The 61,693-nt window shown below is 36.1% G+C and overlaps 4 protein-coding genes and 1 long non-coding RNA gene across 6 annotated transcripts in view; 2 read left to right on the forward strand and 3 right to left on the reverse strand.

Moving 5' to 3' along the window:
- Positions 1-8,909, reverse strand: part of LOC107223617 — an 11,435-nt gene extending 2,526 nt beyond the window's left edge. Inside the window, exons 1-2 of the mRNA XM_015663352.2 lie at positions 8,888-8,909; positions 7,985-8,100 (exon numbers count right to left, since the gene is read on the reverse strand). Of these exons, the coding sequence (XP_015518838.1) occupies positions 7,985-8,096 (112 nt within the window). The 5' untranslated portion in view covers positions 8,097-8,100; positions 8,888-8,909. The remainder of the gene's footprint in view (positions 1-7,984; positions 8,101-8,887) is intronic.
- A 27,450-nt stretch (positions 8,910-36,359) lies between these two features.
- LOC107223619 lies at positions 36,360-37,805 on the forward strand. Its single transcript, XM_015663354.2, has 3 exons — positions 36,360-36,775; positions 36,867-36,989; positions 37,059-37,805. Exons 1-3 carry the CDS (start codon positions 36,620-36,622, stop codon positions 37,275-37,277), a joined length of 498 nt encoding a protein of 165 aa, XP_015518840.1. The 5' UTR covers positions 36,360-36,619; the 3' UTR covers positions 37,278-37,805.
- A 1,119-nt stretch (positions 37,806-38,924) lies between these two features.
- Positions 38,925-40,575, reverse strand: LOC107223616 (protein ALP1-like). Its single transcript, XM_015663351.2, has 2 exons — positions 40,286-40,575; positions 38,925-40,183 (listed from the first exon to the last, which is right to left on the reverse strand). Exons 1-2 carry the CDS (start codon positions 40,480-40,482, stop codon positions 39,106-39,108), a joined length of 1,275 nt encoding a protein of 424 aa, XP_015518837.2. The 5' UTR covers positions 40,483-40,575; the 3' UTR covers positions 38,925-39,105.
- Positions 40,576-40,601: 26 nt separating this feature from the next.
- LOC107223618 lies at positions 40,602-47,050 on the forward strand. The gene is made up of 4 exons (XM_015663353.2): positions 40,602-40,661; positions 41,084-41,494; positions 41,590-41,730; positions 45,057-47,050. The coding sequence occupies exons 2-4, from the start codon at positions 41,111-41,113 to the stop codon at positions 45,351-45,353; spliced, it is 822 nt and encodes a 273-aa protein (XP_015518839.1). The 5' UTR covers positions 40,602-40,661; positions 41,084-41,110; the 3' UTR covers positions 45,354-47,050.
- A 7,950-nt stretch (positions 47,051-55,000) lies between these two features.
- LOC124294517 lies at positions 55,001-56,163 on the reverse strand. Of its 2 annotated transcripts, none has more exons than XR_006904396.1 (3): positions 55,764-56,163; positions 55,452-55,651; positions 55,001-55,081 (listed from the first exon to the last, which is right to left on the reverse strand). It is a non-coding gene; the product is annotated as an uncharacterized LOC124294517 (long non-coding RNA). The 2 variants fall into 2 exon arrangements; XR_006904397.1 differs by having other exon boundaries at positions 55,742-55,776.
- Between the last annotated feature and the right edge of the window lie 5,530 nt (positions 56,164-61,693).

Raw genomic sequence — 61,693 nt, forward strand, 5'->3', positions numbered from 1 at the left:
TGATTATATGGTTGCTCTACGCCATGCAGGATCCGTCGCATTCTCAGAATATTCAGAAATATCCAGTTTTACAACATCGTAATAAAGCACCAATGCGCGCCATCAGAGATGCATTGACTCGCGGTTATGAGATAGTTTCTGTCAAAGTTGCACTTTGAAATTCCATAGATTTTTCGAAAACTTGTCAAGAAGTTCGATATCAGTTTTTTTCGTGATTTTTTAGGTATATTTCCCCCTTGCAAATCACGGTTAAATACTATATTTGCTGAAAACGAATGACCTGTTACCAAATTGAATGAATATATATTGGAGTGTATTTTGAAAGATGAATTCTGTAGCATAAAGGGGACCGAAAATATCATCGTTTCAATGAGAGCATGTTTTGGACTCTGAGGGCGTATGCTAAATTTTAACCTCATGCAACTTCAAAAATATCGACATTAGGAAAAGTATATCGAGGCCAAATTGATAGTCTCATCAACGGCCACGAAGTTCACCACAAGGGTGAGATGTGCTATATTCATGTGTTTTGATATTTTATCATGAAGAATTAGAATTAACCGTACATTGTGCGATCGAGTAAATTGTAAGTTTGGTCTTTTCTAACAATCTACGTAATAACTGCACAATTAGTTTTACCAAGTTATAGGGGTTGATTAAATACAGGTACTTATTATCTTTACCGAAATTTGCTTTTTATTAATTACTTAATTATTGGTTAACATTCGGCATTGCTATTTTATATTTATATTATTAAGACTGAAACTATAATTGACAGCCTCTTGATGGATACCGAACATAAGGCTACAGCGGTTTTTTTCTAAACACTCCTATCTCTCAGTGCTTTCAACAGCCAGAGTACGAACGACAAACCTAGTCTGAATATGACGGTCTCTCCCACCCGCACCTAGCATTTCCAGGCCTGCATACAAAATGTGTGCCGTGGTTTCTATTATGGGTGGGTTCATAATCTCTACTCGGTCCGGCGGTCCGCCGACGAGAGTGAGGTACTTCACGGACGCTATTGTAAACTTCGGCTGCGAATGAGTCAGCTTACGAACCTGCGCCCGCATTACGAAATAGTTTTTATTGCAAGATTGGCTGCACTTGTCGCATTTCGTAGACCATCGGGTCAGCCACATTCGGTCCGATTAGGACCGGTGACGTTATTTTAGCATACCGCCGGACCGAGTATGTTTATAATAGAAGGGGTAAGCAGCCATGTTGCGTTGGGTCCTTTAGCGGGAGTTGTGAAAACACACAGAAATAAGCATCGCTGACCGAATATATTTTTGAGTCAACGTAAGCTTTGATCGAAAATATTCAATGACTGCGTATGCACTTTGGTTCGGCAGCATCGACGGTGAGGGGTAAGCAAGACACTGCATTATTTTACTATATACTGAGTTGATTTTAAATTCGGATAACTGTCAGTAAGCGTTGCAATAAGTGCTGTGTAGCAAAATCACCCGTATACTCATTTGAATTCATTTGAGCAGCGAACAGGTCAACCCTGGGCTCAGCGTCCCCACATATCTTGAATTAAAAATGTGCATTACAGGTGTTGTACAGGATTTTTTACATCTACGTTCAACTCACACAGACGTTCTACGCATGTCTAGTAACTGGGAAATGGACAATTAGTGTTGTAGGATAACGAATTTGGAGAATGTGGAAATGGTAAGAAAAACAATTATTTAATATTAAGAGGGTGCTAGTCAGTCTTTGTCCACTGCGCAAATTATTACTCTTTTATCATAATCAAAGTCACGTATTACTGACGTGAGGAAGCTGCAGATGATGCAATGTCGAAAAGCTTTGTCGAAAAGGGGATTAGCATGCGAAGCGTACAGTGGTCCCTAGACAGGGTGGCCACTCAATTCCGCTCACGGAATTCCCTGACATTTCCCGGTTTTCCCTGACTAAAATCATTATTTTTCCCTAACATTTTGATGCACAATTTGTGCAGAAATCACTAAAAACTATAGTAACCTAAGTAAAGTATGGCCAAATATATTAAAGTTATAAAAGTTTTTAAAAGTTGTTTATTCCGTTCATTATGATTTTTGAAAGTTGACAAAAAATTAAAATTTCCATTTCCGTGGTCGTGTTAAGTATATATTTAAGAAGGGGCTCCAAGAAGCGAAATATTTTTAGAGCTATTATTAGAATATTTATGCTGTTTGCAATGAAAATCGAGGTTCGAAGAATTATGACTAATTAACGAATGTGTAACTTTTTGAAAAATAAACTTAAAAATTTTTTTCCAGCGGGACATTTTTCTTTTAAGTGTTAAGAATACACCACAATCTATCCAAATTTTTAAATTGATATTTAATACAGCAAAACAATTATTTTATGCGGTGTACTGTCTAGACGCGGCGCGTCTATGCCGTAACAGTTACGCAGAGCCCTGTGTTCAGCGTTAAATTAAAATTACTAATACTGAAGATAGAATTCCGGGTGCTCGTATTTTTTCATTGGAAATTTCCTCCTCTTTAAGAATCTTTTTAAAATTTTCGCTAGCGCTTTCACTTTTTGAGTTATTGCCAAAAAACTGAGGCTTCGTTTTTTCTAGACTATTAGGCGTCGGTGAACGTGCGTCTCCACACGCAGTGACGGCCATAGATAAATCAGACCGACGTCTGCTCGTACTACTGAATTCATGTGACAATCGACAACTAAGCTTATAATTGTCAATAAGAAGAGAAGAAAAATTGTGATTATGCGGTGATAGCATCTCAATTTTATGGACAAGGCTTTTGAAATCCGTGAGTTCTATAAAAAGTCCCTGACCAACCAAAAAATTCCCTGACATTTCCCTAACTTTTCCCTGACATACAAAATTCCCTGACATTTCCCGGTTTTCCCGGTTTTCCAGACCTTACTAGAATACAATAGTGTACTAGTAGTGTCGACTAGTGGACGCATACGTATACTTATTGCCTGAACTCTACATAAGCCTTTGACTTTCATTCACCGCCGCAACGGCGTTTATCATCAATCCACTACCAAACGATAGCAATAACTGAATACATATTATAATCGAAAATACCGCGATGGACAAATACTTTACTATACTACTGATTAGAAAGGAACAGAGTTTGACCACCATAAGTCGTTATCTCTTTCTATTTACCGATCACATTCTTCCGTATTTGATCTAAGTTCATACTATATGTATGCCAATGATTATTATAAAACGTCAAAATTATTATTACTATAATATCGTGATGTATGACTTTCTTACGATTTAAATATTCATAGTACACAGTACGCCATTCTTAAGCTAATGTTTCACATGGAAACAAATTCCGCTTGCAGTGATGTGAAATCAAAATTAAATCATAGGTTTTTTTTCTAAATGTAATACAGCGTATCCTACTTCAAAAATAACGAATGAGTATCTGGGAAACTGTATAGGTGCGTTACATAAATTATAATATGTTTCAAAGCACGAAAATTTGTATTACGCTCTGTTAACCGCACATCGGAAAATGGAATGGAAAATTTACAATATTTTAATTACGCGTTTCAAAGATTGCATGGAAGAATGGCGAACTTGTGGAAAAAACGGAAATGAGGAAACAGTACCCTATCCTGGATTCAGAAGCGTGCGTATCTACCAGGGCATTGCAACGTGAAACTTATACTGTGATTCATTACCCGCTGAACCATAAACTGTTTGTACAACACACTTTTCTGAAACTTTCCTAGTTTCGGAGATTTTGAAATGTTTTGTTTAAAATAGTAAAACTGTATAATGGCACCTGTGAAAGTACTTTCTCATAAAAATAGCTCCATCCATTCTGTAATCAACGGTATTGCCAATTATCCTACGTCTGTAGTTGAATATGAGGTCTCCATCACCAGTTATAAATTATGCAAATAATGTTACCGCAATTCTTTTATTGGACCGCTTAAAAGAATGCCAATGTTTTCTATTATCGTGACACACTTGTTTGAAATTCATGCCATTTCTAAACCACAGTATCGTTCATAATAGAACTTCCAACCATTTATGACTCACAAGAAAAGTTACGGCGGAATTAAGAGGGCACGTTAGTGAAACTGCAAACGATTTTCATTAATATGCAATTATTACAAATAACATGAAAAGTATTGTTCTCTCTCCTTATATTTATGTTACTCAGAAAGTTCCTAAATATTGACGTAGAGCAAAACAATATCAAAAATTTGTATGGTTGAACAAGCTCCTTACGTTACACCTTTTTTTACAAGATATTAGAAAAAATCTTTGACCATTCTGATAGCATAAAGGAATTGGTACACAATTTATAATGTGATGATTACCTTTTCTTTCCAGCTGAAAAAAAGTTTAATCACCTGGAAATATGTTATTTTAGAACTGCTTTTCGAAATATAAATTTTAAAACATTCATTGGATATTGACTTTTTTTATTTCCACTTGTTTCAGCGATTGAGTAGCATAATTAGGTAGTTATTCGTTACATTGAAAACTGGATACTAGCTTTTTGGTTCTCTACACTACCAGGAAATCTGTGGAATTACTTTAATGTTTTCTGAGAAAAATGACCTCGGAAAAAGCTTTTTGAAGAACACAAATCTTTCATGCCGCTTCAACAAACGTCTAGTGACATTATGAATACAAGCAATTTGGACGAACAGAAAAATACTTTGTTCTATAAAACTCTGTTCATGGTTAAAATTCCGCGTCAATCGAAAAAGCTGTAATTTCACTGACGTGTCCCTTTAAGTGCGGATTCAGTAATATTCTTTCTTTTAGGCATAATTCCCTTAAATTCCCTTATTAAATAATTCACTTAAATCCAACGAATGTCACGGAATTTCAAGTGAATAAACACGTGATTTATTCTTCACCGCAAATTGTTGGAACAACTGTATAATGATTCATCATAGAACCGTAAAATTCTTTTCTCAAAAGTGAAATCAGGCTCAGAAATCCAATTGTGGTCTTGAGTTATTTCTAGACACCTATTGTATTAGTCATGAAACTCCATGCCTCGAAATGTAGGCTGACTTTGGCTGTTGAATACTGAGAGAAAATGTTTATTCCAAGCGATGAAATAATTACTTGTGAATATTTGAAATTTTCCTATCTGCAGCTATAGGATTTCTAAGCCTAGCTAACGTCACAAAAATTGCATGCATCATACAAACTGAACTTTGTTGGTAACAAAAAATTGCTAAGATATATAAAACAAGTTTTACCAGCAATTGAGCGCATACATTTTCCCATGATACTGAACATGATCTTAAAAACCTAATACAAACGAGTCCATGAAATTATTGTTGTTATTAACAAGCATTTTGGTGAAATAATGTATAGAAATCGTAATGATAATCAACGTACATAACCCGATTTCTAAAACGTTATGTTTCATTTTCAACTCCACATTTCATGTGGTTCAAATTTATTTCTTATGCAACGTCAGCGTAAAGAAAATCTATCCATTTTGAGTCGCACCCTTTAGTATTTCATGTACATGCAGCAGATCTGTCAATATCTAATAATCGCTGAAAGACACAGCAATAATTATTTCCCACTCTTGAATATGATATTTGTAGGTTGTATGTTGGAAAATATTTGGGGAAGAATTCATCCATAAAATGGATGTTCTGAAAAAAGTGTATAGCTTGTCAGAAAAATTTAAAAATTGCTATATCGAACGGCTTCGCCGTATATTATTGTTATATCGTTTGCAATCGCACGTAGGGCTGGCAGTTCACAACTCAAAAAATTTTACATCTCCAGCTCCGGTACTGAGTGAAACTACGAATTTGCATATAGGCACACACGGCGAGATATATTATCCTGCACGTTGCGTCGCGTCGTTACAAGGTAAACAGCCTGATGCTCTCGACCTCGTGCTGAGGTCTGGGTTAAACAAAAAATCATTGTTGATTTTTCAAAGAAACTTATACCATTTATAAATGCGCACGTGCCAAATTTACTGTGTCAGCTTCTCCAAATCGAAGGCGGTATCAAATTTAGGCGAAAAATTTGAGTCTCGCTGGATACGTACAGTTCAGTACGTGCTTAAAATACTTATCAACGCTTTTCTCTATCAGGAATATTTCATTACATGGCGAGCCATTGAAATCACTATCAAACTTTCTAACTCCGGCAATAAGAGTCGGATACGTGCACAGCCGTTGTTCAATAGTCGTCGTTCAAAAATATGATCGGAACACGTATTTTCAAGTACTCGATATTCCGAATCTGGTTTAAATTCAATTGTTGCGTGTTTAATAAGTAACATTTAATTTCGTCTAGCTACTAGAAAATTTGGGCATAATGAGTATCGTTAGAATAACGATTTAAATATTATTGCAATTATAAAAAACTGTGGCACAAGTAACTTATATGTAATGAGATTTGTAGAGTTGTCAATACTATAAAATTTTATGGCTATTGCAACATTAAATCTATTGAACGCGCTCGACTATAGAGAAATCAGTTCTATAGAGCAAATGTTTCACGAATATATTCTACAGACTCGTTTCTACAGAAATATTTTTCTACAGAGAGGAATTCGAGATTTACATCAGAAATAATCCTGCACGAATTATTCTACAGAAGAATTGTTCTACAGAATATTTTTGTACAAAATATTTTTCTACAGGATATTTTATCTACAGAATATTTTTCTACAGAAAGGTATTCGAGATTCACATCAGAGATAATCTTCCATGAATTATTCTACAGGAAAATTATTCTACAAAATAATTTTCTACTCAATATTTTGCTAGAAAAGATTTTTTTACAGATTGTGTTTCACACAACGCACATTCAAAGCAATCATCGAATCGTCAGAATCATACATTTAATCATCAATTTCGTACAATTTGATATAAATTAATCCAATTTAATTCAATGTAATTTAATTTAAATTATTTCTGCGAAATTTATGTGTGTGTTGACTGTGTTGGATGTGTAAAACTATAAAACCATTGGGCAGAAAAATTTCTGTAGAAACGAGTATGTAGAACATATTATGCGGAACATTTGCCCTGTAAAACTGATTTCTATAAAATCGAACGGCCTCTAATCTATTTGCTTGGATAACTAAATTTTTTCGGTCTAATAAAGCCAACTTCAAATTATTGTAATACTTACAAGAAAATATAGTACGAGAGACTATAATGAAAAAGAAATAGTACCACATACTAGATTTTCTGATTATAGTTACAAAGCTTATTTTCGAGGTCAATGAAATGAGGCGTCTGAGAAGAAATAAGGATCGACTCAGTAATTACATCTTTGTCACGTAACGTTTACACCATACAGTTCTGCAGGAGCTAAAAGTTACAGAATGGTCACATAAAATATTTTCCAGCAATCACCAGTACTATATTTCTTGGTTACGGCAAAAAATGAAAATAGTTAAGGACTGTATAATAGTAACCAATACTAGAAACATGTCTCGGTGTCATCACTTCGGTCAAGTTCACATTGCATAAAGCAACAAATTTCTTCGTGTTGAAAAAGAAAAAACAGATCGGAGCTTGTGCTCATTCATTTACGTGCCTACACACATATAATAACAATGACGAATAACGAGCGGTACTTAAACCGCTCACCGTTATTTGGTATAATATTTGTACGCATAAATGTGTCACTAGCTTTATTTAAATAACTTGCGTGTCTCGGTTGGAAGCGTTTTTTTTTTTTTTTTTTTTTGCGAACTGTCCGTAATATAGCGGGGATAATATTTTATCTCTGTATTTCGATATACAGAGGAATTGTAGAAGGAATAGGATGCAATCCTGTACACACTTCGCTGACGATTTATCGGAGAAGTAGAAAAAATTCAGTAGCCAGCGTCATTGTAAATTAAGTAAATTATGCATCATAAAATCTATGTAATTTTTCTTGTATCTTTTAAATAATTGCTCTCTCAACTGGCATTCATTCGGAGGCTTTCGTGGCAACTGCTAATAAGTGCAAAGATGTAATATAATTGTAGGTCTTACTCACTTTGCGCGCAAAGCCGGGGTATAGGTGGTTCGAGAATTCTTCCTGTAGGCTGAGGCTGGAATTGTGCCTTTGCCAGAACGGCCAATGCGCATAAAATAAATATGCGTAGCATGATTCTGGAAATAGATCATACATTTCCGATTAGTATCAGGACTCTCGGGTAAGTGCTTTGCACATCGTGCATTAAACGGTTAGTGACAAGCTAACAGTATGCATTCAGCAGGCTTATGCATTATACGTATTTACTAGCGGGAGTAAGAAATTAATTTTCAAAATATGGTCAAGAAGTAAAACGCTGACAAGTCATCGAGACGTTCTCACGCGTTGAACTGCAGCAGACGACTTTCTTCAAACCGGTCTTACCGCGGGTGCTCACCGTAAGGGCCGACGGAATTCCTCTTAAGCCACCCAATTCCAGTTTTGCTTGAAAACTTAGTTTTGTATGCCTCTATATTACGTATGTGTACATCTGACATATCGACTTCACTATACACGTACGTACATACATACATACATACATAACTGGTTAAAAGAAATCATTGATTAGCTTAATAGAAAAGCTAGTGGTTGAAGAAATTCTCGTCCCATTAACCATTCTCCTCTTTTCCGTTATTCACCATCATTCACTCTTTTTATACAAAGACTCTACTGAACTATATAAGAACAATAATTCCATCTGTACAGTTCTCGCGATATTTTTCACATGCTTTTTACTCTGCATTGACAGAAGAAAGAATTTGATTATATTTCAGAAAAATATTTAACCTCTGTTGTACAACAGGCTAATGATCGGACATTCAGACAAATAGATAAGTCAGGTAACTGAAAAGCGAAAATAGAATGGAGTAAGAATGTTAGTAAAGTACACGTAAAAGTAAAATGCAGATGCCGGAAGATGCTCACCTCAGAACGGTCACCAGTGGACTGAAGTGCTTTCTTTGGCACCCCTATATATACACAATCCTGGCCCCGAAGCAACCGCCTCGGTCAGTACTTTTACGAGCAGCATGTTATTTCCGATACCGCATTACTAATAAACGATTTCATCGTTCGACTGAGAATGTTTTGAGCCTCGGGACATCCGCTATAGGTACCACGTACGTATGTATATACATAAAACCACCTCTCGTTGGGCAAATATTCGGACTGTCGACAGCCTTATACCGTACTATACCTCGTAGAAAAGGTTACACCTGCTCAATAATTTTCACTTCATTTGCGCGCTGGGTAGTTACATTGTACCTAGATATATTGTGTATACTTATATTATCGCATCGAAGAATCGAACCATAGAGTGTTTCGGGTATCCGGGAAATTGTTGAAATATTGTCCCTGAAATGATTATCGAATTTTATTCATGCCCAGAAATTCCTACCAAATTTTCTTAATGACCTTGGTACTTCGAATTACTTTTCAAGTGATTAATATTTTTCAATTTCGTATTCTCATATATTCGGAGACACTTGTTCTTTTTTTTTTTTTTTTTTTTTTTTAACTCTGCTTCACATTACATCTTGTTGAGACTACAGTGAACTTGCAACAAAAAAAAAAAAACGTTCAATACGTTATAAAGACTGATTCTTTCTAGAGTAATATCCGATATGTATCGCTAAGACTAGGCTGTAAGTTAAAAGATGTGTGTAATTAAAAATAAGTTTCATTATTGTCGTATCTATTTTATTGTACACTCTGTTTTCAGTCACTCGCTTTTACGTGGGCTGAGTATAATTAAATGTTGTAAAACATCCATGAACGAAATGTAAATTCAACTCGATTGCTAATTGATGTAAAGTAAGTATAAGATAATAATAACAATAATAATAATAATAATAATTTATTATACATAAATAATTAGTGAATAAATAAATACATAAGTTGAGTTTAAATATTTGTACATAACGCGACGAAAAATCTTCATTGCTCACTACGGAATTCCAAGAGAAAAACTTTCTCGTCTTTTCATCGGTAAACGTGACGAGACCCACATAATGCACACGCTCGTATTCGTCTGTGTGCGTACGTTTTTATGACGTGTCAGTGCGTACGTGCGTGTGTGTGTGTATTTTTTAAGATACTTGTTATGTACGGATATTTTGAACTGTTTTCCAAGTATAATTGATATTTTCCTAAGGTACCTACAAAGGTATACTTCCGAGTGATTCGGCATAAGTATAAAACGCCAAACGCTGCGGGTCTTCTCGGTCTTCGTCGGGTTGATTTTGAAGACAATGACTGCTATCACCGCTCGCAGCACTATATACGCAGCCTTGAATCGGCCCGAAGTCTGAAGACCATAGGCTGCACTGTGTCGATCGTTCTGCAGGTTCAGGATGGTAATTAGCGGTTCGAAGAAGGTCAAGTTTTGACCGTAACCGATCGTCGTCGCAGCGCAGGTACGATCGGAGACAAGGCCAATTGCTTTTCAAACCGCTGCAGTACACTTTCGATTCCTGTGTACAAAAGCAATTTTTACACGACGTGCCGCGGCGACTTCACCACGGATTTGACCCACGTGATGTACCTCGAATATTATATCGTGTTAAGTTTACACTGCAAGCCTGCGCTATCGACGCTTTATGTATATTTACACGACGTCAGCGAAGAATGCTTAGCTATTTCTCTTATTCACACATTATGCGTATATACACTGTAGAATGTGACGATATAGGTGTGTGTTATGACGTATGATAGATACCCGAAGAAGAGGCTAATCTAATTTCCACTCTTGGCCAACCGTGATATGCACTAGCGACGTCCACTAAGGTAAAAATAATCAATCAAAATATTTTTCAATTTCGGTCGAAAATATTCATTTAACTTTCACTTTTTACATCAAATAAGTACTTAGTACGTAAGACAATGATAACAATTGTATTCCGTCGTTCATGGGAGTAAAAAACAAAACACCGATTGTGAGGGAAAATAATCGAGTCGGTTGATTAATCGAGTTTTAAAAATAAACGATTATATTCGGTTAATCCGGAAAAAATAAACGATTATTTTTGGTCAATCTTAATATAGACTCGTAGTATTGAATATAGGTGTAGCCGGTACTTGCCAGCTCATTGTCAAATATCAGTGCAGTATGCGTATAATATTGGTAAATATTGGTTGAACTAACAGTACCTGATTTCAGTTGTACGTATACATATGTATATAAAAGTTGAAAAAGTGGGTAAAATTTGGAAATGAATATTTCGACAACTAATTATTCAATTCGATCCGGATTTATTTTATGCCCAAGTATGTACATAAATCGAAGTTTACTTACATATTATTTTATGAGACTCAATTAACAGGATACATTGTTGTTGATAATAATATGAACGAATTTGGACGGTGACATGTTTTTTAGTGCCCACGATTTCTGAAAAATGGCTGGACCGATTTACTTAAAATTCGACACAATGATATGAAACAACTTATCCTCTTTATCACTACCCCACTTCTTTCACTCATCATATTTCTCTTTTATTTCATTAATTAAAAGATTATCTATATTTTTTACGAAAAGTCAAATTTTGACTTCAAATAATTGCCATTTCCATGGAAACAAAGATACATGGCAAAAAGGATAATCTATCCGAAAATACTGACTCCAGGTTTAAAGTAAGTCAATTGAGTCTTTTTGAGATATCATATAGAGGCGCTGCAAAACATGTCGCTGGGCAAAATGTTTAACGTTATCGTCAATAGCAATGCTATCTATCAATCAACTTCAATAAAATCAATATGATAATGAAACTCAATATATATGCTTTTAATTAAAACAACCCCTAATTGAGTTATGTAATTGAATGACGAGGTATCAATTCCTGAAATTCATATACGTTGTCAGCTATCGTATACACCTGTTAAAGTGATGTAGGAGCTCTAATTGATTTATCAATATTTCAACAATAATATTTATTATTATAACGGTTTAATATTGTCGTATATTATTAAATATTGAAAAAAATGTTGTGATCGTCTCTTTCAGCCAAAAGAACTTAAGAAGTAAATCCAATTTTCCAGTTTGTTAGTATCACATCATTATTTTCAATTACGTTTTGTAGTTCTTATACAATGCTTCGATGTTTTTGGTGTCGTCTGAATGTGTGTGGAAGTAAGTAAGGCAGTAAGTACTGAAGGACGTTTACATGTAATCTATTCTTTCATATTCGCATCATTACCAGATCGTTTGGTAATTCAAATAGTGATTTTTAATCGTTTCTTCATTCTTTCATAGTAAACTCATATATCTTGGATCGTCAAAATTGCGATATTATAGCATTATATGTATACAGATCTTCAAGTGTTTACTCGCAAGAAATATCACTTAGATGACATCTTCCGACTTCGTCCTGATTTATACGTATTATAAAGCAACAAAAATTAACCAACATGTATATTTTTCATCGCGTGTAATTCGTGTTTAAGGGGTGAAATAAATATCCGCAGGTGGCCATATAAGAGGTCAGTTTTACTGATTCACTCAGGAGCACGATAGCAATTCGACAGAGCTGCCTAAGTGACGTTCCTGGCCACACTGGGGAGAACTCATCACTATGTTAAAAAACTAAATTAAATAGGACAATTTTTCGGTCGTTTATTTTACGAGGGCCCCAGAACAGCTACCTTGGATAAACTCCCTTCAATTACGAAGTACGATTTCCACCAGTCCTACGTTTGGCTAATCCAGTTTTCTGGTTCCTATCGGTTGTGGCAAAATCGAAAGTTACCTCGTACTATGGTACACAAATAATAGAAATACACATACTGTAGGCCACTTTACTGCAGGCAAATCCTTGTTTTCGCATCATGCTACTCTGTCAGAATTATACGCATATCAAAATGACCCTGCAATATACCCAATGTCTAAGGTGTTTGTAGGACTAAGTGAAAGAAATGACTTTTCAATTAGTTTTGGCGATGATAGCATTATTTAGCGTGTTGTTCGGTTACCTTGAAGAACTATTACTTGTAATTGGCGAAGCATGTTCGTACGAATCTTGTAATGGGGCAAAATCGTTTCCAATAACGAACAGTTGAACCAAAATGCCAGAACCATAAGTCGACGATTTCAAATCATTGACTCACGTAGATATTAAATTTGCATGTGGAAGGGGATGTCAGACCTTCGTCAAATACGGCAAATTATATTTTACAAATCTTACTTTGTCCGAGTAATTGAATCTCCTCAAACTTTATCCAATGATGGACCTTAGCGAGTGTGTTTGTTCGGTTGTTTGAATAAAGTTAAAAAAATAGACAAATACATTGAACAAAGTTGCAATAGATTCTCACTCACTTCAAGGCGATGGTACGCTAGTGATATTTGATCCTAGGTTTTTTGTATTTTTACATCAATTTTTCGACTTTTTCAAGCCAACCCACAAGCATAACTGCAAGCACTATCATTTCCCAAAGTTTGAAGAGATTTCATCACTCGGAAAGAGTAAGACGTGTAAAATACGATTCGCCATGTTTGACGGAGGTCCGACAGCCCCATAAAACCCTATGTCAAAAGTAGGGTTTTGCGCGTTCATATATTTCTTATTAGGTCGATCGCTTGATCTAAAAATTTGTATATGAAAGAAGATTATGTTCATCTTCGATCCACTGAAATACGACTGTTTTCTGTCGTAATCGATTTTATTCGTGGCTGACAATTTACTAATTCTTTGCGATGTGTTGCATTTGATGGCGTAAAATTATGTAAAGACATCAATCACATCCTTATAAGTATAATCTAAAAGGAGACTTCTGTTATGCTTAATTACTTTCAATTACGTATTTTTTTCACGTAATATATTTCAATGGTATTCATTAGACCGCTACAAATGATGAAATATGTAGTAATAACCTACAACTTTAAAGTCGTTATAACGTGTTCACTGATCTCTATACTAACTGCGTGGCTGACTCTTATGCTTCCAGCATACTGCAGCTTGTGCTGATAAGAAGCCTCAAAAACTGACACTAACGCTGCGATACTCAAAGTTAGACTAACCAGTGGGTGATAGCCTATCAGAAACAAATTTTAAAATGGTTCTGTTACTTTAACAAACGAAGTACACAGTGAACCACGCGATTCGTTAGTTCCATTGAGGCTATTGAAGCGCTGTTGTCGATTTCGTCTGCTTCTAATCAACTCAGGCCGAGAACGCTAGTCAGCCATCCAGTTAGTAAGGAGATCAGTGGACGTGCTTCACTATTAATAGTACTTTATATTACAATAATATCATACTACAAGCTAAAGGCGAGCCGATGCCGATTATTTAAAAATAACGGTTTACCATTTCAGAACTACTCTTCCCATCAACTTCAATTTTTTTTCTTTTGATATTCCTCAAATATTGTAGAATCAGTCACCGTTGTTCAAATGCGTTTTCAGAAATATTAAATAATCGAAAAAAATGACTACCTTTTATTCAAAAAAATTAATTTCGTGGTAAAGTGGTCATCTTTAAAATTTCTAATAATTTGGGTCAAAATTAGAAAAAATTCGGGTAAAATCGTCGTAAAATCGAAACTTGAGGACAGGGTCTGATAGACCCTGTGTGTTCAATGCTGCAATAACCAGGAAGTTTAGTATCTACCGCTATATTCACACTAAATAGTTACTCGTACTTCATTTTTTTGTAATTTCAATCATATTTACACTATTATTCCATCGCTTTAATAGCATTTTCCAGTATCTGTAATATAAAAAAATTAAATTTTTCTCGGTATATGAAGGAGGAGCTTTTTCGATTGCTGTGCAACAAGTTACTGTTTGGAGATATTGACAACCAATAAGTTTCTTATGAGTCACGAAATTTGAGGAACAATTTATTACTGTTAATACTAACCAACACAAATTTTTCGGGAATTTATGCACTGTATTTTTCTAATAGACGAACTCTACTCAGCGCCAATTTAATCTAGTGACACATTTATTAACGAATGAGATCCATCTACGAATGTTATGCGTAGTAGGTAATACTGTGACTGGAAAAAACAAAACGTTGCGGGAGTTGAATGACTGGACCAACCTTGATCTGTCTTCAAAGATGGAACTGCCCTGTTGGAATGATTCAAAGATCATTGAACATTCTTCTGCTACAACTTGGTACATTTACTTGAATGACCTCAATTCTCGCTGCGCACCCTCCACTTTCTCTAAAGCTTTGAAAACAAATGGCTGTTGTGGCGAAACTCAAATGACAACAAACGTAGAAATGTGAGGGAAAATGGGCAGTTCTTATTGCTCTAAACAATCAGACGTTTTTTGAACATATCAAACGTTTTACCTTAAGCCACTCGACAGGTGCACTATAAAACAATTCAAAAAATGTAATTTTCAAAAGCAAAAGCCGGTTATCCAAATTTTTTTAACGTTGTTCAGTTATCAATTATTTTCCATACCAGACGATCTTTCCAGATGTTTTGAAAATTGCCCATACGAAAACAATTGTAAAATAAATAGTACCAGGTACTAGTATTTTTTTGAAAACCTTCTTAATTAGGTACATGTAAAGGTATAAGTGATCTCTGTACCAGCCGTATTAAGAGAGTTGTAATGTATCGCAAGAATGTTGAAACCGGGACAATTTAAAATTCCAAAAATATCTGAGACAAATCTTTGTGAACAACACCAAAGTTATAATCGAAACTGAAATATCAAACAATTATATCTTGCGGTATGAACAACAAATTCGAGAAATAAGATGTAACAAAATATTACTGTTTTTGTTTTTCTTTTTTTCGTTTTTTTGCTTTTGAACACCGGAGCATGCCCGTATGCTTCACATAATTTTATTCAAGGCTATCAGGTACTCATGAACGAGAAATTTCTGGGTCACCCACTGCACGTGTCGTGTGTATTATTCTTCCTAACGGTACACCGAATACATATGCTCGGGCATCGTCCGACTATCTTCCTAAAAGAATGTAGGTACCTAGACGTGATTGTATACGGAGAATTCCGTGGGAACCCGACCAACATCTGATCTTCACCATTTTTGATTTCATTCAAAAACTCTGAAACAGTACCTTGAATTTTCTCAGATTTTTTATTCAACCGGTTGATTATTTACAAATGTTTTAAGTGATTTTGAAAATGATAATCGTTAAAATTGTCAAAATATTTTTAAAAACTGTATTTCCCATTCCGAACATTTCAAGACCGCTCTCATGATGGGCCGATTTTTTGCTATTTATTTTAGCGCCTTGAATTTTTTTGGTCAAGTAAAACGTTATTTAAACTCTCTTAAAATTCCGGAAAAATTTTCAAAACTTTTATAGACTCTCAAAACATTTAAATATATTTAAAACTTTTGTTGACTTCGAACATTATTTAACCTGTTTCATCGTAAATCGATTAGAAAAATAAAAGTTATTAGAATTTTTTAAGAATAGTCAGACCGTACAAACAAGGTTTTAGGTGATCAAAAAAATTGAAAGTGCTAAAAAACTCGTCCATCAGGGTCCTCAGTTTGAAATGTTTTGAATAGAAAATACAGCTTTCGAAAATTTCATCATCGTTCGTTTTCAAGATTTTTTAAAATATTTATAAATAATTACCGATTTGAACACAAAATCTGAAAAAATTCGGACCACTGTTTCAGAGTTGGGACAATTGTATAAAATTTTTTTACAAAATCAAAAATGGTGAGAGTGAATCATTGGCTGAGTTTGCATGGAATTCTCCATATACATGTTAGGTATGCGAGATGTCTCAAACAAGGCTAATCACTACATTTCTCCCTGAATTTGGTTCGGCATGCACCTGAAAACATCAACTGAATTCAATTTCTCTCCTATACAAGAAAAAGCTTTAGATAACCCAACGTCGCTACACGCAAATTTTTCTAAATATTTTCTTCAATTCGGAAACGATAAGTCATCGAGAAGTTCGCTGAAAATTCAATATCTCAACGAGTATATCGATAGTGTACTCATTTTGTTTCTATTCTTTCATATCTATTAAAATTGCCATTATTTGCACGTGAGAGTTGCATGCCGTTCGCATAACAGACCTATCTTTGTCAGCCACATTATCCCGTTCCTTATTTTTGGTTGAATCAATTGACAAATGAAGGGCAACGGTGCCAATTTCGACAATGATTCCTTTTTTCGGTTTGTGCAGACGCCACAGACAGTGGCTCGCTTCAGCTATACGTTGAGTACCCACCACCGCTCCTACCTGACTTAACAAATGTCACTCCCAAATATTGGATTATTATTATCCATTAGAGAGTAATTTATTAGTAGTGAAAATTGTGATGTTTTATCACATTTTGTGAAAGAGTAAGTATGTGCAAATAATTCGGTTTGAATTGAGTATATGAATACTTTGTGCAATTTTTGATTGAAATAATTAGGGCTAGGTTAATTGGAATAGTTCGGATAATTTGATCGTAATCTTGAATATTAGATTTCACTGTTAGATACCTGTAAGAAAATATCCGAATAATATGATTGGAGCCCAATATGCGTGATTAACGGTGATTTTCCAACTGTCCAAAGATATTAATTTAAGTGTATTGATAATAACGACAGTTATGAGAATGTTGATATTTCTTCTATCCTAGTAATTCAATACTTGTTAAAATGTCAATTTTTTGAAGAAACTGTGTATGGAGCCGTGCGTGTGTGCGAGACTGTAAAGGATGGAAGACTGTTCGGTTCAAGTGTCTAAGGTTCAAATCTCCTATACATATAGCGGCAGAATGAATGCTGTAAGGCGGGTCACATCATCCAGGCGCCTCATCAATGAGCTAAGGTTGGAACCCGGCTCGGTTACATTCGCATATATTTTTTGAGTGTTTCTTGGCCGTTGCAGTGATCAGGGACACAGGAAATTTCTAGTAATTTCCAGACAAAATCGATCTTACGCCGGATGCAGCCGCAATAGTCTGGGAAAATCGGCCAATTATCTCACCATCAAATCGCAATATTTAATAACGCGCTGTCTCGAAGCAGATGAACGGGTGCCAAGGGCGGAGAGATAATGACTATGACGATTCGTTCATGAGACTGAAATGGTAATAAAGTCGAGTATTGCAGGAAATTGTATTGAAAACCCTTGTACACGCCACAATAAAGAACACTGATTTCCAAATAAAAAACATAGAGCCCTATTTAGGGGGAAGTCCCCAAGTGCCGGACGCATAAAGGTTATTCGTTAATAAAATCGTAACCTTCGTGAAAATAATGGTTTTTATTGTTATATTCATCTTTGGAGTATTTTGACTGATGTAGTAACCTTGTGAATTATTATTTAACGATAAACTAAGTAAAAAATATTATTGTATTTGGTAGTAAAAACCAGTAAGTTAGAAAAGCGGTACCTAGTACCGGACACTGGGGATACGAATGGAAAGAAATAATTAATAAATCTTGCAATGATCACAAATATATTGGTCAGAGAACTCAGGAATATCTGCGCACACCTCATGCACCAGTTCTTTGAAATTTCAGCACTGAATGGTACTTTTTGGTACTATATTATACTACCCGTCATATTTCCACCTACGACCTTTTGAACTGCCTTTTTCATGTTTCCTTCGGATCATTTTCCTTTCTTGAGTATTTTCGATTGGTTAGTTATGGTAAAATATTACTAAAAGAAGTAGGAGCAAATTTTACGTAAATAACAAAAATATGAGAAAAAAATGGATGTCCGGTACCGGGGGACAAATCAAGTGTCCGGTATTAGGGACCCGTAATGCACGCGTGAATGACAAAATATGTGCTCGTTCGCAATATATCAGCTTTCATTGAACATTGTTTAAAAGAATTCATACCAACAAACATCCCTGAGGAAAAACAAAACGACAGAATCACTAATTTTTCACAATATACGTATGTGAAAATTAGGTGTGACGCAAATGTATGCGGACTTGAACGTGAACTGGCTCTCAACAAAGCACGAATGCACGCTGCTGCTTGCGGTATACCCCGATCGCCGCGTCCATTGCACGTGTTCGAATCACGCAAGAAAACTGCAGATACTGTTTTGACTTTGGGATATACTACGTGTTTCCGGCACTAGGTGCTGTCCGGCGTTACGGGACTTCCCCCTACTAAAAAATGAAACTCACTTTATAATTTTATAAAGGTTATCTAGAGCCTTAAGAAAACGAATATCAGAGATTATTGTAGTAAATTAATTATTTTATTCAATGTTGATTAATTCTGTACGGCTTAAAGATAGAGATGGTCCGGATAGAGAATAAGACGAAGATGATGAGTCGATATTACAGGTGCGTGATTAACTGAATTATCTTCGTCTAAATGTTCGTTGTAGTCGAGTTATCGAACCACAATCTTACGAATCAAGCTATCAGGTTTGTTTCACTATCACTCTCTGAATCCAGGTATTCATGGAATTTCGTGATCTAATGTAATCAAACATTCAAATTCATCAAATTACAATTCAAGCAGGCGAGATAACTCTTTTTTATTCGGAACAGGTTCACCAAGTCCGTATTTGCTATTTCGTATGTTGAGCTGCATCAGACTCGACATCTACTATTGACCGAAATCTGGTATATGCTTCAAATAATTTTTCAGCAGTCATGATGACGACCATTTATGTCAAATATCAATTTAGATGGCGGTGGAACGGCTAACGAAAGGAAAATGAATGACTTCCACGGGCGACCACCTGCAGGTCGCAATTATCAATCTAGAACAAAAATAATAATAAGATTTTGAAAAAAGATGCCCAAATCTAGTGAAGTACGCAGCATTTTTCAGAAATGTTAATTTTTGCCAAATTGGCGTCAATTTGAAGGAAAAAGTTTTCTCCTTATGAAAAAATCGGCCACAGATCAGTCGTAAAGTCGTTAAATTTCAATCAACCGAAAAAAATCTACGTACTGCTCCAGATTTCGGCATCATGTTTTTAAATCTTTTTCGGTATTTGTTATTTCGCCCGTGGAGTTCATTCAAGTTTTCATTCATCAGGCACTCCACCACCATTTTATTTTAAGAGAATTACAAAAAAAATTGATCTTGTCCTTCAGGAGTTACATGTATGAAGAACAGAATTTAAATGTATCAATTAATTTTTCTTAAGTAAGTGAAGAAAATGATCCTTGATTTCATGTACATAAAGTAGTATTACCCCTCAAGGGACGGGTACAGTTTGGACGGTCTAAGATCATACCTATATTTAGGAATTTTTTTCAACCCTAGTCACTTACTCATATGGAAACTTCCACATTACTTACACGGGGTTACTCAAACCCCAGCCAACTTTGGAACGTTATGACTATACACAACATTACTTTCAGGAACATTTTAAAATATTTAGAATTTTAAAACCGCAGTCGACTGTAGCGCACTTATCCATTCGGTTATGTTACCCGCTAGGTAGTGATCATCCCTTTATTGAGATAGACTGAATAGAGATATAGAGATAGACAAGAACATAATATTCTTTAACTAATCCAACTGGAAAAGTTTTCTCATAACGAGAATTGATACATGCAATTTTCATAATTAAGAGAAAAAAATGCCAAATCGCCCCTTGACATACTTTACTTTGATGGGTAGATTCACCCTCTTGAAGTGCTTAATGGCAGATAAAAAAAAGTATGTGTCACTTAGTTTTTAGTCTACTATAATAGATTACAAAATAAATCAAATCGGAGAGATCGACCTGGGATACCTTCCTTGTTAGTCCAGTCAAAATGGTCCAAAGTAAAACATTTTTGGCTCTCAGGCTACAAATAAATGATAATATGATACGTTTTTCGACATTTCAAATTGATCTACGTAAGAATTTTCAATATTAGCCCCCTGCGTCAGAACGAATAAACGAATTTATGGGTTGAAATGCGCATATCTCATGAACGGATGAAAAATCAGGAAAAAGTTTCAAACAAAAGTCGCAGAGGAAAAAAGAAAGAGAGCGCGCATTACTCGCTCTCGCTCGTAACTATCGTCCATCGCGAAGGATATTTTTGTTTCTCAGCGTCAGCCGAGTTCAAGAAAATCGAGCAATGATAATATTCCATGTGTTTTTTCATTGATTAAACGTGCTTTGAATAAAAACAATCATGTTTTAAGCGCTACATTTAATACACAATTAGTGTCTGTTGAGATTGAGATCATTTTAAGAAATTTCCCTCCCCAGATATTGCCTGTACTGTAATGCTGGACTCAGAGTCTCCTATTTGTTGTCGATGCCTTCTTTATACTATTTATTCGGGAGTTGGTTTTTTTTCATGAAATTTTATAATATTAGTCCTTCGAATATATTGTAACGTTCTAAGACGTTGCAGAAATTAATAAGGATTCGTGAGCTTATTTAATGAGACAAATTAAAGACGCAAATAAAATGTTGTGAAAAAGCTTTAACAGCAGAGAACGTGTTTCTAGTTTAAAGTCTGAAACAAGACTGTTTTTACAATAATGTTGGTTGACGCAGCAACCTTATTCTTATTTAAAGGCACAAGAAGTTTATAAACTTCTTTTATCTACACTTCTCGCAAAAATTAAGGGAACAACAAAATTTTGGAAATTTTTTGGTGATTTTCAACAGGCTGTATTTCAGTGAAAAATGGTCGTACAAGAAATAAAAAAACAAAGCTTTCGAAGCTTGAAGACTCTAGTTTTTGAATTTTTTGGTTAAAAATTTTTCGAAGCACTATTAGCCATGCAATCCTTGGATAAAGCACGAAGAAAAAATGGATTGCATGGCTAATAGTACTTCGAAAAGTTTTTAACCAAAAAATTCAAAAACTAGAGTCTTCAAGCTTCAAAAGCTTTGTTTTTTTTTCTTGTACGACCATTTTTCACTGAAATACAGCCTGTTGAAAATCACCAAAACATTTCGAAAATTTTGTTGTTCCCTTAATTTTTGCGAGAAGTGTATGATGACTACTAGATCATTAAAAGGGGGTAAGATGGATGATTTCACCCTTTGTAACACTACTCCCCCCGAGGAAAAGAGTTGTCCCGACTCGGGAAAGATAAAACAATTCTAAAAGTGATCCAGCAGTCAGTGCTCGAAGGTGAGTTGGAGCTGTGGCTTTAAAAATTTAAAGACTCCCTTTTTATTATCTGGCATTTGCCCACAGTTTCAAGGTAAACCACAGAAAACCTTGAGCAGATAGTTGAGCATTAAATTGAATTTCAAAAATTTATGTGCCTTGTTTTATAAAGGTAAGTGTTGTCAGTGTTATGTATCTTCATGAATTTGAAGAAATCAAAATCATCCGGATCGACGTTGGAAAGGAAATCCATTCCTCTTCAGAGAAGATAGACCGGTCGAAACAGACACGGACGAGTACGTCGAGACGGGAAACCGTAACCGGGAAAACTCTGGGACCAGGCAAGGTAAAGGCTGATTCCTTCTGAGAATTGGCACAGGCAAAAGAATTGGTGACTGGATCCAAGACTTCTTCCGGAAACAGCACACCCTAGAGTTTGGGAGGACAAATGTGAGTGGTGGCAGATTAATCCAAATTCGCTAAGCGAATTTGGGAAAAGCACGGATGAGTAGGATTAAATATTCATTTAAGAGAAAAGAAACGATCTTATCTCAATCATTACCATGTAGTTCTTCAAAACCAAGGCCACCAGTCATCCTCAGGAATCGGGAAAGGTCGGAAAGAAAAGGCTGTATGTCAAACAACCTGAAAAAGTGCTCACAAAACTGACACTAGGGGTTAGTAATATGTGAAAATCAAGCAATCGTTCATCGACCTAGAAAAATAGTCGTGGCTCTATTCACATTATAAAAGAAAACCAAGGCCTAACCGACACGAAACTCGATTTAAGAGAAGAAGTTTCTAGAAAGAAACAAAATTTATGGAAAAACCATAAAAACATAAAACTAAAACAAAAACAAAACAAACAACTTTTAATATTGAAACAAATCATTATCAAGTTATTCCCATCAGAAGGAACCTGTCTTCAAGAATTCATAGTCTAATAAACGCCGCGGTATTGGCTCAAAAATTTGATGTCCAAAAATTTCAAAATCTTTCGGAGGAAGAAATGGAAATAATGTTTGAACAAAAATGGAAAGAATTTTCTTGTGGAATGTTTAATGGAAAAGTTGAAAAAGGAAAACCTGACTTTATGTGTCCAACATGTTTCATTTCCTAGTAAGTGAGAAAGTGAATATAAGAAACAATTTCCCTGTTTTTAATATAATTTTATTTTTTCTTTGATAGTTCAAGACTAGAACATCTACTTCACGAAGTGAATCTCCATTTAACCTTTTACAACGAAAAAACATTATGTAAAAATTGCAGACAGCCTTTTCTGCATTGAGAAACCAACCGAAGGATGTGACTCTGTAAAAACAGAACTAAAAACAATAATTAAAAGTGCCTTATATTTTCCAATTGTTTAATAAAATATTTGATTCAATAAATTTTTAAATCCCTTAATAGAAAATTCTTCGAATGTTAAGTTCAAAGGTATAAAATTAATTGTATCCGAGTGACATTGCGACACAGAAATTAGAGTAGACTTGGTCGGCTGTGGATTCAATATCGATTTAAAACAGGAGCCGACAAAGAAGAAAAGGTTTGTTTTATCAATCAATCATCTTGAAATTCATGAATAGTTCTGAGTAACTCTAAAGAAATGCTCGATTCTTCCTCACGAGAACGGAAACAGATCCGGGCAAAATAAGTTTCTGGGGAAACTCGCAGATAAACAATTAAATCTACTCTGAACTCAGACGAGTGAATGAGAAGAGAGAAATTTTTCAACGATAAATGAGATTCGAAGTCTCAAAAATTCCCCAATCTTCGGCGAGCTTCGATGAAACAATTGCCACTAAATATCGATCTCGCCTTTACAGATACCTTTACAGGTAATGAAGTTGTCTGAAGATGCCTGTCAAACATAACCATTTGAACGTAATGCTGAAAATGATAGCAATATCGATCAGGATCCTGATACATTAAATTTGAAACATTAATACCAGCAACGTCTCGATATTCTTCAAGAGGTTCTAAAAGTGTATAGACCTGGTGGTCGGTTAAAAACCTCTTGGTAAATGGTGATTTTCCGCAACCGATATTTCCTTCAATAATAATTGTAAGCAGTCGAGTTTCATTCAACCTAATTCCAAATGGAAGATTCTTCTCCAGTCGATGACCGACTGTAAGAAGGTTAAGTCGATCATAGTTGACAAGAGTGTATTTCTGAAGATCTAACCTCGAAGGATATTCCAGGTTTTGGAGAATCAGTTTCGGGTTGATCTTCTTCAAATGGAGCAAGTCGGTCCAGGTGTCCTACTTTTGCCTTGGAGTAAGGGTTTTTTCGGATCCTGTAAACGAAATCATTGATCCGGTAAACCACTAAGTAATAGCCTTCCCAATTTCTTTGTAGTCTCGGACATCGTCCTTTCTGTCTTCAAGGTTGAAAGAGCCAGACAGAATCTCCGGGATTGAACTTTAAATCCCTGACTCGAATATCGTAACGAGTTTCTAATTTATCCGAAACCATAAAAATTCTATTTCTAGCAAAACGATGAATTTCTTCTAATCGTCGATGTAAAAGAGAGGCACAATCTGTTTGGTACTGTTTTTGCACAGCAACAGGGCCTTTTTCTAAATCTGATGGAAGTCGAAGATTTCTTCCAGTAAGCATGAGGGCTCGCGTCTGTTTTGTCGTCTCATGAATCGCAGATCTGTAAGATAAGAAGAAGAAAGAGATCCAGGAGTCCCAGTCTTTTTGATTTTGCTCTACGAAGGACGACAAATATTGTAGTAAGGTTCGATTCAGACGTTCTATTATGCTGTCAGATTGAGGATGCAAAGGAATCGTACGAGTCTTTCTCACCCCTAAAATCTGGGTAACCTCTTTCATTAAGGTTGATTCAAAGATTCGGCCTTGATCAGTATGAAGTTCTAGAGGAACTCCGTGTCTACAGATAACCTCTCTAAGGAAAACTTGAGCTACAGTAGAAGCTTCTTGATTGGCAAGTGGGACCACTTCGGGCCACTTGGTAAAGTAATCGGCAATAACCAAAGCATATTTATTTCCTAAATAGCTTGTAGGGAGAGGTCCGAGAATGTCCATTGCTATTCTCTCAAAAGGAGCTCCCGCGTTGTAAACTTGAAGAGAGCTATGTCCTTTAGCTCAAGGCCCTTTCTTTGCCGTGCAGATTCGACATCTTCGGCACCAATCTTTAAAGTCCGTCCGGTAACGCGGCCAAAAGTAGAAGTTGCGTATCCTGCCCAGAGTTTTGTTCGAGGCGAAGTGTCCGCCTGTAGGAGAATCATGGTGAAGAGCAAGAATCTCTGGAACTCGTATCCTAGGAACCAAAAGTTGCCACCTGATTTCCTTCAAGTCTGCAGATTCCCATTTACGGTATAAAATTCCGTCAGTTAAGAGAATAGAGTCCCATTGAGCCCAATAAATTTTCAAATCTGGCTCGGCTGAAGATGTATCCTGCCAGTCTGGGCGGGTCTCTGTTTCCTTCCAGGACTTAATTTGAGTTAAAGTGTTGTCCTCTTGTTGAGATTTTCTCCATTCCTCCAGGTCTTTTTCGAGAGAAACCTTCCGTAATAAAGAAGGGGGGCTTAGGATTTTCTCTAGACGTGCACATTGTTTACATTCTTCGCACAGTCTTCGGGAGAGAGCATCAGCGTTTCCGTGATGAGTTCCTGCTCGATAACGAATATCAAAATGGTACTGTCCGAGCCTTTCTAACCATCTAGCTACCTGACTTTCGGGGGATTTGAACGAAAGTAACCACCTAAGGGAAACATGATCTGTTCGTATCAAAAATCTTCTGCCGTACAGATAATGATAAAAATGAACCACGGTCTTTACAACAGCTAAAAGTTCTCTACGAGTAACACAATAATTTTTCTCGGTTTTACTCAGAACTCTACTGAAATAACTAATCACTCTCTCTCGACCTCCTTGAATCTGTGACAGAACCCCACCTATTCCTGAAAGAGAGGTATCTGTATCCAAAATAAAAGGAAGTTCGACCTCTGGATAGGCTAAAATCGGCGAAGAAATAACATTATCCTTTAATTTCTTAAAAGCTTCTTCGCATCCCGGGGTCCAGTCAAAAGGAATTCTACTACTCTCCAAGTAGTGGAGAGGTTTAGCTATGCTAGCGAAACCTTTTACAAATCTCCTGTAATACGTACATTAGGGTGATTCGGGAAAAAAAAATTTTTTTCTTCCAAACAGGTTTAAAAGTTTCACTTAGGTATACAAAGACACCAGTTAAAATTTTAGATTTTAATATTAATATTTAGGGGTGGCTCATCGCACTTTTCGATTTTCCATAAGAATAACATAGGAAAAATGTTGTTTGCTTCTTCTAGTTTTTATAACTAGCTAACGAAGGATCGTACAAAAAATCCAAAGACATTTTTTGTAGAAAATTGAATGCTCTACAAAAACGGTCTGTTGTCAAAATTTCGTAAAACTAACTGTGTCAAAGTTACAGCCTGTCAAAATTCAAGTTACCTATAATTTGACCTGTTTTGAATGTTAAAGCGTAGCTGCCGGTCTCATAAAGTGCGCATGAGTTTTTTTGTGGAGCGTACATTTTACTTTAAATAGATGATAACTGATGATTAATTTTTGTAACAATGAAAAAATTGTACACTTTAAAAAAATTTTTAGCAGAAATCTGCTCTGAAATTGGTTTTCTCGTTTTATTATTTTTTTTTAGTGGTAAAAGATAGTTTTGTTTCATTGTTGCAAAAATGAATTATCAGTTATCATCTATTTAAAGTCGAGTGTACGCTTTACAAAAAAACTCATGTACACTTTTTTATAATACCGGTAGTTACGCTATAATATTCAAAAAAGGTCAAATTATAAGTAACTCAACTTTTGACAGGCTGTAACTTTGACACAGTTAGTTTTACGAAATTTTGACAACAGACCGTTTTTGTAGAGCATTCAATTTCCTACAAAAAAATGTCTTTGGATTTTTTGTACGATCCTTCGTTAGCTAGTTATAAAAACTAGAAGAAGCAAACAACATTTTTCCTATGTTATTCTTATGGCAAATCGAAAAGTGCGATGAGCCACCCCTAAATATTAATATTAAAATCTAAAATTTTAACTGGTGTCTTTGTGTGTTTTTTCTGATTCACCCTAATGTACATAGACCTAAAAAGCTTAGTACTTACTCTTTATTTTTAGGTGTCGGCCAAGAAGAAACCCTCTCGATTTTAGACAGGTTGGTCTGCACACCTTGAGCTGAGACGATGTGTCCGAGGAAGCCTACTTCTCTTTGGAATAAATGGCATTTTTTCGGGCTCATTTTTAGGCCTACTTGCTTCAGCCTGGTTAAAACTTGTTTAAGATTATGAACTTCTTCTTCAAAGTTCTTGCCAAAGACGATTATATCGTCTAAATAAACGAGGCATATTTTGCCAAGGTCGAGTGTCTCGTCTATTCAGGCTAGAGGGTAAGAATCTTTCTTTGTTATATCATTCAGCTTCCTGTAATTAATACAAAATCGTTTGGATCCGTCTTTCTTGTTAACAAGGACGATTGGTGAGGCCCAGGGGCTGGACGATGGTTCGATTACGTCATTCGCTAGCATGTCTTCCACGAGCTTCTTCACCTCGTCCCGGGCGTTGAGAGCGAATCTCCTAGGAGCCTGTTTTATCGGGGAATTTTCTCCAATGTCGATCTGGTACTTGATGGAAGTACATCGGCCCTTGTCGCCACTATTTTTGGCAAAAGAATCTGTAAACTCTAGCAAAAGAGACCTAAACGATTCTATCTGCGTTGGATCTAACAAAGTCGAAGATTTTTCGACAGGGTTTTGTAGATGAAAAGGAAATTAATGCTGAGATTCGTCTTCAGAAAGTTCTATTTCTCGAATTTTAGAAGTCCACTAAATTCCATTTCTAACCGGACAGAGAGCTATTTCGCGATTGTCTGAAGCTAGTCAATTTCTCTTAGTCGAGATAACACAGTTATAAGCTGTAACAAAGTCTATTCCCAAAATACCTTCATCTTCTATATCTGCTATAAAAACCTTATGTGGAGAGTCGATACATCCAAAAAGGTTAATTTGGACAGTAACCTGTCCTAAAACCGGGGTCGTCTCTCCAGTGGCTGTTCGCAGGAATAAAGCGGGAACAATGTGGTCATCGGCTTTAAAGAGATCCGATAGAACCACGGTCACTTCCGCGCCGGTGTCTATTACCCAGAGACAATCGACACCATTCGTGGTACCGCGTGCGCAAAGACCAGACTGTCTTAGACTTCTAATTAAAAACTGTTCATTAAGAGGGCTTTCTCTTTTGACAATTCGCGATGATTTTCGCCCTGGAAAATCATCCAAAATTAGTTTTTTGTACCAGTTTCGGCTGAAGAGCTAGATTGAGGATTTCCTTCCCTAATTTCTATCTCTCTTCTTCGCCAATTTTGGGAATTTGAACTCGAGTTTTGCATCATTTCTCTACTATTCTAATTAAGTAAATAGCAATGATTGGCATCATGTCCAATGTTATTACAAAATAAATAAGATAAGACAGTTTGATCTGTGGTAACTGCGCTTCTGATTTCGCGTTTATTACTTTGATTATGAAGAGAACCACGATTTTCACGATTATGGTAATGATTATTATTCTTATTTCTTAGGTTCTGATGCTTAGTCTTTTCCGAGCGCCCATAACCTCGTCTTTCTGAGGTGTCTTTCGTCACCTCAATCTGACGGAGTTTGCCTGACCCGAAATATTGCTTTCGCATGGCCTCCACCTCGAGAGCTTTGGCCGTTACCTCTCACTGGGAAGTTAGACCTGATGTTCCAACAGCCATTTTAATTTCAGGATCGCTAATTGCATTTAGAAAAGCCTGCGTCGCTAATAAATTACGAGACGGTTCGTGATCTGGTAAAGCTACTCGAGAAAGCCGTTCAATCTCTTGGCTAAGTGACGCGAGGTCCTCGTCTCATCCTTGTCTCCTGGTCTGTAATTGAGCTGTGTACAGTTTCGTCAGATGGTCATTTCCGTATCTCAATTTAAGCGTGGAGCTACGTTTATCATAATCGGAAATTTCTTCTTCTGACAATGCTATCAAAATATTTAAAGCAGGAGTTCGAAGACACGAGGCAAGGCTGTGGGCTTTCATGGCGGAGTCCCACCGATTATGCTTTGCAATAGTATTGAATTGTCTTTCATACTCAGCCCATGGAATTTTTCCATCAAAAACAGGCGGTTTTAGAGAGCAAAAAGGTTTCTCGAATATTTGAGAAGAAACCCCAGGAATTCTTAAATTATTTAATTGATTCAAACGAGAATAACGTGCCTGAACGTGAGACAGAGGCTCGGAAAAGCCAACCTCGTTTTCTACCCTTGATCTACAAATTGGGGAATTGTCTATTTGCCTAATAAAAGGAACAGACCTTGTGTTGTTAACATCTTGGGGAAGTCCTGGATATTGGACTTCCTGAACAGCAGGAGAAGGAACAGGAGAGGGAACTGGAGTTGCAACTACGGAAACTCGGGGAGTGACGGCCGGTCCTCCAAAGCCGTTCGCCTGATAAACTGATTGAAGAGCCGCAACAATTGTCCGGAACAACTCGTGTAAACTAGCTTCCGAACGTTCCGAACGTTCTTGTTGGTCTTTGAGTAGTTGAACTAGTTGTTGTTGGTGACGTTCGGCGGTTTCTTGCTGTTGATTCACGATTCTTAGCAGATCAATCTGATTGAGTGAGACCGCCGAAGGTTCAGGAAGAGCGACCACTGAAGGTGTAGATACTGTTTCAGGGACTCGCGGATTTTCCGTGATACAAGGATCATCTCCGCAACTTTCCCTTCGCTGAGAGCGTGTCAAACGACTATTGCTCATAATTAATTCACGCACTGAATTGACTCAAGAAAAACTCAAGATCCCACTTCTGACACCAGTGTAACGTTCTTTGACGTTGCAAAAATTAATACGGATTCGTGAGCTTATTTAATGAGACAAATTAAAAGCGCAAATAAAATGTTGTGGAAAAGCTTTAATAGCAGAGAACGTGTTTCTAGTTTAAAGTCTGAAACAAGACTGTTTTTACAATAATGTTGGTTGACGCAGCAACCTTATTCTTTTTTAAAGACATAAGAGGTTTATAAACATCTTTTATCTATGATGACTGCTAGATCATTAAAAGGGGGTAAGACTGGTGATTTCACCCTATGTAACAATATTAACGAATGGTAAAGAAGAATTATTTATGCATTTTGACTTCTCTGGGGTTGCAACGATTGTATTATAACATATAGTGTTCAACGTTAATGTTGTTTTACTTTGTACCATGTAATAAACAACAATCAACAAACGTCGTACAGTAGGTCATGATATGTAAAAATATCACTACCATCGGACATAAATACATAAGCGGGAAAGCCCTCCTTAATTAGTTAAATGTTTGGGAGTTGCATTTCTTTTTTCGGTGTACCTTAGTTGACCTCCTACACGTGAAATAACTAACTATTCATTTGATTCAATTGAAAGAAGATTAATACAATCATTCTGTAGTAGTTACGAATAACATAGCTAATGATTATGTTCAGGAGCAACATTTTTGTTGAGGATGCAGGTTAGATCTGAGAGAGTTAGGGTAAATTTATATGAAATCAGAATTTTGTATAACAATTATAAAAGTCTTTATTACAGATACACGGAGAAAGGTGTGTTTATCAGCGGTTCGTTTTCTACAGACTGACTTTGACTTTTCGAACTTGTCTATCTCTCAACCGTTCTCTCTCACACATACACGCAACTCGCTCGTTACAATTTTTTTTTATTTTGGTTCTTGACGAGGATTATCTAGCATTGTTGATTTGAGCGACATTGAGACGAGTTGCTTCCTCACGCTCACACACACAGTAACGCGCATCAAACATATCCAACAATTTTTAAGTGAAAAATATTAAAATGAGTCATTAAAGACCATTGCCGAACAGTAGAGTATAATTCTTTTACTAATGTTGTATTTTATTGTCTGCAACAAATCTGTATCCGGTTAATTTGTTCGGCATATATATTTTATACTTCTATCTTATTTTATAAATGTTATAAAATTTATGCTAAGCGGTAAGCTGTAATAAAATTGACAATTCGAAAATTTGGTGATTTCGAAAAATTAACGACGGAGCCAGGAATCGAACCTGACGTCTAGAGATGCTTAACCGGAGCCTTACTCCACTAGACCACCTAGCCGCCCTGACTCTGTTGTCGTTAATTTCTCTCATCACCAGTGAGTTCGAATTTGTTTTCATATGCCTGGTAAGCTATAATGTCATACATAGGAACACCCGAAATACGGAAGTACACAGATCTGGGTAGCCCCTAGCCAACCAAAATGTCCGGCGATCGTATTGCTTTGAGTTTTAGTGAATAATTGGAGAAATTAACTAAATGCCAAACAGTAAGTTATAATGATTTGTTGAATTAATTTTTTTTTACAGAACCATGCGACGCTAATGCCTCCCAAAGCCACCCTACAAGTCCAGCGTTGTCTCTCGTAGATTTTTTTTTCAAGAATATCCTGCAACACGTGCCGAATATGTGCTTCCGGTTTAAAACGACAAAAAACAATTCAATCAATACAGCTCGCAAACTGTGTCAAGCTGTCTCTGTGTCGACGCAGGATCGCCAAATTCTTAGGTGAATTTTGAGCTACTCTACTATAATACCTAATGTACTATAAGTTTGATATTTGAACCTAAAGCATTATTTTTCTCTTCCAGTAACTATATCCTCTCCATTTTAAAACAAATCAGTAAATTATAGGTCATGACGTCATTATAAGTATCCCTATAATTGACCTAGTACCTATGGGTCCTAATTTAACTGACAGTGTACTGGCGTCTGTGTATGGTACTCTCATCCGTTCGACGAGTACCCCTGAACTGTGCCGGAGTGTGTTTGGCTGTGTCGCTGTGCGTTAGTTTGAAATAAATCGACCATTACTTCAAGAGGATTTACTAGATTCCGAATTCTGTTGATAACATTCCGTCGCACCTTGTCAAGACAGTTGGTGAGTATAATTTTTTTTATGACGAATTGGGAGGTTTCTAGCATGGCGTAGGTATGGAGTTCTGGAGTTGTTCCGTTCCATGGATACACGTATTGCCTATGTCTCATATGGAGATGAATAAATGAAGAAACATTGTAACAAAAGAAAAACAATTTCATTCTATAATTTTGACAATTTTACAATGAGAATCAACGCTAGAACTAGTTCTTTTTACAAGAAGGCTTTCGGTTAGCAGAATAAAAGCGTACAACTTTTTAGTTCTTGGAATGGTAATTGCAGAACCAATTCTCTACAAGCCCATAACTTGACAACTAAACCTTACGAAAAAAAATATTTTTAAATGGCTGTGTGTATTCATACTTTCTAGAAGTACAATAAGGCCAAATATGTATGAACGAATTTCAGAACCTTAAATTTTTCGACATTGTTATTTTCTGGATAATTGTTGCAGGTGCTGTTTACGCAAACAACGCGCAAACGATTCTAGCAACAAGATGACTGCAATTTTCCAAACTAGGTTCATATGTGATCAATATTTGAAGAGCATGGGTGCTGAAATTCAGAACCTGGTGTTCATTCCACTTTTTCTTAACACCGCACGAAAACGCAAACGAATTGTTGTGATATTCCTCAGTTTTGGGTGACGCACAAACCACGTGAACGATTTAAAGTAATAGAAACGCATTATTTTAGCTATTTACCACATTTTTTACGGTCCTGGTACGGTGTATCTGGTTGGAATCTGGAACGTCCGGAATTGAACCGCTCTCGGCGCATGCGTGGTAATTCATTCTGGTATGTAGCAAATATTGTAAATGAGAAAAAATAATTTTTTTTACTGGTAATTTCGATATTTTCTATTCAATTAGTTCGTGGTGCTGGCTGCGCCAACCGATGCACAAACGATTGGCACGACAATGCTTCTGAAATCTATAAGTCTAAATCTATAATGATTTTTTTCAAAAACGAGAGACCGCGCAAACGAGAGCGAGTGATATTCCTCATATTCAAGCCACGCGGGAACGATCCTAACTACTTTCAGTCGATTATCTTGACTTTGAGTGCTAACTTTATGAACCTCAAAGCAATCGCGATATCTGCCATAACGCTGTTAAACTTTTGAGGTTGAATCGCTACACATATATATACGATCATTGTATACAACCCTGGTGTAAACAGCAAATAAGAGAGAAGGAGACGAAACTCAAGCTTGCGTACCAGTAAAACTTGCGCCCGTTTTTGGCGTAGAGTTAGTAGTACCGATTTCCGCCACTCGCCGCGTTCCTGTTCTTCGGTCGTTCGAAATATGTAAATCAGGCAGCTGTCAACACCTCCGTGAAATTAGCCCCCCGAAGTTATTATTTTTAAATCTAATTAATGCAATTCGTTTGAGAATCGTTTGAGAGGGTTTGAGAGTAAAGAAAAATCGTTTGAGAGTTAATAGTTTTTCCGGAAAATTGATTTTAATTTTGGGTGTGGAGTTGGCCCCCATATTTTCTATCTCCTCAAGAAATCGACTTAGACGGTTAATTTTTTTTTTAATCTTTTGAGAATCGTTTGAGAGGATTTGAGAGTAGAAAAAAACTGTTGGAGAGTTAATATTTTAATTGATATTCCATAATTATTGAGTGATTGATTTCCCCATGATTTCCCCTAGTTTCCGAGCACTTCCGGCCTGCGCAATGGATATGCGCGGTGTACATGCGCAGTGTATCTAAAATCAGCTGGAGGCCGGTCGTGAGTGTTCTGCGCCGAAGAAACTAGCGTTTCTGTTTCATCGTGTGTTCTCCAGTAACAAAATCAATTAATCCTTCAAAAAATTGAGCAACATTCCAACGAGAGCAATAATGTTCAAAGAGCGAAAGAACTTTTGAAATAAAGTCGTATAATAAATTTATCCGACGTTTTCGCACATTGAATAATTATTTAATATCAATTAAAATATTAACTCTCTAACAGTTTTTTTCTACTCTCAAATCCTCTCAAACGATTCTCAAATGATTAAAAAAAAATTAAACGTCTAAGTCCATTTTCTGAGGAGATAGAAAATATGGGGGCCAACTTCACACCCAAAATTAAAATCAATTTTCCGGAAAAACTACTAACTCTCAAACGATTTTTCTTTACTCTCAAACCCTCTCAAACGATTCTCAAACGAATTGCATTAATTAGATTTAAAAATAACAACTTCGGGGGGCCGACTTCACGGAGGTGCTGTCAACACCTGGTCAACACATAATGATCATAATATTTGAACGACCAAATAACACAGATGGAATGAGTGGAAAAATTAGGTACTACTAACTCTACCTTGAAATCTAGCCCAAGTTTATATTCCGGGTTTCGTCTCCTTCTCTCTTACTTCCAGGGTGATAGGGAGTGAGGTGTATTCGATAGAAAACGAATTTTCGTACAAGCTTGCGCATTCCGTCAGTTGACGTCACAGCAAGTCATAGTAAGCCTACAGCGCATGCGCACGTTCAAATTACAACGTAACCTTAACTATAACTTCAATAAACGTATAAACAAACGCGGTGGGTCACGCATCGCGTTGACTCGCATCGTTTCACGAATTCAATAAAATGTTCAACTGTTCGATTTAGGACTGCAAGAATCATGGTGGAACCTGTAGAAGTGAAAGTAATCACATTTCCGCCATGCGTGAAATGAAGAATTCAGTTAACGTTTCACGTGTAATATTCTAATCTACCTTGGAATCTTTTAACAGTTTTGAGTTTACCGCCTGTTGTGACGTCAAGGAGCGAAACTTTTCTATTGGCCTGTCCGCAAAGCTGCACTGTAGCACACCTTACTCCTTACACCATGTATACAACGAAGCACGTACCACCGCGCGTTACTCTCTCATCCTACCGCTCTATCTCCCACGCACTTCAGAATTCGTCAAGAAATTTTTTGCTAAACAAACTCACGTGAGAAGTCTCTCATTTTCACGCTAGTAAAACTTACAAAATTGCGTGTGTCGCTTACTTTTAACATTTTTACTCCATTTGAGTTACACAATCGTTCCCCTGCACTCAAAATTTCCTCCGCTACATGCCTCCAGATTTGACATCTTGTTCATGATTCAGTTTTGTGGTATAATCCTTTTGTTCTCTGACGTTTAAAATTACTTTGTTACCAGTTATGAAACTTCCATTTCATATAACGTTACTCTAATTAGTTCGTACCTCAGGTCCCACCTGTAGACTCTAGACTTTACCGAGTCTTTCGGTACCTTGCCATTTGCACATAATAACGCTATGAATTCAAAAGTTATAAAAATTCTGAACAAGTAATCTTTGTCACGTTCTTAAAATACTCCATTTTGTTTACAACATTAGTTTTGGCCGAACAACTAGCGATCTCTCCAATCTAATTTTTAAATGATTATCCAGTATCTAGTATTTGTAAACGCTTTATTGAGAAAATAAATACTTCAAAATATATTTCCAGTAATTTGAAATAACATTGGTCGCACTAAAATCCCCATTTCCCCTCTCGTCATAATCGCAACGTAGCGACACTTCAGCAGAGCCACACTCAGCGAAGTTCGGCATTCCAAAAGGCAAGTGGTCATAATTATTAATTTTTTTTTTGAGGAATTAATCCCTGTTATCTGAAACGAGCGATTGAGTTGAGTATTCCAATGCATTTCAATGCTTAACCGGTATTTGGCGACCCAAAACTATTGAGTGTGCGTCTAGCTGTATTTTCGTTACCGAATTCCAGCGGTTAATTTCTGGAATTTCCGGGAACTGTCGCTGCGACATGACTCTCCTATTGGTTAAGACTGGGTAGCAAAATACTGCGGCAGCAGTAGTTTTGAAAATCCAGACTAAGAAAGATATGTGTGCTTGCAAGAATTTAGGGTACGTTTCGAAATTAGCTGGCAGCATTAAAAACTCCCTAAGATAGAGGCAGAGCTACCTACGAACTCGGCAGAGCAAAAGAGATAAAAGATTATTGACAGCACTGGGATTTAATATCGGAACGCACCTATCGTAAATGGTTGTAGCTGCATTCAAGATGGCCGCCTCGAGTCCGGCTCAACAGGATGTGGAAATTTTTCATGCCGATTATTTGGTTGTAAGATTCTGTAACTTTCAGATTTTTTCATCGAGCCGTTTCCGATATCATCGTGGGAGTTTGCCGGATAGACAGAGAGACTGACAAACAAAGCAACATTTCTCTAAAAACCTGTTTTTCGGATTCAAGATGGCCGCGTCGAGTCCATTAAATTCGACAATTTCTGATGCGTTCCAAAATTAACTTCCAGTGTTATCGACATGTTTTTATCTCTCTTGCACTGCCGAGTTCGTGAGTTAAAGTGGTTAAGCCCGCTGCACACGGTGCTTGTTTTGCTGATAGATCGTATGCGAGGTACTAGGATGACTACTCTGCTGGGAGCGCTGCTAGAAAGTAGCGCCTCTGATGGCTCTGAAGCGTGGTCGCGTGCTGGATTTCGGTGATAGAACGTGTGCTATTTTTCGTGATGGTTTTCTTCAGTTTTCTTGCGCGTTTTCATTGTTCTGACTTTTTTCGACTGAGATCCAAATTAAAAAATGACGCAAAGGTGGTCCGCGGAGCAAATAACAGTTTTAATTGATGCATACAAAGAGGAGCCGTGTTTGTATGCAACCAATTCGCCGAACTATCACAATAAAAACCTTTGAACCATGGCTCTTAATCGAGTGAACAACGCAGTGTTGAGGTTAAGGCCAGCGTCGACGACAAAAGAGTGCTCAAATAAATTCCATAATTTGCGAAATCAATTCAATATTGAGCACTCAAAGGTTAAATCCTCTTTAAAAAGCGGGACTGGCACCGATGACGTAAGTATTCTTTACTATTCAACTAAAAAATCTAAACTAACCTTAAATAAAAAATATAACCAATAATAAATATTTATGTAAACATTTCCAGATTTATAAACCGAGCCTGTGGTACTACGAAAAACTTTTGTTCCTCGATTCCTACGTCATCCCGCGTAGAAACAGAACTTCTCTTGATAGTCAGGTTTCGCTGTCCGATATGCCGCTGAGTCAGGTAATGCTAAAAATGATAAAACATGAAAAACACTTTGTGAATGCAAAACTCATGCCTTTTTGTTTGTAGGGTACAGCAACACACATGATGGAAGAGAACTCCGAAGACGGAGCTTATTACGAGAACGTTGAGTACGTGGATGATGTTTTTATCACAGAGTTTGACGGGATGATTCGAGCGCAGGAGAATCTCTGTGGATCTTCTTCGACAATACAAGTGTCGGATACGAATAGTATTTCGCTGCAGATCCATAAACATTCATCACCATCTGCACATAGGAGTCGCTAATCATCCCTTTCATCAGTAACGGCCAACAACCTGCAAGAAAATACATTTCCACGTCCTCATAGTTCCTCGCAATCCAGCTCTTCGACGTCTGGAGTAGGCTCTTCGGCAAAACGTAAAAGAAAGAATCCGCGATTGGACGACAGTGACGAAATTTCCACCGTCATAAAAAATTTAAGATTCCATAAATGCGCCTATCACCATCAACACGCCTTCGACAAATTCAACTCCGGACTGCGTAGATGGATTTTTAACATTCATGGGGAGCTTACTGCGACAGTTTCGAGATGAACAATTGAAGCTGGAGGTAATGAATGAAGTTACCCAATTAATTATCAATGCCAAAACTACCGACTACCATCGATCAAAAAATTAAAAAAAATACCTCAGCTCTTGAAGCTTTAAGCAATGTACGTACATCGATGTTAAAAATTAAGAGAAAAAGAAACTAAAAATCCGAATTTATACCTGTACGTGATTGATCTTGATGTATAAAAAACAAAACAACAAAAAATAAATATTTTATTCTGATTGATGTGTAGCACTTCGAATATAAGCCACTGTATTTTGCTATGAATATCGATGTATCGTGTCTCTACCTCTGTAGAAAAGCAAAATACTATTTTTAAAAACCTGATAAAAAAACGACGAACGAGAAATTTTTATTTTCCACGTGTTCCTTTTCAAAATTCAAAAGTCGAAAAAAACACCCTATCGTTCCTCTATCTCTGTGGAAAAGTGAAACATTTTTTGACGAAAACGATAAACAAGATAAAATTTTATTTTTTCCGTTTAAGTCAAATTTTCAGAATCTGTCGAATCGAAAAAAACACGCTATCGTGCCTTTATCTCCGTAGAAAAGCAAAAAAAACTTTTAAGAAGCCTGAAGGGAATGATAAATGAGAAATTTCCATTTTTCATGTGTTCCTTAAATTTTCAATTTTCAAAAATCGACAAACAAACCAGAAAAAAATGATGAACGAAGGAAATTTTTGTTTTCCACATTTTCCTTAAATTTTCAAAATTCAAAAATCGAAAAAAAACACTCATGACAATTTCTTCGATGTAAAATCTTGTTCGATCGAGGGGGAATAAATTCCGGTTAGAAAGTGACAGAAAAAGAGTACACCAACCTGTTTTGACATCACCGACAACCAAAAAATCTTGATTTTCATTTTCTTTTATAAAAATTCCATTCCATAAGTCTCCTGTTTGTTTTTTCATTTCGTTATTTATGTTTAATATTTCACGTCATTCTTTATGTATAATTGTAAGCATTAAAAATTACTCCAATTGCTAAAATTAAGGTCAACGCGAAGCGGCGAGATCGATGAAGGAACAAAAATTAACTACAGTTCACAGTTCTCAGGAACTATGGATTTTTCTCGGTCGAACTTTTCTCTCTGACACCAGCTTCGATAATCGTTGAGAAAAAGTCGTAAAAAAATATAATCGTTCCCTTCGTCGCTTGCACTTCGAACGACACTCTGGCCATTCACACTCTCCGGAATTTATCGAAATTTCCCAGAAGTCCTCGGCGAATATCCAAAAACTCGAGAATCTGTGTAATTTTGGAGGGATTCTTTTTTCAATTGTCGATGCTGCTTAGTCAAAGAGATATTTTCAAAAGTCTTTCGTACACAAACAAAATTCGAATAATATAAAACCAGTAATGGCATTTATTTATTTCTGTATAAACATTGTACAAATACTGTCAAATACAAATACAAGCCGCGGCCGCAGTGCTAGTAAATAAATTAATAAATGAATAAATACTATGAACTTGCTCGTAGAGCAACGACTAATAGTTACCTCGTTCAATAGCGGTATATTAAAATGGCACTATGCCTGTAGTATTAAAGTATTCACAAAATTTATCTCGTATCTCTAGAGCTTCGTTACTGCTTCGGTTATTTCTCAGATATAGGGAGGCATTCTGCCCTTCGGATAATTGTACTGCATTACAATTACTATCAACGCGGGTTGAGATTCTGTAATTATGCGGTACGTACCATTGACTGGAATCATTGTTAGATTTATTGATTAAATAATTATGTAAAAGCACACACGCGTAAGTTATTCTCTCTACTTTTTGAACGGAGAGAGATATCGTAGAAAGTAAAACGCGCCATCTGTTTGCCAGTATGCCAAAAGCGTTTTCAACAGTTCTGCGAGCACGGCTCAATCTGTAGTTGAATATTCTCTTGTCAAGCGTCAAGTTTCTATCCGGATACGGCTTTAACAAATTAGGTTTCAAGGCAAATGCGTCGTCACCGACAATTACGTACGGTAATTTGTAACAAAAGCCTGGAATTTCACATGGAGCAGGTAAGTTCAACGTTCCATCGTTGATCTTAGTCCATAATGGGCTCTCACGCAAAACAGCAGAATCGTGCATACGTCCATTTCTTCCGACGTCAACGAACAAAAATCTGTATTCAGCATCGACAAGACCCAGAAGCACAATGCTGTCTTTTCCCTTATAATTACGGTAAATCGATCCGTCACTTCGAGGGGGACGAAAATTGATGTGTTTCCCATCCAGCGCACCGATGCAATGAGGAAAATTCCATAAAGTATCGAATTTGTGAGCGATAACCTGCCATTCCTCCGGCGATGATGGTAAATTCCATACTTTTGAGTCGAGTACTTCTACTATTGCTCTTAAAGTTTCGTCAATCACTTTTGAAATTGTGTTCACGGCTATGCGAGTGGAGTAGCTCAAATTTTGAAAGGTATTGCCCGTTGCTAAATATCGAAGAGTCACAGTGAGTCTGTCCCTCGGTGATATAGCTTGACGCATAACGGTATCCTGTTTTTTTATGGCCGGAGTCAGAAGTGTCAACAACTCATTCCAGTCATCTTCCATCATTCGAGTATAATTGGTGAAACTGGCTGGATCTTCAGGGCTAAACAAAAATTTAGTATAAATATGCATTGAAAAGTCAAGTATAAAATTGAAAATCCAAAAAAGTAATAATAAATAAAATGAAAATCATATGGTTACATACCCGAGCTCACGAAATACCATATTTAGAACATTCTGTCCTCTATCACGCCGTAACAGCCACTCGCGACTCCACAATTTACGTTTTCGTTGTTTCAGTAGATGTCTACGTTTAAAAGCAGTTACTACAGCTGACACGATAATTGCTTTCCTACGTCGAATTATTTCAGCCGCAATAGTTTGTTGCACTCGAGCGTCCATGGTACTGTTGAGGTTAGAAATGCTGGGACTACGTATTCGCCCATACTTTCCCTCTAGGCTCCCTGCACGCCAGCACGCCTAGCGACAAGCATCGTGTGAAGCAGTGTGAAGGGTGTGAAGCCAACCCAACGAGGGCGCCATCGTTGCACCCAGCGCCACAGCCAACTTGGAACCCAGCGGTAAAATCTAGCAAGCAATCCAGCAGCAAAACAAGCGTCGTGTGCGGGGGGCTTTAGCTCTGCCTTTATCCTAGGTAGTCTTTAGTGTTGGCCATCAACACCGATGGTGTTGGCAGCCAGTTTCAAAACGCACGCCAACGCACGCTTCGTTGTACATAGTCATAGAGTTATAGAGCCCTATGAACAGTGCCATGGTCGTAGTCTCATCTATCATCTGATTTAGATTCTCGATGTGTTTGGAACAGCCTTATCTACCTGCTTATCTAAACTTCAATAGATAAATGATTGTATTCTACTGTATTTCTAGTGAACAACGTTGTTTTGTGATATCGTAGTGCAGGTTAAAATTATAAATAAGCCGTCTTCTCAAAAAAAATTTAACTTTTCAATATACAACGTCCTGCACTTGTTTTATCCTCCAGAACACTTACATTCATCTGCATTACACGATGGACAATTTTTCTACGCAGAGGTACACCGAGACTAAAATGGAAAGCTTTGATTCTTGTATGATCGATGCTCCTAACCAACAACCAGAAATGGTTCAATCAGTCACAGAACAGTCGCAGCCGCAGCAGCAAATAGACTCTCAAGAAAGTCACGATGGTATGCATCCACAGCATCAGTCAACACCGTTGCCGTTAATACAAATTCAACCAAACTCTCAGCCAAATGCAACACTTACTCCGGTACGACTTCCGGCAATCCTGGATGGAGAATTCTTCACCGTAATCAGAGTTCAGGAGACGAATGTCACAGTCAGATGTCTACAGTGTCAGAAATTGCTCAACGGGAACCTGAAATCAACTGGGAATTTTCTTAGTCACGTCAAAGTATGATACACTTATAATTCATTATTATGTTTAAAGTATGACCATTCCTTTTCATTTATTTATGAAGTATTAATCTAGCAGTTCTCTTCTTTCAGAGAGTACACCCGTTTTTGATTGAAAAAATTAAAACAAAATCTAATCAAAGGAAACCTGCCACTGTTTATATAGACATGACTGCTGACTCCTGTCCAGAAATCGTCAGAACTAAGAGAGGATATAGGAAATGTTACAAAAGTGTAAGGTTTTACTGGCATTAGTATTCCATTTATGTGTAGATCCTCGAAATTCTGTTAAATGCATTATCTTTCATATTCCAACTTAATCCAAAGTCGGTATACATATAGACCATGTTGGGTGGGCCAACAAATTTTTTTTTCACACGTGCCTCAAAATTTTGGTAAAGTATATCAAATAGAATATCTCAGCCAAATATGAGCTCTTAATAGTGGTATTCAGAAATGCCTATTTTATTTTTTCCTTTTTCCATTTAAATAACACAAAATAATAGCGAAATTTTTGAATTTCTTTTTCTATAAACTGCTTAACTTAAAATATCTAAATTACAGATTTGTAAAGGAAATTTCACGGTTTATAAAAAAGTATTGAGATAACGTTTTCCTACCTCTAACCGATAAGAGATACCTATAAACATAAAGTAATTTTGAATATCTCTTAATCGATTAGATTTGGGAAAATTATATCTCAGTACTTTTTTATAAACCATGAAATTTCCTTTGCAAATCCGTATTTAAATATTTATAAGTAGAGCCGTTTACGTGCAAAAAAAATTCAACAATTTTCCGAGTTTTTTTTACGCTTTAATCACACGAAAAATAGAAAAAATAAAATAGGCGCCTCTAAATATCAATATTATGAGCTCATATTCGGCTAAGATATTCTATTCGAGATACTCTACCTAAATTTTGAGGCACGTTTGAAAAAAAAAACTTTTTTTGCATACCCTCACGTGCCTGTGTAGCAACAAGACCGAAATCATTATATCAAACAGCGAGTGAATCGCAGATACTCACGACAATTTGACTGTCATTGGGATGCTCATTCCTTTGTAAAAGTAGGACATTCCATGTGTCCTAGGTCACCTTCAAACCTTGTCGCCTTTGATATTGTTCCCCTCCTGCGCTGTTCTTGTACTATATTAGAGTATAAAACCTTCCCTGATTTTTTTCACAATTTTTCTGGTCCTTTTGCAGAGTTGTCAAGAGTTCAAATTCGATAGTTTATAAAATCTGAGAATTTTGAATCGATGTTATCTTGGACTTGAAATCTTTTATCAGCAAAAAACAAGGTGGTCGATGGATTCATCTTGAATCCAATTTTTCTTTTAAAAACAAAGTACTTGGAACCTTGACAAGAACTTTGATTACCAAAAATTAGTTTGAAGATCAATGAGCAAAATTTCGTAACTATTGTCCATATTTTAAATATCACTTTTTTTCACCATCTATACATTTTTTAATACCTAACGACATTTCCCTTCAGATGGGGAAATTCAACATTCATCTACGAAGAAATAATTTGACCATTTTGTTAAAAATTATGCAACTCTCAGAAATGTCGAAACTTTATTTTTTGGGTTCTGTACCACTATTTCAGATTCAATGACGTGTTCCTACAGATGAATAAAATCCATTTCCACTTGCCGTAACGGAAAAAAAAACCGTATAAAACAGTTACTTTCGCGATATTTTTGAACGAAAAGAAAAATGTACAGGGTTATCAGTAAAAGGTAAAAAAAAAACAAGTGATAAAGAAGAAAAACAACATCTTCAATAGTATGAGAAAAAAAAAAAATTATTTAAATAAACAAGTAATCTCGGAAAAACACCCGTTTATTTAGAAAAAGTATAGGTTTGTTGGTGAAACATGAAAAATAGATTCATTTTCGGTAAAATCACAAGTTTAAATTAAACAGGATATGGCAATTTTTCATGCCAACTATTTGGTTGTAAGATCCTGTAAGTTTCAGATTTTTTCATCGAGCCGTTCCCAAGATCATTGCGGGAGTTTGCCAGACAGACGGACAGACTGACAGACAAAGCAACATTTCTCTAAAAACCTGTTTTTCGGGTTCTAGAGGTTCGAAAATGCTAAGATTCGTTGAAATTAGAAATAGTGATTTTCTACTAAAACCAATATTGTTTTGATTCAAAAACAAATTTGCACATTTGTACGTATAGTCAATCAATACAACTTTTTCGTGTATTCATACTCTACCTGAACAGCCCTAACCGTTTGAAGACTGATTCTATATTATATTATGAGATCACACTTTTATCACGCACAACATATCTACGTTCATAATATTACTAAAAAAAGAAGAACGAGGTAAAAATGCAAGTGATACTTCAATCTCTTAAAATTGGGCAAATAGAAGGCCACGTTGCAAAGGTATTCAGCCAATGTCCGAGCAATGCTACGAAGAACATTTTGAAATTTTTGATCAATTCAGCATTGCACATTTTGTTCACAAGTTCCTAATAGTGATCTTCATCTGCAGGGGCTGTATTTCTCAAATTCTGGTTTGTGGTTCTTGAAGAAATGCACATGCAGAGCATAAAAACTATCATCTTTGATTCGAAGATTGTAATTAAGCTTGCTGTAGTAATGTAATAGTGGTGAAGTTTTGGTCTTAATGATGTGGCTCAAAGAGTACTTTTTTTATGATCCTCAAGACAGTAAACTTCTACCGACATAATTATACGTTTTAGGGAAACACGAAACCAAGGATTCATTTTTTTATAAAGTTTAAAATTTTGAAGATTAATCAACCCTGATAAATTCATTTTCATTGATTGGAATTTTTGAGGTTTATTCAACTTGTGATTGAGCTCTGGAATATAAAAAATAGAACTAGAACAATAATAAAGGTGAAGTAAATCTGTAAATATTGCTGGTAGGGTTTCGAGATCATTTTCTGAAAAGCTACCTTTCAAATGCTGTGGCTACAATTTCTTCAGTATTGCCCAATTAAATCATTGGAAATTTGTGCGACTGTTACTTACAGCCATTGGTTACCATATGATGAAAATTTTTTATACAGTCTTATTTTTGATTCGATCAAATATTTTATGAAATTCTGCATGATAGTTTGAATGATTACGAACAAATACAAATCGATGCTACTATTTAATCAATAAATCACCTCAATTATTTACTTGACTGAATATGAAGTACTTCCGTGATATATCCTTTCTACTTTGTCAATAATAATTTTCTATATAATTCGGTAATAATTATTGTTCATTATGTATGATTATGAATTTCAAATAAGCCATTCATTCGACCTTTAAGATTAAGTTTCGAAAATCCTTTATAATGTTACAGTATTGGAATTCTTTACAGTCGGGTTTAATTGGTATTATTAATTTGAATCAAAATGGAAAATATTGAAACAAAATTATCTCTGGTTCTAAAAAAGTTCTCAAGACTTGAAGTATTTCAGACTTCGATTTTTTTGGCTACACTAAAGATGACTCATATAATTTGAACTTTTCCTTCCTTACTTTGAACAATTAATAATTAATTTATTGTTTTCTCAAAGGAGAAATACCCACCCGGATCAGACGAAGCTTGTGATCAGCCGATCGAATGGTCTGAATCTCCAATACCTCGCAGGCGGAGATCGGAAGAGCCAAATGACACTGGTGAAATATTGAAGTTGTCACATAATAACTCATTTGTGGTCGAAGATGAGTATGACGCCATTGGTCGTAATATTGCGGCCAAATTACGCAACATGCGACTTGATCAAAGGATAATTAGTGAAAAACTGTTGAATGATATTTTATTCGAAGCACAACTTGGTAATCTCCACAGAGATTCAAGTATACATATATAAAAAGAAACTGTACATAGTAATATCATCCACTTGGTGTATAATGTGAAAGAAAGGACACATTCATTTTTGGGGGATGGACAACGTATGTGCTGAATTCAATGTTTTGAAAACAGAATCCACAAGCACTGCACTCATCTACCCATGAAACTGTAAGAGTTTCACAAAGTTGAAATTTGTAGCGTCAATGCAACGAATCAATGAAGCAAGGTACCAACCTTTCGCAACCTTATTAATTGGAAATTTGCAGGTATTGCGATTGCAAAGTGAGTATGCTTCGCTTCATTTATAGTATTATTACTAGCTGAAAAATTGATGTGACGTCGGAATAACTCCAAGTGAGCTAAATTTTCTAGTACACCTACCTTTTATCATTCATAATATGCTGTGAAAAGTTTCCAGCGATCTGTTATAGACAGTACTTTTGACAGTGCTCAGATTAGTTAAGTTTGGATAAGGATTTTACAACTACAAAGGTTAAAAATGATAAGTTGAGCAAATTTCAAATGTTGAAGATTGTGTATAGTTTTTTTCATAGAAGCAATAATATCTACAAAAACTCAGTATTAAAGTCACAACACAAGCAAATACTACTGTTTTATTATACAAAAAGAACCTGTGAGTTATATTTTGAACGAGAGACATATTGAATGCATATAAGTTGTATATAAAAAAAAAGTGTTGAAATGCATTATGACAAAAACCTTAATTTTTTCGAAAAAGCAGCTGTCAGAATGTATACATTTTATTATAATTAAAGGTTATACTTTTTCTGCTGCTAAATGCGGATTGTTTACACATTTGAGAACACGACAACTCAAGGTCATTTTTTGTTTCATTCAGCTCTCGTTTTCCTTTTTTATCCTTCAAAATAATTTTCTCAACCGAAAAAAAAGCTTTAGGAATGAAACCATTGATGTCATCAAACATATTATAGCTTTGAGGATAACATTCAGTTTTGCAGGCTACTGAACAAATATTGCATTAAATAATTGCTATAGATGCTGCTGGAACTCTAAACTGGTCTTCCTGGAAATCCTGTTTTCAAATTTCACACCATTTTTTGTTCAAATCGTAGTCTACGTCTCATAAACAAACAATGGTTAATTTTCCAATGTTATTGGAAAAAGCGACTCTATCCCCGTATCTTTCTTCAAGTGTTTTCTTCATTGTTTTTTCGGCTGACTTATAATGTTCCAATAATTCTTTCAATTTCTTCAATATAAAGTGGCAGTTGTCATTATTTTTTATGTAAGAATAAATGAGTTTCATCGTTACAACAATTTGAGCATCCAGAAGGTGACCTTTTCTGTTTCTTATAGTTAAAGCATGACAGTTAACAAAGCAAACATCGTGGTATTTGGCTTCAGCTTCAACTGAAACAGATTCATAAGTAATGCGTTGTTTAACACTTAGCTGGCACCGTCCTCCAGCATAATATAACTGGTAATACTGGTATACTGGACGTCTCATACCCTAACCACTAAAATTCATATCGCGAAAAGTACTGGTTATTTTAATTTGCAAAAATGATTAGGTAGTTTGTTTTCCAATTTATGTATATGAGGTATTCCATACCAACTGAGAGGACATTTTCCCTGACCTCCGCTAATTTGCTTCATTATTTTTTATATGATTTTACAACCTAAAAAAAGCACTTACCATTTTTTTCAGATTTTTCGTCCCAACCATTCTTTTTTCAAAAATGTTACAAACCCTTTTATGGTCCTAAAAAAAACGCTATTTTTTTATTTTATTTTTTACAAAAATTCACATAATTTCTGGGTCCCAAAACAAACATTTTGAGCCATAGTTCAGAGTGGAGAATTGATTTTTTGTATTTTTTAAATATTTTTTTAGGGGAATAATATTTCTTATTTTGTATGTACTATCTAGTAATAATTCCTAATGGCTCGGCATTTGCCAAACTAATGGATTTTTTCAATTTAACAATTATTTATAATCGAAATAGTTAGAATGCTCAATTTTTCTTTTAATTTTTCTGGAATTGGCTTGGACGATAAACGTCGAACCATTTTCAGTACATTCTTACCATTTTTTACGTAGTTATGAAGTATTTCATGAAATATCGTATGATTTTGCTATCGTCGCCCATGTATACGAGTAAGATTTCAATAATTAATTGCAGGACAACCATGCAGACGATCGACTTGAAATTTTTCACAGATGCGTAATCCCTATGGACGTATATTCCTGAGAAATTTTAACTCATTCTTATCATTTTGACAAGGCGAGCCAACCTCCTTAAGACGTTTATCGTCCAAGCCGATTCTAGAAAAATTAAAAGAAAAATTGAGCATTCTAACTATTTCGATTATAAATAATTGTTAAATTGAAAAAATCCATTAGTTTGGCAAATGCCGAGCCGTTAGGAATTATTACTAGATAGTACATACAAAATAAGAAAAGTTACTCCCCTAAAAAAATATTTAAAAAATACAAAAAATCAATTCTCCACTCTGAACTATGGCTCAAAATGTTTGTTTTGGGACCCAAAAATTATGTGAATTTTTGTAAAAAAATAAAAAGTGGCGTTTTTTTTTTAGGATCACAAAAAGGTTTGTAACATTTTTTAAAAAAGAATGGTTGGGACGAAAAATCTGAAAAGAATTGTGAGTGCTTTTTTTAGGTTTTAAAATCATATAAAAAATAATGAAGCAAATTAGCAGGGGTCAGGGAAAATGTCCTCTCAGTTGGCATGAAATACCTCATATACTAAACGTGAAAAAAAATAATAATAAACATGGAAAATCAATTGACAACTCCAAAAAAATCGAAAAAATACATTAGTTTTTACTATTTGAAATTTTTTGTGTCTTCACAAGTGAGGCGTTTGGTACCCCATAAGTCCAGTTAAGAGTCAACAGCTTTTGCCAGTTGGTCACTTCCAGTCACTTCTTTTCTTTGCCATTTTCACGATATTTTCTTTCAAGATGATTGTGGCAACGTGTTTGATTTTCTTTTGAAGCCCTTGCGCTTCCTGTTTTCTATTTTCTCATCCGCATTATCTCCATAAATAAAACAAGACTGTTTTAAATTGAAAGCTAGTTTGTTTGACCGCAGTCCGCTTTTTGGCGGGCTATGCGCCAAGGAGTTGGCGGCATTGTTCGAAGAACTTTGCCGTTTGAAAGCTTTAACGCGGGAATCTCATCTATAATTTTTACGGTATTCTATATGCACTGGAATTGAAGTAACAGGACGAAAGAAATCCATTTTCCATCCTCTCACCCAGCATTAACTTCAATTAACTTCAGGAATCCACGCTCAACCGTCACAGAGTTTTCATTTCCAAGCAGTTCGTTGCAAAAATTCAAACTGTTCATTTTTAACACAACTTGTTTCTCATGTTACACTGAATCTTATTTACGTATTGGAAAATACGTTCGTCATCGACTGAGAGCTCACCAAAACTGGCATATTATCCGGTTTGGCTACGAAAAGAAAGAGAAGAGCTTAGCTACTCACTTCAAGGTTTCTTCTAAAAACATTGCATTTATTCAGTCTATTCCTGCCGTACCTTCGAAATTGTAACTTCTATTTTATGTATTTTTCATCTTTGAACCCCCGTCTGACTGTGGGATGAAGTACAATAGTAGTGTTTGCTTGAGTACTGACTTTCATTCCAAGTTTTCGTAGAAATTATTGCTTCTGTGAAAAAACTGTAAACAATCTTTTTCGTGAGAAAATTTTCTTATTTTTCTGTATTTACATAACCTTCTTAGTTATAAAATCAATAGAAACGAAGATATTATCAAAAAAAAATCAAAAAAATTATGCCTTTTTCCCTCAATTTTCGTACAAACGTTATATGTAGAACAGATCGTTAGGACTCTTGAACTCTTATAAAAGCGGAGGGAACTAGTAAAAAATTCACGTTAGATTTAGTCCAAGGTCACATCCTGATAGCAGTAGTCTATCAACCCATACGCCACAGCTAAGTGCATCTCTGACCTTTCCAAATTTGTCAACTAATTGTTATTTAAAAAATAATTCGTTATCTTGACGTTACCAATTTTACGCTCATCATTTTTCAATTAAATCAATTTCACACAAATTACTACAAATATATTTATAAAAACACATATGGAACAACTTATACATTACCTAGTATAACCTAGATGGGCAGCTATATCAACTGTATTTATGACATAATTTAATTCTATTCCATATACAACCTAACATTGAGTGTCGGGTACTTTAAAAAAAACCAATCACGTATCGTTGGAACAACATATTTAAATTACACGCATTTTAACAAACGAAACGGTAAATATTTGCGTGAATTTAGTACTTTCAAAAGAAATTACAATGTTTTGCTTTCACCAACACAATTTATGTCTACCCCTCAACCGGCTAAGCGAAAGAAAAGCGATGACTGCGCGTTTCCAGTCTAAGTTGGCATATTTATATTTCTTCGCGATGAGATTAGCACAAATAATAGTATCCACATGGAGGTGGATCGGTTTAGGAGAGAAAAACAAACTTTTATGATTGAGTTAAAGTGGATGAAATAAAGTGAAAAATCATGAAGTGTTAGACACAAATTTTTTTTATCCTCCTGGTGAGGTTAATGAAACTGGTGACTGCATACCGATCAAAAAATCCTGATTCAGACCAGGCTTTTTAATCTACGAATTTACAGAACGTGATTTCTTGACATTTAACTATCTATGCCAGTAGTTTAGGGTTAGCTGATATATAATTGCGTACGCTGCAGCCCATTCCGAAAGATCTGATCATCAGAAGCTGTTTGAATATAAAGAATTGATAGGTGAGGTAGAGACGACCACAATAAAATAATCCCCCTAAGAGAACGTTAACTATATGTATAATTAAAAGGGTTTGTCAAAAAGATCGTCTGAATACCTTGGATCGAAAACGTTTCACGAAAAATTGCTCGAGTCAAAATATTTCGAATTTCTTACGAAAAATCGGGTGAAAAAATGAGATATCGGGTCCCAGCCTATTTAATGGCTAAAACCTATGGTTTTTAAATGAAAACCTCTCATTCTTATTATTCTCGTGAAAGATTTACTATTTGTAGGGGTTCCGTCTTGTTTGATTTACTCTGTACAATATTATTGTTGAAAAAAGTACATTAATGTTAGATATGATTTTTACCACCCTTCAGCTGAAATTTTGAATTTTTACCATGTTTTTGAGACCCTACCGTGGCCATGATTTACTAAAATGTGGAACAATACTAAATTCCGTTCTGCGGGAAAAATTGATTACCACGTGATTTTTACTTTACTACATCATAATACTAATGAAATTTTGAAGTAATTGCTCACTACATTTTCAAATTTCTATGAAGTAATAATAAATTTATGTAGTGATTACTTTTGCAATATGATATTAAAATAAATTGAAATTCCCATTATTAATTCTTAGAATGCGTAATTAAAGTAAAGTAATGACTAATTCAATACACAATTGAGTTAAAAATAAACTTGAAGTGATAACTCACAGGGGAATTAACCAGGTGTGGGCACTTTAGGCAGTGTCAAAATTATTTTGTGACCTTTGAAGCGCAGTTAAAAGCCTTACCTTTTTAGAACCTAGGATTATAGTAGTTCTATTCGATCAATGTGTATAGTTTATTTCGAGTTTCATCAGATACTATTTCCATATATTTTCAATCAACTTACTTGTCGTTTCGATAAAGAATTACCCAAGAGTGAACACCAACGTTTATACTCATCAAATTATCCCAAAATTCCGAATATATGATTTAGACTTAAAAACATTTGATCCTCGCTTTCTTCTTTAGAAACGGGAGGTTACCCATGCCTTCTGCATCCAGTAGACTCGTTTTCACAGTGTCAAAATATTGCGAAAGACAAACACTACGCAAAACTTTGTAATTTACACCTGTCACATCTCTCTTGGGAATGAGAATGTGGTGCTCCGACATCTCGTGGCAGAAAATCTACCGATTAGACCAGACTGTATTTAATTATAAAATATGGTCTTAAAGTTTAAAGTCGGTCTACAATGAAACGTTTCCTTTCCCGTAGAGTTCAAGAGTGGATTTCTATAGGTCGCTATATCTGAAATTGCAAACGCGTGTGTTAGCGCTCCCGTTTGACATTCTAACTTCCAAAGCTCGAGCTTGCGATTGGTCAAACGTTTGTGTGTACACTTCATCGTAGGCCAACACTTTCACATTTATTATGGACCGACACGATGTTTAAGTTTTCTTCTCTGTTCTATATGAATGCATTATAAGAAAATGATAGCCACGTATTCGTAAGATTAATCTAACACGATCTGTATGGGGGAGGGGAGTTCGTCCAGGACAGTTTCAGTTGCTTGTTGACATGTTTATGTTCTATTCTTTGTTCTAATTACAAGTAACAACGGTAATTAGGATCAAAGTTTTCTCTAATTGCAAATAAAAGTTACAATTGGCATATAAATTTTGTGTAATTATTTTCAATTGCAAAGATCGTATCGGGATTTCTTCTAATTACAAAGTACAATTGTGATTCGTATTTACTTTCCGATTAAATTTAATTTACAAATGTGACACTGTTTTTTTTAGCTATACATATATATCGTACAATTCTCAAACGTATATAATTACTGATTTGGTCGTAATTCATGACAACATTCAAAAATCATGTATCGATGAATACCGAATATACAAGTGTATCGAACATAAATCGGTGGCTCAAATACGTATGTATTCGTCCTTTGATACAAATTGTAATTTGCGATTAGAAAAGAAATCGTCACTTATTCCTTAACCCCGAAATCTGGATTATTTTTCTCCGAGCCGATTTGATTTGTTCGAATAGGTCGAGAAATATCTTCCACGCGGTTAGTCACCGACACTCCAAAAACGTTTATGAGGATGTTTGTTCATAGCATTATAGTGACAGGTTCAAAGGTAGTATATAAATTTTTATCATAGATTACATTAGTAAAAAACGAGCCGGACACAAATGGCCCGGGATTCGGGATTGCAATTGTAAAATTGTATTTGATTGTAAAAGAAAGGGGAGAAAGTCAATTTTTTTACCTTTCGGCTCTGTAATTACGTCTTCAGGTTTCATAGTTTTTAAACCTTCTTAGCTTACATATATAAATGTAACTTTAATTATCTATACAGTTATATTGTTTTTTATGTTAGGCTTCGATTTGTGAATTTTTATTTTTTTGTTACGATAATTTCTAAATGTCATGACAATTGCAGGGTTCGTACGCACAGAGAAAACCTGGAAAACTGGGAAAACTCTCAGGGAGTTTCTTACAGCGGGGAAAAGTCAGGGAATTTCGCAAGTAAAACTGGAATTTTGAGTTTCTTGGAGAAATAAACTCGTTCTTATACGTACATTACTTGATATCAAACTTCCTTTCGTTTTTTTTCTTACTGAAAATCGCTGGCTGTTGTTTGTAAATTAGTAGTCAGACAGTAAATTAATTACTAGGTAATATTGAAGGTATTAGTATTAATATACAAAAAAATTGTCATTAATCAGCGGCATATTTCTTGGAAGGTTACTGAAAAAAAATCCTATTTTCAGGTTGGAACACCTGGAAAAGTCAGGGAATTCCAGGTTCCAAAAAGCGTACGAACCCTGAATTGGAAATAAATATTTTGGGTACGTCCAATACTTGGCAGCGTTTCAAAGTTATGCGAAATTTTGCTCAAATAGTAGTTCATGAAAAGGGTCCTAATTAAACTGGATATTACGTTGGAGTAAAAAACTATTTTTTTCCTCAAAATACAAGGTTAGAGAAAGGGAATGCCGTTTGATTTGAGTCTTTAAGTCCCATAGAGCTCCCATGAAAAAATCGTGAAAATAACTAAAAAATTGAATTATTAAAAACTTCAAAAATTTCTATAGTCACCAGATTTTCTTATATTAAGCTCAAATTTGGAGAATCGTCTTTTTTCATAATCTACTTTCTTGAAAAATCAGCAGCCGAATCGCTGACCCAAGCCCGCAGGCTGCGGTCGAAAAGTTTTGGACGTACCCAAATATTTTCTAATTTTTCTGAGGGAGGCCCCCCTAAAGGCCGAAAGGTAAAACACTTGACTTTCTCCCTTTTTTTGACCTTTAATACCGACAAAGTTGATAGATATTCAAGATAAGATCGATAAATTTGTCAACAAAATTACCCAACACTGGGTACGTCATGTGAAGGAGAAAAAAAAGAGTGGGAGCGGATTTGGTTGAAAATTGTATTACGTATTTATAAACGCTACCTTGAAAGAGCCGTAGTATACAAAGTGTTACATTTATGTTAACAAGTGAATTATGTTTGACACAATCCAAACCTAAAGTTGCGTGTACATTTGTTGACTGAAGATATCTGTACATTGTATAACAAAGGGAGGGCGGGGGGGGATTTCTAGCGAGGGCCATATGAAGTTACACTTTACCTCCTCTCGAGCACTTAGTCACCCTTGACTCTGACTTGTACACCATCATCTGACCCTAGCTAGAAATTGCATTTTGAAAAATTGTGGGGAAAAGTGGATCGAAAATTGCTCATTGTAATGATGTCTACGATCGAAATGAGCGATTTTCCATCCACTTTACATGCAAGAAAGGACCTATTTCATGCATGTGTTGAAAAAAATCATTTTTTATACACGTTAGGTAATGAATAAGTTGGAACAGACAAATTGGGTTTGACGCATTTTAACGGATAGTAAAAAAAATGTAGACGTATAGCCACGTAACTTTTAACGATATTGTACATAATATTTATTGCTGTAAATACTATAACTACGTGAACACACAATATACGGAAAAAACTGTTTTTATTCATACGATATCAATTAAATTGCTGCCACATGTAATAAATGTATCTGCAGCGATGACAGCAGGAAGTGAAATTTCACGTCTAGTCTACCTTTAATTTTAAGACTAATAGTGGATAAAGTTTGCAGTTTTAAACGTTGCGTGCTCATCTTTCTATTGTACTTAGATTAATACCTGTCACTTTCGCGCTGCTGCTACTGTCTGCATAGATTCTCACGTGAGGGTGGTTTCTGCGGCAACCGTTTTCATGGTGATCGATTCTCTCGAAAATTAGTCCTAATTGATAAATTTTTTGAGAAGTATTAGCGTTGTTCAGATGATTAACACTATGATGTTATTATGCAAGGAAACAAAGACTGCATTAAGAAGATTTTTTTACACATTATCTTGCGGTATATAATAATTAGCGGGTTTGGTAAGTAACACCGACACCCTTCTATACCTTAGAAGCCTTATCTACTTCTATTACTTACAATAACTTTTCAGAATAATGGAAGACTTCAAATCCGATTTTGCCGAATATTATATTCAAACAAATGTAACAATTCTTCGATGGAATTAGCATGCCTGTTCTCGAAAATCACTAATATATTATAACGTTCTTTGACGTTACGGAAATAAATATGGATCCGCGAGTTTGATTATCAAGTCAAAATCAAAAGCGTGAATAAAATGTTGTGAAAAAGCTTTAAGGGGTAACGCCACTGTAACGGTCCAAAAAAAAAGGTTTTTTCACGAATTTTTTGCTTCCAAAATTGAAAGTAATTGAAAAAAAACTTTTAAGGGTGTTATCGGGCATGCATTAAACTTTATTATCAAATTTTTTTACAGCAAAAAAAAAAACAAAATGGCGGCTCCACAGCTATCTTCCCGGGGCATGTTTGCTTGCAGGGCTCCGCGGCACGCAGCACCACTGGTGCACTTTTGAATCTAGAACAAAAAAAAAAAACCATCAATCTAGAGGGTTATAGCTAGAGAATGTCGATCGGATTTTAAAAATTATCAATTTTTGTGGATTTGGCGTGCGTTTGAAAAAAAAAATTGATTTTTGACGAAAAAACGGCTAGTTTTTTGTTAATAAAAAATCAATAAATAAAGTTATTGAAAATCCCGATCGACATTCTCGAGATAATGTTAATGTTCACATCTGGTCAAAATTTCAAGTAAAAAAAATTAAAATTGTTCGATTGATGCTGCGTGCCATATTGAAAAACCGTGTTTCGAGAAAAACGCGTTTAAAGTTTTGCGAATAGTTTTTTTATTGGAAAAAATAAAAAAAAGAAGGTAAAAAAAATTTTACCGTTAGTCTGCAATCCCAGCACCATACATTTGTCCTTCGATGGCCAAATTTTCGTCTTCTTCGTCTTTCCTGGTGGATTTTTGGAGCGCGCGCGCACTTTTTTCCGCGTCGCTCAGAGATGTCTCCGCGTGCGTAATGCGTTTGGCGTCGGCTTCGATGCAGAAATTATATAACTGTACACCAATTTCCACCTCCAACATCTTGAATATTTGAAGATATAAATTTGAAAAATTGGTAAATTCGAAAAATTGGTAAATTCGAAAAATTAACGACGGAGCCAGGAATCGAACCTGGTATCTAGCGATGCTTTACCGGAGCCTTACTCCACTAGACCACCTAGCCGCCCTGACTCTGATGTCGTTAATTCCTTTCATCACCAGTTAGTTCAAATTTGTTTTCTTGTGCTATTGTATGTGAATATCTTGTATGTATATCTTAAATATTTGCAAGACGTTGGTAAGGCCGCCATTGAATGTGCAAACAGCGATATCCATCGCGATATCTAGGACAGTTTTTCCGCTTGAAGATGATTTGGGGGCCAAAAAAAAATTTTTCTCGCACGGGACCTTCTTTTCCTTATTCTAGAGGGTTTAAACTATTTTTTAAGCCAATCAAAAAAAAATCGATTTTTCAAAAAATTCACAGTGGCCATACCCCTTAATTGCGAAATATGTGTTTCTCGTTTTAAGTATGAAACAAGACTGTTTTTACAATAATGTTGGTTGACGCAGCAACCTTATTCTTTTGAAAGACATAAGAGGTTTATAAACGTCTTTTATCTATGATGACTACTAGATCATTAAAAGGTGGTAAGGCGGGTGATTTCACCCTTTGTTACACTACTCCCCCCCGAGGAAAAGAGTCGTCCCGACTCGGGAAAGATAAAACAATTATAAAAGTGATCTAGCAGTCAGTGCTCAAAGGTGAGTTGGAGCTGTGGCTCTAAAAATTTAAAGACTCCCTTTTTTTACTATCTGGCATTTGCCCACAGTCTCAAGGTAAACCACAGAAAACCTTGAGCAGATAGTTGAGCGTTAAATAATATCAAAAATTTATGTGCCTTGTTTTATAAAGGTAAGTGTTATTAAGTGTTATGTAGCTTCATGAATTCGAAGTTATCAGCAACGGTCCAGATCGATGTCGGAAAGAAATCCAATCCTCTTCATGAAGGATTGTCCAAACGAAACAGGTTCGGGTGAAAACATCGAGGCGGGAACCGAAAATTCTAGGACCAAATAGGACAAAGGCAGATTCCTTTTTTTTTTTTGAAAATTCATACAGGAAACAGGGAAATAGATGGGTGACTGATCCTAGTCTTCTTTAGAAACAGCACACCCTAGAGTTTGAGAGGACAAATGTGAGTGGTGGTATAATAATTCAAATTCACTAAGTGAATTTGGGAAAATGCACGAATAAAATAAATTGAATATGTATTCAAAAGAAAAGAAACGATCTTATCGGAATCATTTCCGTGTATTTCTTCAAAATAAGGCCACCAGTCATCCTCAGGAATCGGGGAAGATTGGAAGGAAAAGGCTGTGTCAAATAACCTGAAAAAGTGCTCACAAAAACTGACACTTAAGGTTAATAAAATGTGAAAATCAAGCAATCGCTCATCGACCTCGAAAAATAATCGTGGCTCTATTCACATTTCAAAAGAAACCAAAGCCTATTCGACACAGAACTCGATTCCAGAGAAGAAGTTTCTAGAAAGAAACAACCGAAGAAAACAAATTTCAAATTGCTTAGCAACTCAGAAATAACAAATCATTATAAGAAAACCCTTCGTCCTAGTCAGTTGAACAAGATGTCTATCGTAAAAACACCCTCCGTTTCCGCCGTCATTAATGCGGGTATAATTGTTTCAAACTGTTCGTGGGAGAATACCAAAAGCATGACGCAGCAGGAGTTTAAAATTCATTTTGAAGAACAATGGAGAACTCAAAAATGTGGTCGAGGTGAAACCATCCGAGAAAAGCACAAAATGGGGCTAGTGTGTTTAAATTGTTGGATTACTCGGTAAGTTCTCACGAGAATTTTTAGTTAAAAATATATAAGTTCCCCGTGTCTGATTTATTTTAGCGCGGGCATGAAGAATTTCCTCGAACGTAAAAAAACTCATTCGACCTTCGCGGGAGAAAGTAAAGCCTGGCGTGAATGTAAGAAGAAATTGTTTTTATCAAGATCTACTGAAGGTTGTAAAGATTGTGAGGAAGTTAAGTCTGCCCTTAAAATTATAGCAGAGCAAATTTTTGAAACTTGACTTCTTTTATATATCATCTCCCATTTTCATCATTCGCTCCTTTCTTCTATCATGTTCTAATAAAGAAAATTAAATTTTGCTTTTCGTCTTTCTCTTAATTAAGAATATTTCTTTATTATTCAAGTCTGAATTAACCCCCGCACGTCATAGAAGTACAAAAATCCCCAAAAACTTGATCGGCCGTAGCTTCCGCATTTATAAACAAGACAGGAGCCGATAAACAAGAAAAGGTTTATTTTACTAGCCAATCTTCATGAACCTCATGAATAGTTCTGAGTAGCTCTAAAGAAATGCTCGATTCCTCCTCACGAGAACGGGAACTTACTCGAGCAAAAGAAGTTTCTGGGGAAACTCGCAAATAAACAATCAAATCTACTCTGAGGTCAGACGAGCGAATGAGAAGATCGAAATTTTTCATCAATAAATGAGATTCGAAGTCGCGAAAATTACCTAACCTTCGACGAGCTTCTACGAAACAATTGCTACTGAATATCGATCTTTCCATCACCTTTACAGGCAATAAAGTCGTCTGAAGATGTCTATCTAACATAACCATTTGAGCGAAATGCTGAAAATGATAGCAATAACGATCTGGGTCCTGATACATCAAATCTAAGAGATTAATTCCAGCTACGTCTCGATATTCCTCAAGAGGTTCTAAAAGTGTACAGACCTGGCGATCTGCTAAAAACCTCTTGGTGAAAGTTGTTTTTCCGCATCCGATATTTCCTTCAATAATGATCCTAAGCCGTCGAGTTTTACTCAAATAAATTCCAAAAGGCAGATTCTTCTCCCAATCGATGACCGATTGTAAAGAAGGTCAAGTCGATCACAGTCGTCAAGGGTGTATGTTTGAAGATCTAACCTCGAAGGATGTTCCTGGTCTTGAAGAGACTGTTCCAGGTTGATCTTCAAATAGAGCAAGACGATCCAAGTGAACCACTTTTTAACGCGAATGAGGAGATCTTCGGATTCTATAAACAACATCATTTATCCGGTTAACCACTAAGTGAGGGCCTTCCCAATTTCTTTGTAGTTTTGGACATCGCCCTTTCTGTCTTCGGGGTTGAAAAAGCCAGACAGAATCTCCAGGATTAAATTTTAAATCTCTGGCTCAAATATCATAACGAGTTTTTAATTTGTCTCAAGCCATAGAAATTCTACGCCTAGCAAAGTGATGAATTTCTTCTAAACGTTGTTGTAATAAAAAGGCATAATCTGTTTGATGCTGTCTTTGCACAGGAACAGGGCCTTTCTCTAAATCTGATGGAAGTCGAAGATTTCTTCCAGTAAGCATGAGGGCCGGCGTCTGCTTCGTCGTCTCATGAATCGCAGATCTGTAAGATAAGAGAAAGAAAGGGATCCAGGAGTCCCAGTCTCTCTGGTTCTGCTCTACGAAGGACGACAAATACTGTAGCAAGGTTCGATTCAGACGCTCTATCATGCCGTCAGATTGCAGATGCAAAGGAGTCGTACGAGTTTTTCTAACCCCTAAAATCTGAGTAACCTCTTTCATTAAGGTCGACTTAAAATTTCGGCCTTTATCAGTATGAAGTTCTAGAGGAACTCGGTGTCTACGAATAAACTCTTTAACGAATGCCTGTGCTACAGTGGAGGCTTCTTGATTAGCGAGAGGGACTACTTCAGGCCATTTAGTAAAATAATCAGAAATAAACAAGCATATTTATTTCCAGAATGGGTTATCGGGAGAGGTCCGAGAATGTCCATCGCTATCCTTTCAAATGGAGCTCCCACGTTGTAAATTTGAAGAGAGCTTTGTCCTTTCGCTCGAGGTCCATTCTTTGCCGTGCAGATTCGACATCTTCGACACCAATCTTCAACGTCCATCCGGCAACGGGGCCAAAAGTAGAAGTTGCGAATTCTGCCCAGAGTTTTATTTGAAGCGAAGTGTCCGTCTGCAGGAGAATCATGATAAAGAGCAAGAATCTCCGGAACTCGTGTCCTGGGAACCAAAAGTTGCCACCTGATTTCTTTCAAGTCTGCAGATTCCTATTTTCGTTATAAAATTCCATCAATTAAAAGGATAGAGTCCCATTGAACCCAATAAATTTTCAAATCTGGCTCGGCTAAAGATATATCCTGCCAGTCCGCGCGAGTTTCCGCTTCTTTCCAAGACTTCACTTGAGTCAAAGTGTCGTCCTCTTGTTGCGATTTTTTCCATTCCTCCTGGTTATTTTTGAGAGAAATCTTCCGTATTATAAGAGAGGGGTCACGGTTTTTCTCTAATCGTGCACACTGTTTACACTCTGGCATTTCCTCACAGGGTCTCCGAGAGAGAGCATCGGCATTTTCATGATGAATTCCTGCTCGTTGACGAATGTCAAAATCGTACTGACCAAGCCTTTCTAACCATCTAGCTACCTACCCTCGGGAGATTTGAACGAAAGTAGCCACCTAAGAGAAGCATGATCTGTACGTATCAAAAATCTCCTACCGTACAGATAATGATGAAAATGTACTACGGTCTTAACAACAGCTAAAAGTTCTCTACGAGTGACACAATAATTCAGTTTTACTCAAAACTCTGCTGAAATAGCTTATCACTCTCTCCTGACCTCCCTGAGTTTGTGACAGAACCCCGCCTATTCCTGAAAGAGAGGCATCCGTATCTAAAATAAAAGGAAGTTCGACCTCTGGATAAGCTAAAATCGGCGAAGAAATAAGATTTTCTTTTAATTTCTTGAAAGCCTCTTCGCATTCCGGGGTCCAGTCAAAAGGAATCTTGATTCCGGTCAAGTGATGGAGAGGTTTAGCTATACTAGCGAAACCTTTTACAAATCCTCTGTAATACGTACAAAGGCCTAGAAAGCTTTGAATTTGTTCTTTATTCTTAGGTGTCGGTCAAGAAGAAACCTTCTCGATTTTGGATGGGTCGGTCTTCACACCTTGTGCTGAGACGATATGTCCGAGGAAGCCTACTTCTTTCTGGAACAGATGGCATTTTTTCGGGCTCATTTTTAGGCCTGCTTGCTTCAGCCTAGCGAAAACTTGTCTGAGATTTTGAACTTCTTCTTCAAAGTTCTTGCCAAAAACGATTATATCGTCTAAATAAACGAGGCATATTTTGCCAGTGAGCCCATGGAGAACAGCCTTCATCATTCGTTCAAAGGTAGCCGGGGCATTACTTAAACCAAACGGCATAAGCTTGAACTGCCATAATCCTCCTAAACCCGTAACAAAAGCTGTTTTTTCTTTATCTAGAGGATCCATTTCGACCTGCCAGTATCCGCTCTGAAGATCTATGGTGCTGAACCAATTTGCACCAGCTATCAGGTCGAGTGTCTCGTCGATTCTGGGTAGAGGGTAAGAATCTTTCTTCGTTATATCATTCAGCTTCCTGTAATCGATACAAAATCGTTTGGATCCGTCCTTTTTGTTAACAAGGACGATTGGTGAAGCCCAGGGACTAGACGATGGTTCAATCACATCGTTCATTAACATGTCTTCCACAAGCTTCTTCACCTCTTCTCGGGCGTTGAGAGCGAGTCTTCGAGGAGTTTGTTTTATTAGTGAACTCTCTCCGACGTCGATCTTGTGCTTGACAGAAGTACATCGGCCCTTATCACCACTATCTTTCGCGAAAGAATCTATAAATTCTAGCAAAAGAGATTTAAACGATTCTACCTGAGCTGGATTCAACGAAATCGAAGATTTCTCAACAAGGCTCTGTAAATGTGAAGGAAAATGTTGTTGAAAATCATCCTCTGAAAGTTCTATTTCCCGAATTCTAGGTGGAATCCAATAAATTTCATTCCTATTTGTACAAAGAGTTATTTTGCGATTGTTTGAAGCTAGTGAATTTCTCTTGGTCGAGATAACACAGTTATGAGCTGTAAGAAAGTCTATTCCCAAAATACCTTCATCCTCTATGTCTGCTATAAAAACCTTACGTGGAGAGTCGATACACCCAAAAAAGTTAATTTGGATAGTAACCTGTCTTAAAACTGGGGTCGTCTCT

Source organism: Neodiprion lecontei, chromosome 5 (assembly GCF_021901455.1).
Source record: "Neodiprion lecontei isolate iyNeoLeco1 chromosome 5, iyNeoLeco1.1, whole genome shotgun sequence".
Lineage (NCBI taxonomy): Eukaryota > Metazoa > Arthropoda > Insecta > Hymenoptera > Diprionidae > Neodiprion > Neodiprion lecontei.

What these genes read in the sequence shown, in the direction of transcription:
- LOC107223619 (XM_015663354.2), top strand. Translation starts at nt 36,620, where the DNA reads ATGGCTCTTAATCGAGTGAACAACGCAGTGTTGAGGTTAAGGCCAGCG. An exon ending in GCGGGACTGGCACCGATGAC is followed by an intron (nt 36,776 to 36,866) that starts GTAAGTATTCTT and finishes AAACATTTCCAG; the next exon opens with ATTTATAAACCGAGCCTGTG. An exon ending in CCGATATGCCGCTGAGTCAG is followed by an intron (nt 36,990 to 37,058) that starts GTAATGCTAAAA and finishes TTTTGTTTGTAG; the next exon opens with GGTACAGCAACACACATGAT.
- LOC107223616 (XM_015663351.2), bottom strand. Translation starts at nt 40,482, where the DNA reads ATGGACGCTCGAGTGCAACAAACTATTGCGGCTGAAATAATTCGACGT. An exon ending in ATGGTATTTCGTGAGCTCGG is followed by an intron (nt 40,184 to 40,285) that starts GTATGTAACCAT and finishes ATTTTTGTTTAG; the next exon opens with CCCTGAAGATCCAGCCAGTT.
- LOC107223618 (XM_015663353.2), top strand. Translation starts at nt 41,111, where the DNA reads ATGGACAATTTTTCTACGCAGAGGTACACCGAGACTAAAATGGAAAGC. An exon ending in ATTTTCTTAGTCACGTCAAA is followed by an intron (nt 41,495 to 41,589) that starts GTATGATACACT and finishes CTCTTCTTTCAG; the next exon opens with AGAGTACACCCGTTTTTGAT. An exon ending in ATAGGAAATGTTACAAAAGT is followed by an intron (nt 41,731 to 45,056) that starts GTAAGGTTTTAC and finishes GTTTTCTCAAAG; the next exon opens with GAGAAATACCCACCCGGATC.